Source organism: Arvicola amphibius, chromosome 8 (genome assembly GCF_903992535.2).
Source record: "Arvicola amphibius chromosome 8, mArvAmp1.2, whole genome shotgun sequence".
NCBI lineage: Eukaryota > Metazoa > Chordata > Mammalia > Rodentia > Cricetidae > Arvicola > Arvicola amphibius.
Window position 1 is genome coordinate 69117783 of NC_052054.1, and position 72089 is coordinate 69189871.

Below are 72089 nucleotides of genomic sequence, written 5' to 3' on the forward strand. Positions count from 1 at the left end.
GGGTTGTACCAGCTTGCATTCCCACCAGCAATGCAGAAGTGTTCCCTTTACCCCACAACCTCTCCAGCATAAGTTGTCATCAGTGTTTTTGATCTTGGCCATTCTTACAGGTGTAAGATGGAATCTCAGAGTTATTTTGATTTGCATTTCTCTGATGACTAAGGATGTTGAACATTTCCTTAAGTGTCTTTCAGCCATTTTAGATTCCTCTGTTGAGAGTTCTCTGTTTAGGTCTGTACTCCATTTTTTTCCATTGGATTATGTGATCTTTTGGTGTCCAATTTCTTGAGTTCTTTGTATATTTTGGAGATCAGACCTCTGTCTGATGTGGGGTTAGTAAAGATCTTCTCCCATTTTGTAGGCTGTCGTTTTGTCTTGTTGACTGTGACCTTTGCTTTACAGAAGCTTTTCAGTTTTAGGAGGCCCCATTTATTAATTGTTTCTCTTAGTGTCTGTGTTGCTGGGGTTCTATTTAGGAAGTGGTTCCCTGTGCCAATGTGTTCAAGTGTACTTCCCACTTTCTCTTCTATAAGGTTTAGTGTGGTTGGCTTTATGTTGAGGTCTTTGATCCATTTGGACTTGAGTTTTGTGCATGGTGATAGATATGGGTCTATTTTCATTTTTCTATATGTTGATATCCAGTTATGCCAGTACCACTTGTTAAATATGCTTTCTTTTTCCCATTTGATATTTTTTGCTTCTTTATCAAAGAACAGGTGTTCAAAGATGTGTGGATTGATATCCAGGTCTTCTATTCATTTCCATTGGTCCTCCTGTCTGTTCTTAGGCCAATACCAGGCTGTTTTTAGTACTGTAGCTCTGTAGTAGAGTTTGAAATCAGGGATTGTGATGCCTCCAGAAGTTCTTTTATTGCACAGGATTGTTTTAGCTATCCTGGATTTTTTGCTTTTCCAAATGAAGTTGAGTACGGTTCTTTTGAGATCTTTGACTAATTTTGCTGGGATTTTGATGGGCCTTGCATTGAATTTGCATATTGCTTTTAGTAAGATTGCCATTTTTACTATGTTAATTCTACCTACCCAAGAGCATGGGAGACCTTTCCAATTTCTGGTGTCTTCTTCAATTTCTTTCTTCAAAGATTTAAAGATCTTGTCATACAAGTCTTCCACTTGTTTGGTTAGAGTTACTCCAAGATATTTTATGCTGTTTGTGGCTATTGTGAAGGGTGATGTTTCTCTGATTTTTTTCTCAGCTTATTTATCATCTGTGTATAGGAGGGATACTGGTTTTTTTTTACTTAATCTTGTATCCTGCTACATTATTGAAGGTATTTATGAGTTGTAGAAGTTCCTTGGTAGAATTTTTGGGGTCGCTTATGTAAACTTATCATCAGCAAATAATGAGGGTTTGACTTCTTTCCCAATTTGTATCCCCTTGATCTCCTTTTGGTGTCTTATTGCTCTAGCTAGGACCTCAATATATATATAAAATAGATATGGAGAGAGTAAACAACCTTGTCTTGTTTCTGATTTCACTGGGATCACTGGAAGTGTCCATTTAGTTTAATGTTGGCTGTTGGCTTGCTATATATTGCCTTTATTATGTTTAGGTATGTTTCTTGTATCCCTGCTCTCTCCAAGACCTTTTATCATGAAGGGATGTTGTATTTTGTCAAAAGCTTTTTTGGAATCTAATGAGATGATCATGTGGTTTTTATTTTTCAGTTTGTTTATATGGTAGATTAAGTTGACAGGTTTTTGTATGTTGAACCATCCCTGCATCTTTGGGATGAAGCTGACTTAATCATGAATGATCTTTCTGATGTGTTCTTAGATTCAATTTGCCAGTATTTTATTTAGTATTTTTGGATCAATGTTCATGAGTGAGATTGGTCTGTAGTTCTCTTTCTTAAAAATGTCTTTCTGTGGTTGGGTATCAGGGTAATTGTGGCCTCTTAAAAAGAAATTATCAATGTTCTGTTTCTATTGTATCGAACAATTTGAGGAGTATCGGTATTAGTTCTTCTTGAAAGTCTTGTAGAATTCTGAGCTGAAACCATCTGGTCCTGGCCTTTTTTGGTTAGGAGACTATTGATGAGTGTTTCTGTTTCTTCAGCAGTTATAGGTCTGTTTAATTTGCTTATCTGGTCTTGATTTAATTTTGGTAAGTGATATTTATTCAGAAAGTTGTCCATTTTCTTTAAGTTTTCCAATTTTATGGATACAGGTTTTTGAAATATGACCTGATGATTCTCAGTATTTCCTCCCCATCTGTTGTTATGTCCCCTTTTTCATTTCTGATTTTGTTAATTTGGATATTCTCCCTCTGCCTTTTGGTTGGTTTGGATAAAGGTTTGTATATTTTATTGATTTTCTCAAAGAACCAATTTTTTGTCTTATTGATTCTTTGTATTTTTTCTTTATTTCTATTTTGTTGATTTCAGCTCTCAGTTTGATTATTTCCTGCCATCTAGTTCTCTTGAGTAAGCTTGCTTCTACTTGTTCTAAAGTTCTCGAATGTTCTGTTAATTCACTAGTGTGGGATTTTTCCAGCTTCTTTATGTAGGCATTTAGTTGGGTTAAGATTTTGTTAGTTTACTGTTTTCTTTGACTGATGAGTCTCTTTCCTCTATTGTATCTTCAGCACTTGAGATTCTCTCTTCCATTTCTTATACTCTGCTGTTTATGCTTGTGTTTGTGGTTCCTGATCGTTTTCTCATGATTTCTGTTTCTATCATTTCCTTGACTTGTGTTTTCTTTATTGTCTCTATTTCAGTTTTCAAGTCTTGAATAGTTTCTTTCATATGGTTTCATATGTTTAATTTGCTTATCTGGTCTTGATTTAATTTTGGTAAGTGATATTTATTCAGAAAGTTGTCCATTTTCTTTAAGTTTTCCAATTTTATGGATACAGGTTTTTGAAATATGACCTGATGATTCTCAGTATTTCCTCTTACTTACTCTTGTTTTTCTTTAAGGGATTTGTTGATGTCTTCCACAGAGGTCCTGGCTCAGGCCTATTCCCTCAGAGGTCTGAGACTCATGCCTGAACCCGCAGAGATCTCTGGTTCCTGCCTACTCCCTCAGAGGTCCAAGACTCATGCCCAGACCCACAGGGGTCCTGACTCAGATTTACTCCCTTGAAAGTCCCAGATTCACGCCCAGACCTGCAGCAGTCTCTGGCTCTGGACCACTCACTCAGCAGTTGCTCCCCTCTACCTGCTCCTGTAGAGTTAGCTGTCTCTGGTCTGCTCTGGCCTAGGTAGCTGGCTCAGTCCCACTCCCATGTTCTGTAAGAGTAAATAAAATGTAATTCAGTCCTCAGAAGGCTAAGTTTTAGATACAGGTGCCCCATAATTTACAAAGGCTGCTACGCCCATGGCTGTCACGCCTGTGTAGCAGAGAAATGCCGCTAAGGTGGAACGACGCTGAAGGGTTGGGGTCTGCGCTCCCAGGAGCTGAGCCCCAGGCGGTTCCCTGGCAATCAGCCAAGGTCATGATTCCGGATCAGCAAACTCGCCTTCGCTGGCCCTGGCGCTGTATTGAGCTTTCTGTTCTTTGTTCCTGTATTCTGTGTAGTTCTTTTATCTTGCCAGCAGATCAAGATGTTTTAGGACATTACCAATAATAACCAAACTACTGAGGACATATTGGACTCTGGCTCACTCTCTGGGGGAACTTATGGATACCCTAGAACAGAAAGAGCTCATGATAGGAGAAGACGAGTAAATTATGAAGGAAAATGTGTGGAGTGACATAAGTTACCATCTATGGAGAGGCTAGCCAGAATGAGAAACCCCTGGTGCATTTTAGATAGGAAAGAAAGGCAGGCTATTCTTGACAATATGAAACCAGCCATTCAATATTGAAGCAAGCCTTGGGAGTGAAATCGTAAAGAATAGTGCCCGGTATTGGCTGCCCTTGGGGCATAGACAGGTTTCTCGATTAGCTGACTATGCGGGATATGCACAATTTCTTTCATAATAATGATAGTCTTTATATATACAAAGACAAGGATCATTCTCTTCAGGAACAGCTTTGAGATAGGGAAGCACAGTATGGGAATGTATGAGACTACAGCAGAACCTTTGACATACACGGGAAATATGATGAGCAAGGGAATAGATGGGTTAATGTTGATGGACAAAGACTGTTACGTTATACTTTGAACTTTACGAATAGGCTTGCTAGATCCCAACCCCCATGGTGTCTCCTGCACAAGGAGGTACTAAAAAGTATATCTCCACAGGTGCAGAGAACTGATTAGGCATATTTGGTCACTAGATGATATGAAGAAAGGGTTAGAAAAAGGGAAGGCCATGATAGTGATAATGAGACAGAAATTGTCTATTCATAAGATGTAACCACTTGTCTGAGGTTTAAGCTCCCAAGGACAGGATTTCTTTTTCTAAGGATGTTTTATGTCTAACACCTGTCCCTGATAATGTGACTAAAAGAAGCTTTCATACTGTGCCAACTGATGACACATGACCTTCTGGTTTGTTCTTTGTTTGAATATTATATAATGAAAACATGAATTTAGTAAAATTGCAGCAGCATATTCAACCTTATTGAGTGTGTCTGTCTGTCATTTCCTCGCCGATTTCTGATTTCTCCTAGCCTTCACTCCTGTTCTCCCGCAGTCGGTGGTCTCCACGAGAGGCGGTCCGTGGCAAAAGGCATTATGCCCCAATGGACAAATATTCCATTTGAAAGTATAAATTTAAAAATACATTTAAGATAGATCTGGTGGTTCATTCTTGAAATCCCAACACTGAAGACAGTCTGAGACAAGACAACTGCTGTGAATTTGAGATCAGGGCTACATGCTGAGGTCCAGGTCAGCTAAGGCAACTGACTCTGTTTCAAACACCCAAATAGGCGGAGCAGTGATGATGCATGCCTTTAATCCCAGATCTCTGTGAGTTCAAGGCCAGTCTGGTCTACAGGAGCTAGTTCCAGGACAGCTAGGGCTGTTACACAGAGAAACCCTGTCTCAAAAAAAGAAAGAAAGAAAAATCCAAATAAAGACTAGTGAGATGGCTTAGCCTAAGTAAAGGAACCTGATCACAAGACAGAAAGCCAGAGTCTGGTCTCCAGAATCCATGTGGTACAAGGAAAGAATCAATTTTCACAAGCTGTCATCTGACATCCAGATAGACACAATAGCTTCTGCACATACAAAACAAATACAAAAAAGTAACCAAATAAATAAATATGAAATAATAACTAAAGTAATACACTTAAGGGGTTGAGGATGTAGAGTAGGAGAGAGCATGTGCCTAGCATGTATAAATCCCATAAGTACCTCCACAAACAATGCATTTAAAACCTGTATATGACCTGAGAAAACCATTATAACTTAGACCAGCCTACCTGAACCATGCCCAGTTGGCAGGAGGTGGTTCAATGTGACTATACTGAGATGCTGAGGGAAAACTATTGAGTGTGTGTGTTTCTCCTTATGCTTCCAGAAAGTGTTTCTTGAAGCAGACAGTGAAGATGAGATCTTTGCCCATCTGGGATTAGATTACATTGAACCATGGGAAAGAAATGCCTAAGAATGAGTCGCTGACATTGTTCTCTTCAGGTTAGACAAACCGGGTTGTGTGTTAGCAAAAGATGGCTTAGAAAAGTCTGGGATTCTTTAGACCTTGGGGAATGCAGACAGTAAGTGGATCATATGTAAACTATGCATAGAGAATATTCTAAAGCAACTTTGGAGGCTTGATAAGGCTGTCTGTCCCACTGCTGTATAGAATTGAAAGACCCAGATAAATCCAGACCCCTCTAGCAGGAAAAATAGAGCCAAAAATCTAGCAGGAAGAGAAGAGCCAAAAAGCTAGGTTAGCCGATTCAGTAATTCTGTTTCAGGAACTAGCTGAAGATAAAGTTAGATTATAATCTTGAGAATAATCTTGAGAAACAGGGAGTTACCCCCTTTTGATTATCACTGGTATTTTAGGAATTTTTCAATAATCACTGGTATTTTCGGAATTTTCCAATGACACCCTCCCTACCCCCTTTGGATTACTGGGTTGTGGTTTCTTCCCTTAAATACCCCTTCTCCCAGCTACTCGGGGTTGAACTCTCTACCCCTGCGTGGGAAATGAGTTTCAGCCCCAGTGCACTGGTTCCTGTCCTGTCAATAAACCTCGTGTGATTGCAGCAAGGACGGAAATGCATTATCTTAAGAGGGTTCTCCACATTATCCCTCTATTGATTAATTTCAAATACATTCTTTCAACAGAAGCATTCCAGCAGATATTACTGACTTAAGCTGATTTTTGTTAATTGAGCCTACTGACAGGAAAGAGCCAGTGTTCCGATTGAAATGCTTTTCATGCTCATTTGACTTCCATGTTTTTATTCAGTGGTGCTGAGGACTGAATTCAGGGCTTCACAAAAGCTAGGAAATCCCTCCCTGCCACTTAACTACAACCACATACCTAAAATAGCCTATTAATAATCATTTGTATACCAGAAAAAAATGTAGCAAGAAATAGTCTTCCTCTTCTCTCAATTCTGTTACCAGCATCAGTTTTTTTTTTTCTGGTCTTAGATTTAGCAAACGTTAATCTCTGAAGGTTTTAATTTATTATGCACCAGGGCACAGGTGTTGGATTCATGCAGTGTGTGGATAGAAGACTCAGACACCTTAAGAAAAATTTGGCCTTTCTCAGCTGTAGGGGTATCCAGCTTCTAAGGACTGAACTACCTTACCTTCACCCAGGGCTTCTTCTATTGTTGTTCTCCAATGTACACCTTGGCCAGTTGATTTTCATAACTCAAAACACCCTGAGGAAGCTTCCAAAGGAACAATGTCACATGCAAATCCTCAGTGAAGGGGATACTACAGTTCCCCCATCCAAATTTTGCATAAGCTTTGTATCCTTGGGAAACTCAAACAGCATTCTCATAGGGCACCAAGAGAAACAAAACGATGGGTTAGGGCTAGGTACTAGCCCTCTGGAGCCAGGCCAGATATATCTACCAGGTATAGCCCAGTGGGGATGCTCCCACAATTATGTTTCTAAGATTCCTTTCCATTATGTTAGACAATGGCAGAATAATCCTAATTTATTAGAGACATGATGCTTCATGGGTTCTGTACACAGGACTACAGGGCGAGTTGCTATATTTTCAAACAACTACTCCTGAGTATAAACTCTAACATTAACTAAAGAGAATGTGACAGTCACTGCCACCCATGTTCATTGAGTCCCCACAAAAATTGTTCCAGACTGTGTCTAACCTGAGAAGACGGTGCACTGGAAAAATTTCCCATTGGACAACCTAGCAAGAGACCTCATGAGTATATAACTCCTGCTACTCGGTCAGGGAGGGGTGATTCCTGAAGGTTTTGCCACAGTGAATAAATCCACAGGCTTCTCAGCAGTAATGGTATTAAGCCTCTGGGGTTTGGAGGAGGCACTCTGGACATGTGGGGTTTTACTCCATTAAGGATTTTGGTTGCTTTTTTTCAACTATTCAGTAAGGTAACCACTGGAGCTGACGGACTTTCCAACTCCACACACTTCAGTGTCTTCTCCAGTGTGAATTCTATGTTTAATAAGGTATGAGTCACTAATGAAGGCCTTTCTGCACTCAATGCACATATACAGCTTTATCCTGTGTGAATTCTCAGATGGACAATAGGGCAGGAGACTTGGGAGAAATGCTTTTCACATGTATTATATCTGAACAGCTGTTTCCCAGCATGATTTCCATGGGGAAAAACAAGAAAAGAATGGAAGCTGAAGGACTTCCTAAGCTGGACCCACTCATAGGAAGTCTTTCCCATGTGGGCTCAATCATGGTTCACAAACACAGAGACAGCATGGAAGGCATTCCCACACTTAGTGTAATTGGAAGCTTCCCACCTCCATGCACAATCAGGTTGTGATTCTTGAAGGATTCTCCAGTAACAGGACTCTTTCAAACCATCCTCTGGTGCTCAGTGAAATGAGGTTTCTGACTGAAGGAAGGAGCAGAGTCACTGTGAGCATAGCATTCATTACAAAGTCATTTCTGTTTTCCAGGGTATGTTCTCTGATCAAAGCCCACCTCACATCTTTTGCTGTATAGCTGTCTTTCTGTGACAACTGTACCTTGTAGACAGAGGTACACAGAATGATTGTAGGACATACCAGTTTGTTTCTGTCCAGCATGCTCTTTGGAGCCTTTCTGTCAGTGACCATAAAACTGAAACATTTAAGTACGATTGTTGACAGCAGTTTTGTTACTGGAACTCTTCAACGGGAACTGAGGACTGAGGAGACTTATGCTGCCTCACATCTGTAAAAACTATGGCCTTTCACCTGACCTCTGAGTCCTCTTTGATGGATGGCATCCTCCTCAAATGTTATGCTGGGTGTAGATGCTATGTTTCTACCTGATCCTCAGATTTCCAGATTTCTCTTCAAATAAAAAGAAATCACTCCTGATGAACCTCCCCATGTTCTCAAAATTGAGTAGTCATTGAAAATCATCCTGAGTTGATGTTTCCATTGGACGTCTCTTTCCCAAATTGGGGGTAAAGGGAAAAATATTTGAAACATTACTGGTGGGGGGGGGGGAAGAAAGGAAAAAGCTAGAGACAGTTAAAAATGGTGTCTATGTGTACTTAAACAAGCCAGGCACATATCTACTAATATGACTCTCTGCCCATCCTATACACAATTTCCTTGCAGGCTCACACCTAAGAGGAATGTGTACCCAAATTCACAACAACACTACTCCTAACTTATCCAAATGTTCACCAACTGGATAACAGATGAATAAATTGTAATATATGTCCCTCCACACCTGCCCACAAACCCATAGCATCTTTCCCCATCACACTAATGTGTCCTGGCCATGAATTAAAGCTCATTTTGACTTTGCAACTTATTGCTTAAGCATATATCTCCCCCGTAGACCAAGGATGACCAAATAAGATGGTCAGACTATGCCATTATTAAGGTTTGAAAGTGCAATGTCCCCAGCTGATTCTCGTGTTAAAAGGTTTGCTGGTGGGGCTATTTTGGGAGTTGGTGGAAACCTTGGGAGCTAGGGTAGGAGGCTGGTTGAGAATGGAAACTAGGGATGTGCTTTTGAAGGATATCTCGTTCCAAGTCCTTTTATCTTTGCTCCACTCTTCTTTTCCTCTTCTCCATCTACTCTTTTCCTTCCCCTTTTTCATTTCCCTTTTCCCCTCTCTCTTCTAGGATGACAAAATATAAACACTTACACTATGATCTTCTGTCCCAGTTAAGACTCAGAACCAATGGCACCAGCAAATCAGGAACTATAACTTGTGCAACTGCTGTGGAGGCCCAAAAATGTGAGCCCATTTCCACCCTGTCTGAAGGTCAGAGAGTCTAAGATTGCTCATGATTGTTGACAACAGCCAGGGCTACACATCCTGACCCAGGGTGTGGTTACTTGGTTCTTTTGACATTAAGAGGGCACATACAGGTAGATCCACTCCATCTAGACAGATGGTCAGGATGTGCAAGCATACTTCTGCTACTTCTTTTGTATTGGGAGTTTTAACCTGGGGAATGGCTACCTTTCAGAATACTTGGTCTAGGATGGCTTTGCTGCCTAAACAACAGAATGTTAATGACTTGATGTCTCAAAGTATAGTGATGAGCTGCAGGCTGTGTTCCTGCTGCCCGGCTCCCAGCCGCCTGGCTAGCTTATGCCCCAAAATAACAACACACAAAGTGTATTCTTTTAAACACTGCTTGGCACATTAGCTTCAGCCTCTTACTGGCTAACTCTCACATTTTGATTAACCCATTTCTAATAATCTGTGTAGCACCACGAAGTGGTGTCTTATGGGAAAGATTTCAGCATGTCTGACCTGGTGACTGGCTTCATGGCGACTGTCCCACTGAGGAGAGGCATGGCGATTGCCCGAGGCATCTACCTCACTTCCTTCTTCCTGTGCTGTCTACTCCACCCGCCTAAGGACTGGCCTATTAAATGGGCCAAGACAGTTTCTTTATTAACAAATGAAATCAACTCAAACAGAAGACTCTCCCACACCATTTCCCCTTTTTCTGTTTAAACAAAAAAAGAAGGCTTTAACTTTAACATAGCAAAATTACATATAACAAAACAGTTATCAAGTAAGAATTACAGTTACAGTATTTATATCTACTTTATCTTTTATCATAACTAAGGAAAATTATAACTATCTATCTATTCTTCAATTCCATCAAAGACTCCAGAAGGACACAATATTACCTAGGTGAACAAGAAGTAAGCTACTTCCAAAATTCTAGAAATGACAGAGACATCTCGCTGTCTGGACAGTCACCCAAAGTTCTTTTGTACTGTTGGGGCATCCATCTTCAGCCTACAGGCCCATAGTATCCAGCAGACTTTTCCATGAAGCAGGAAATTTCAAAGGTAGTTCAGTCACTTTCTGCTGTGTCCTGCAGAATGTCTCGCAGATTCTTTCATGAGTCAGGAATCCCAAAGAATCATCTCACCTTTAGGCAAGCCAGCAGTACTCTTTCTGCGGGTTCTTGTGTCCAGTTTATGCAACAGTCCAGGCAAGAGCAGTTTCTTGCCCAAATGGCTAACCAACTCCATAAGGAGCCTCTTCGATGCCCATCTTCCTCTTGAAGTGATTAGTGCTTCCAGGAGCAGACAGGTCTCACTGTCATGAAAAGCCCTAAGTTATTAAAACATTTAAATGCCATATTCTTTTTTTTTAGTTTCTAGAGCCTGTCCTGGAACTATCTCTTGTAGACCAGGCTGGCCTCGAACTCAGAGATCTGCCTGCCTCTGCCTCCCAAGTGCTGGGATTAAAGGCGTGCGCCACCACCGCCCAGCATTAAATGCCATATTCTGTATTCCTTGAAAGATATTAGGAATGCCTATCTAACTGAAATATATCTCTATGTATTTAGAAAAATCTAACTAACATGACTACAAGTTTGACTATTATTGATGACTATCCATTAACAACCTATATACATTACATTTTTAAATGAACTACATAATCACAATACCTTAATCAGTATCAGAAATACATATACATATAACAAAATTGACCTTAAATTTATATCACTAAAGCAAAATCCATATCAATGCAAATTATTCATATCTATATCATATCCCACTTTAAATGTAAAAGAACACTTATAAATAATATTTGGGAATATGGACGCAGTTATTTCTCTCCAAACTGCTTCCTGCTGAATGGAGGCACTGTTAATCAAATCTTTCATGGTGTAACCTGTGTGCCAGGTTCATCTCAGTCATCAGTTGGGTGAAGTAATTTTCTGAAGGTGTTCACAGCAACCTTTTAGGAGGGCGTGGTCTATCATACCATATTGGGATAGAAGCAATCCATAGGGTCTCATTTTCTGTAAAAACAAAAGAAGAATCTCTTTTCCAAAGTATTATATCATTAGAGGAGCAAGCCCTATGGGGCAACCTCACTGACCTGGAGTGAGGCTGGAAATGTAGGTCTGGTTCACGCCAAGACCAGAAAATGGGAAATTTCAGACAATGGTGAGGAAAAGTAGGATATCCAAATGCAAAAGAATGAAGTTGAACCTTACCTTGAAAGGATCCACTCAAAATGGTCATGGTCTTTTTTTTTTAGAATATTTATTTACTTATTATGTATACAATATTCTGTCTGCATGTATGCCTGCAGGCCAGAAGAGGGTACCAAACCTCATTACAGATGGTTATGAGCTACCATGTGGTTGCTAGGAATTGAACTCAGGACCTTTGGAAGAGGAGGCAATGCTCTTAACTGCTGAGCCATCTCTCCAGCCCCTGGTCATGGTCTTGAATGTAAAACACGGCACTATAAAAGCTCTAGGAAAAGCATGAAATGGTACATTCTTAAGCATATATCCTAAGAAAATTAAGACTTAAGAGACAGAAACCTATATAAAATATTAAAGACTCTTCATTTAGAAGTTAGAAATATGAATCCCTACTGTTTTTCAATAGACAAATTTTTTTAAAATCCCAGGAATTGGAAAGTGAAGGACAGCTTAGGCTACATAGAGAGGTCCTGTCACAAAAAACAAACAAAAAAAAACACACTTCTTTGTGAATATATAATTATATAATTATTTCAAAACTGTTAAAACTTAATGATGCTTAAAAGCCTCCTGGCTAAAGAAACACAGGTGTCTGGGGAACTGAAAAAGCCTGAACATAGATCGGCCTCAAGTGGCAGCAAGAAATTACTGCTCATTTGTTCAAGTGTGGTAATGGTGTTAAGAGCTGTGCACAAGAATGATTTTCTCTTAAAATACCAGGGGAAAAATATTTAGGAGTAAAATGTCCTATGTAGAAACTTATTTCCAAATGGTATATGCAAATAAATTAGTAATGTATATAAACATGCATGCAAATGCAGTTATACTCATATATACATATATGAACATACAGTCTTATAAATATGTATATAATACACATATGCAAAAATACATATAAACCTACACATAAGTATATAGATCATACTCACAAACATAGATAAATGAGCATGCACACAACACATATTATCAGCACCTAATATATAACTGTTACATATTATATATATAGCACATAATCTATAAGTGTTACATGTATTAACTGCTAGATTTACACAGTGGGCAATGGGTGTTCACTACTCTTTCAATTTCCTGTTATAATATTTCAGAAACGTGTCAAAATACAAAGACAGGATAGACGTAAGTGCTTCTGGGAGTACTCTTCATTCAGCATTCCTCAACGACTTGGCAAGAATAAATTTAGGAACATATCTCTCATAAGATCCTCAATAGATGGTTACAAATGAGCTCATGGGAGAAATATGGCTAGAACCATAAGAAATCCATCAAGTTACCACCTGGAGAAATTCTTTTTTGTTGTTTGTTTGTTTGTTCCTGGGGAAATTCTTAACTTACAAAATTTTGCAGACAGGTTTTGAAGCAGCAGAGAACAGGAATGCTAAGAATCTCAGCCTCTAAGAAGTGGGATTAGGGTGAAGCCAAGTGTTCAAACCATAGGCTACACTGGCCAAATATGGAAAAAGTTGGGCTTCCAGCTGCTACCAACAAATGACAGGTGATCCATGGTCAAGGTTATTCAATCTCTACTACACACACTAGACAAACTTCTAAAAGCTCCAAGCAAATAATTTAGGGCATTTACTCAATATTTTACTATTAAATATTTAAATGTTTTACTAGTAAAACGTATTACAGGCTTCAAGGGATATTGTTAAACTTGATATTCATGAGGAAAAAAGGACCAAGTCCACAATTGTCCAATTAAAGCAATCTATATTTTGAGGTGCACCCTGGACTGGAACTGGCTAGCTGGCTGCCTCACCCTAATTCAGGAACTGTGAGAGCAGCCCCTGCTGACCTCTGGAAGTCCCTTTTATGGGAGAGATAGGGTGTTCATGGGGGCAAGAGGGTTGGCAGTTATAAATAGTTAGAAGGATATAATGAAAACAAGGGAACAAAAGCCAGGATATACATCAAATAAATAAGGTTACAAGCAGTTTATGTCAGAATTAAGAAACAGGAACTTAATTACAAATAGAAACCTCCTTCAGCAAAGACTTAACATGGGACAAACAGGGACATATCCCTTAACTAGGACTTAACACAGAACAAACAGGAACTTCTTCTTAATTACAATTAGAAACTTTAAGTTGCAGACTGAGTGCATGCCTTTAATCCCAGTTCTCAGGAGACAGAGACAGATAAAGCTCTGTAAATTCGAGGCCAGCCTGGTCTACAGAGTGAATTCCAGGACAGCCAAGGCTACACAGAGAAACCCTGTCTCGAATAAATAAATAAATAAATAGATAGATAGATAAATAAATAAATAAATAAATAAATAAATAAAAGAAACCTTAACTTGCAAGGACTTAACACAGGACAAACAAGAACTTATTCTTTTTTAAAATATTTTATTTATTTATTATATGTACAGTGCTCTGTATGTATGTATGCTTGCATGCCCAAAGAGGGCAGAAGATCTCATTACAGATGGTTGTGAGCCACCATATGGTTGCTGGGAATTGAACTCAGGACTTCTGGAAAGGCAGTCAGTGCTCTTAACCACTGAGCCATCTCTCCAGCCCAAGAACTTATTCTTTAACTAGGATTTAACACAGGAAAAACAAGAACTTCTTCTTAATTACAATTAAAAACCTTAACTTGCAATGACTTAACATAGAACAATCAAGAACGTCTTTTGCACATCTTAACTGCAGACAGAGCTCTTAACCCACAAGGTATATTTTACCTGTTTTGGTCTCCCATTAATGTGCGAGATATATTGTTCCTGTTTTGGTCTCACACTATATCAATGGTAGAAGCATTTGCTTAACAAATGTGATGCCCAGGGTTCAATCCCCAGTATTACAAAAAATAAGAATAAAAACAAAAGAAGACCTCACTGAAAATAATATAATACATACTCACTAAAGAAAACCTGGAAAATATAACAAAATGTTAAAAAGCACACAAATCACCCATAATCTCACTATCAAGTCTTAAATTCATTTAATTCTCATCTTCTACCTAGAGGGTCATTTAACACAGTTTGGAGTCAAACTGCTTATTTAAGTCAGATATGCAGCACACTTAAAATTATTTTATGGGTAGTTCCCACATCATTAACATCTTTTGCTTAGCATACAAAATGACAAATTCTCTTTAAAAACTGATTCAAATAATTGCTAAGTACTGTTGAAATAAGAAAATTAAAGGCAAGGTAACATGATGGTTTAACAGCCTTCATTTTGCAATAATGCAAAATGAAATTCGAAAGTAACATCAAAGGAAGTCATCCTCAGTAAATATTATTTCATCACACATTAACTCTACTTACAAATGTGTACAGCTCACTATGTAATTATGCTTGTCTCAGATACATAGCAATATCTATAAATACACAGTATTAAATACAAAACCATTCATACTCATATGTGAATATTATAAGCACACATATAAGTATGTATATGATACACATATGTACACACAAAATTCCATAAAAATCCATACATGTCATACACACAAATATAGACCTGAGCATACACACAACATATACATAACATATTATATGGACTAAATTTAGATGTTGGACAAGGGGTCAAACAGGTTTGAAAATCATCAGGCAAAAAAAATTCTGTCTTGCAAGGACAATGTTCAAGTATCTCCTAAGGTACTGCTAGACCTGCAAAAAAAAAAAAAAGAAAAAAGAAAAAAGAGAAAGAAAAGAAAAAAAAAGGAAAAAGAAAAAAACCTGTGTCTGCCATGGTGGTGTAAATTACAATCTTGGTACTTGGAAGACTGAGGCAGGACTGCATGCTCAAGGCCAGCCTGAGCTACACAGACATTTCTAGGCTAGCCTGTGCTATGCAGCATGCCCATCTCAAAACAAAACAAAACCTGAAAGCTTACAAGTTCGCAACAAGGAAAGGAAGACAAAGAAACATGTCAACTCAGCATCTTCATAAGGTGACTTCTACCCGGCAGGGAAAACAGTAGTGCTGAAAGTTCCAAGTACCACACAGTTGGTAAGAAAAGCAAGTGGAAGAAAAGAAAAAAGAAAAAAAAAATGTCGGAGGTATTGCACACCCATTCTGGGATCTTGTAATTACAGAGACAGCCTTTTTTCTCTCATTCACTCAGGAAAAGTTTACTGAACACTTGCTGTGCGCCAGATTCTCTTCTAGGCAACGATGTTAAGCAGCAGATTTGACTGATGCACTGTCATGGGAAAGAAAGCAAAGAACAAAATACACCACTATTTCCATCAAACACTCTCTCCACAAACTTAAGGTATACACAGACCTGTATTTGCTTTCTGGGTTAGGGATAACTGTTCAGTTTCTTACCGCTACTCACAATGACAAGCAAACTCAGAGAATGCACTGCCCAGGACAGCAGGCTTGAGCTCTGACTTCCAAGTCGATGCAGGCTCCTTATGTCTTGTAGCCTAGCAACAAATAGTTCCAGGGCCAGCAGCCGCAGCCTAGGCTTGTGTGGACCAGTTTCTGAGCTAAAGGCGTCAGGGTTAAACGTGGTGAAAGGTCGTCATTGTGACAAGCTCCCCCTAGTGTCTGGTAAACAGACCTAAGGAGAGTCAGAGGCAGGGGAGTGAGGAATGTCTTGAAATTTCTGGGAATTTCTTGAAAGTAGACGCATTGGATTTTGAAGACACAATGCGGGGAGGGGTGTGGCTAATAGAATAAAAATCAAGGCTGAGGAATGGAGAGGAAGAGGTCATTTACGGAGTGACTTCACTAGATGCTGAGTTGAGAACCCATCCAAGTCTAGCATGTCTGGCCCAGGGAAAAGAGTGGACATTAAAGGGGTTTCTGGGTAAAGGCAACCCAGTCCACGAATGTTGTGGTGGATGAAGGAACTCGGAGAGAAGGAAGACGGGTTGGGAGACTTTACAGCAAACACACACAGGTGCCGCGAGGGGGCGCTGTCTCTATGGCGGAAAGAATGGAGGGAAGACTGGGAAGGGGTGATAAGCAGAAAGGTACAGAGAAAGCATGGGAGTGGACACCGGAAACAGATATTCCAGTCCCCAGCCCTAAGAGGGGAAGGAAGAGAGGAGGGAGGGGAGAAACTGCATTTGCACGTGGACATGGAAGCAGCGAGGCCCGCACTGGGGGAGGCGGGCGAACCTTAAGGAGCCCGACCCAAAGGAAGATTTATCTGCATCCTGCGAGGTGAGAAAACGCGTGGGATCACTCAAGACAAGGGGCACGACTAAGCTGCGACCGCCCACCTTTAAGCCCGGTGACAGCCAGTCACCAAGGTCTAGGGCTCTGCTCCGCCTACGGAAGTCGGGGGGCGCTACGTGCTCTACGCCTGCGCACGCAAGGTTCCTGAAAGAGGTTTTCCTGAACTGCAGGATGTCACTGAAGGCTGGATGCGGAAATCCGGGATACGAAGCTTCCCCTTGGCTTCCGGTCTCGAGCTCTGAGGCTTTTCGTACACATCGACTGTTGAGGTTTAACGAACGGGAAAACGGCAAGCCTCCTGTCCCAGACTGCGCAAACCTCCCACATGAGGTCGTCCTCCCGCGATGGTTCCTTCCCCTGTCGTCTCCCCACCCACTCCACTTCGGGATATGGCCCAGGGAGCCCAGCGAGGCCAGCGCCCTTCCATTTGTTACCGTCTAGGGGTCTTGATAGGAGTTCCCTCCCCAGTTCAAGAATCAAAAGGCAGAAGAAAAAAATCTCTAGCAGCAGTGGGGAAACTCTGAAATGCAGACGGAAATCAGTCCGTCAAGAATGGCTTTTATTAGGGGGTGAAGAAGCACACAGAAGACCCTCTGCAAAGCAGAAAGCCAAAGCCCAGCTTCTCTTCTTCCCCTAATTTAGTACTGGCCAGTTTGAAGACAGACAACACAGCTGACTGGCCTACACCTGTTATTTAAGTATGCCCAGATCCTTGAACTTGTTGAGTCAGCCCATCCGCTGGGGGCCTCCTTGCAGGAGGAAAAACCCATAAGGCTGTTTTAAGTTGTCAGCCTTTGTCTTGGGTCAAGAAGGTGAGGAAGCAGCCAGCTACGTTGTAAATTCATAGTCTCTATTCCCTAGCCAAGGGCCTTCACCCTATCTGCCCGCCTATCACGAAGGAACTAACTTCTAGTCTCTCACACTCAGCTACATCCGCAGCACTTAACATTTTGAAACAATGTCTCATAGACCGCCCCTCAAATGCTGGTTTACCAGTGCTCAGTACAACAGGGTTTTATGGCTCTTTCCTATGAGGGTCGCCAGCCTCTTTTATGGCGCATAGGAGTACTGTTTCCAGAATTGTGTGCCAGACTTAATGGCTCACACTTGGAACATCATCACTCTCCAACCCAGGACTCTGGAGACCCAGAAAGGAGGCTATTTGAGTTCTCTGCCAGCCTAATTTACAAAGAGTTCCACTCCAGCCTGGACTATATAGCCTGGACCCCTTCCTCTTAAGTAGAAACTGTTGTGAACGTCTTGTCCAGGGTCTAGGACTGCAGCTGTTTCTGGGAATATATAGTCACATAAAAGACTCCTCCAGAGCGATAAGCAAAATGCAAGGTGCCTGTCGACACAGCTTTGTCAACACTTGTTTTCAAATATTACCCATCCAGATAAAGTATCTTGGGATTTTGTTTCATTTCATGAAATTGGACACTGCCATAAATTAATAAATTTGGATTCCCTCATTCACGATGTTACAGATCCAAAGTGTTTGCCCATATCTTCACTTGGTTTTCTCTTTGACATGTTGGATACTTTACATATTTGAATACCATTTCTATGCTGGCTCTATGACCTCCAATGGTCTTTTCTCTATTGCCTGCTTTTTCACTTACACAATATGAACTTTCTGATGCACATGAATTCTTAAATTTACTATATCCGTTTCTCTGATATTCATTTCACTTAAAAATATTTGCCAAAAAAATGCTTGATAGTCTCAACCAGAAGTTTCATCCTCTTGCTTTTCTATTTAAATAATTTGTCTAGAACAGGGGTTATTAAACTATACGCCTGGGTCTAAGCTAGTCCAGATCTTGTGTGCTTGGGCAAAGAATATGTTTTTATAGTTTTGTTTTGCATTTTGGAGACTGAGTCTTACTACACAGTCCTTGCTAACTTGAAATTTGTGACAATCTTCCAGTCACTGCGTCTGAGTGTTGAGAGTTACAGGTGAGCATCACTAGGTCTTGCTTATTTTGCTAAACAGCTTTTTAATTGTATTCCACAGTGAAAATGACAGGAAATTCAAGTTTCAGAGTCCATAAGTAAAATTTTATTGGACACATCCGCACTGGTTTGCTTACAAATCATCAATAAGCTACTTCCACATTGCAGTCACATGTGGTTGAGTAGTGCAGTACACAGTTTAAAATGCTGTTGCCCTTGCAGGAAAAAATGCTGACCTGTGGGATAAGGTATCGATTTTAACTATATAAAAAAAATTCCCAAATCACAAGATAACACTTTACACCATTAGAACAAAAAAAATAATAAATTTGGTAAGGACATGGTAAGAAGTCAGAGCAGTCATACATCACTTGTAGAAACATAAAATGGTTCAAGTGATATTTACATCAGTTCCTCAAAAGGCAAAGACCAAGCAATTCCACTAAGGATCTACCCAAGAGTACTGAAAACGTATTGGCACATGAGTTTGTATATTTGTTCAAAACAACATTATTAATAGTCAAAAAGTACAAGCTGAAATGTCCATCAATCAATACAAAGAATATGGTTTTAATCATATGGTGAAATATTTTTCAGCCACAAAAAGGATTCCTAGTACAAAGTGACCTTGAAAATAAACACTAAATGAAATGAATTAGTGACAAAGGGCCATATGTTTTATTTTTCTATGGACATGCAACGTATAGAATTCCAAATACACGCGGAAAATAGATCAGTGGTTGCCAGGGTCTTGGAGTAGAAAAATGCTAACAGGTACAGAAGTCTTTCCTGTGGTTAATGAAAAATGTACTGAAATTACAGAATGGAGGGACTGAACAGCCTCGAGAGGATACTGAGAGCCACTAGACAGAACTTGAATATTAGTTTATCAGAAATAACCATTAATGCTGAATGTCTGTGGTTATCAAGCCTAGATACAAGCATATACTTATATATTAGTTACTTTCTTCTGCTTGGACTTGATTGTTCGTAATTCTGAAAACATTTATTTTCACAAATGTTTTCTTGCAAATGAACTCTTTTTTTTTTTTGCAAAGTTTTGTTCTCTACACCTGCCTCTACAATAAACCCTCTTCTTTAAATACTGCTCATGAAGAAACTCCATCTACGGCTTAACAGCTCCTGCCTGTAACTGAAATGATGGGAGGTTTCTTCCCCAAATCCTAACCTCTTGTTGCATGACATCAGACCCCTTGCATGTCACACATGCAACTGCCTTTCACTGAGAAAGGAAGTGAATGATCAAGCCTAACTTCACAGGGCTGGAGATGTGCAATACATCCTTGGGGACAGTACCTTCAACAATTAGACAGGTTATCATAGTTGTCTTCAAAAAAAATTTTTTTTTGGGCCTGGCTACAGTATTTTAATTAATGGCTGTCTATTACATCCCTGGCCCCATTTCATATCATCCATTCTAATCACAATGGTCTCCTGGCTGTTCCTCAAATACAGTATATTCTTGCCTCTGTAAGAATATTTCTTCCCTAAGTAACTACTGGCTCCTTCCCTCATATTTGATAGGTCATTAGGAATCATCTCAGTGAGGATTTCTCTGACCTGTTTTCAAAACTGTAATCACTTCTATACAACGCATACATCCCATCGTCTTTCTCAGCTTTATTGTTCTCCCAGGCATCAACCACCACCTGATACATGATACATACCTGTTTTCCTCCCCTGCCCAATTGTAAACACCTCGTTCACCTTTCTGCTATAGTAGCAACTCTGACAGTACTGCAGGTACTCTACGCAGCTGCTGAACTAAGAGAGACATGAAGTTGGACCAGTCTAATGAACAATCTGCCAGCCACTTGAGCACTGATAACTTTAGCATCAAAATGACGTGGGTTAATGGAAACTATTAAAACAGTGGCCGTAATTATAAATGCTCCCAAAATCAGCTCTGGACATTGCATTCTTAGACTGTAGACATGCTTTATGATGCTGAAATGTACCTTCTTGGCCACCCAAGTCAGTGGGGGTGGGTGGGAGTAAACTTATGGGAAATCTACTCTTTATCTTTTCTACTCATTCACAGGATTTATTAATTTTTTAATTTATTATTTTTAATTTATTATTTTTTGTTGTTTCAGTCAGGGTCTCACTTGTAGCCTTGGCTGTCCTGGAATTCATTAGGTAGACGAGGCTGACCTCTAATTCACAAGAGATCTGCTTGTCTCTGCTCCCCAAGTGCTAGGATTAAAGGTGTGTGCCATCACACCTCATAGGATTTAATTCTCTAAACCACTACTAAAAATCAGGGCTCTTAAAATAGTGAAAGGACAGAAGCCAGAGCCAACAGAATTCTTTTTTTCCTTATTAAACTTTTTTTGTGGGTATGGAGTGGAAGGGGTTGGTTTACTAACTTGCTGGCTAAGAGAACACACACAAAACACTTCTGTCAGGCATCTAAAAGAACTAGTGAGGGACACCACCTATAGATAATACAATAAATTATCACAAACACTGTGGCTTAAAACCACACACCTCTTCTCTCCATTTAAGACTGGAATCAATTCGCTTACACTAGACTAATACGAATAGGAAGAACAGGAATAGGTCCTTCTAGGGGAGAATCCATTTTCTTGCCTCTCTGACTTTCAGAAGCTACCCACATTGTGGACATTCCAGCATTAAAGCCAGAAACGAGTAAATTAAAAGCTCATCAAAGACAGAAAAAGTAAAGTAAATGTTCATTCTTTGAAATACTCTACCTTCACTTTCTACATCTGATTCCAGCCAACGTTCGCTGCCTATTAAGGGCCTGGGTGATTAAATGGGGCTCATCTTGATAGTCCAGGGGAGTCTCCTCTCTGTCCTACTCCAAGCCACTCAGGCCTAACATCAACAGTCGCCCAGGCTGCACTAGAAATCAGCTGGAACTCTCCCAATTCAAATCTCACCTTTCCCTCTTTAGTCAGAAGTATCCATCTTCTATAGAGTAGTTATTTTCATTACAATAATTATTCTTGGTCACTTGAGAAAACTAATTTTAGAAAAGAGCAAGGGGAAACAATTCACACTTCACACAAACCCCATGTGGACTCACTCCAATTCATAGCTGACACCTCCTCCTTGGGGTGCGTGCCCTCAGGCCATAGCTGGTCTGGTGCTAATTTCCTATTCCAGAATCTAGAATGCAGACTCAAAAAGCAAGGACACTGCTAACATTAACACTGTGGCACATTCACGTTTTACTTGACAGTAACAGACACCAAGTGTCCAGCCCTTGAGTGAGTCCACTAGGAGTTTTCATGTCTTACTGAGACGTCTAACCCTATACGGCAGCAGTTCTCAACCTGTGTGTCATGACCCCTGGGGGTTAAACAGCCGAGGGGTTACCTAAGACCACTGGAAACCAGATCTTTACATTACAATTCCTAACAGTAACAAAATTATAGTTATGAAGTAGCAATGAAAATAATTTTATGGTTGGGAGTCACCACAACATGAGGAACTGCATTAAAGAGTCTCAGCAGTAGGAAGGTTGAGAACCACTGCTATATAGAGACGATCTGTAAGTTATAAATGACTGTATCTCTCATGGGAACATGAGACCAATTTTTCAAATGATGAGGTTGAAAAGTATACAAAAGAAATTATATAACTCAATCTCAGCACTCTTAATATTCTGAGATGAACTAACTGTTCCAAGGGTTATCTTTGTAAGAGTCTAACAGTGTCTTTGGCCTCTATCTACTAGGCACCAATAGCTTTTCCACCTTGTGGTGCAAGAAACCAAACCAAGGTCCTCTGCACGCATAACAAGTGCTCTTAACCACCATCTCTCCATCCCCATCGTGTGACCGTTCTTCCTGTCAAAGAAGGGCAGCCATACAGAGATGTCTGACTTCCTTATCAATCTACTCAACAGCTTTAATCATCTCAAAATAGACTTATGAGTCTCCCTCCATAGGAACCAGAAAATATAGGATCAATTCAATATTACCAGATCAGCTCACAGGACTTTGAAGCTGTCAACCAATTGTCTAGCTTTCATTTAGCCAGCAGTGCACTGAGAAAGGACATGCTAGGATTATTCCAGAATTTTCTTTAACTTTCTCCTCCCTATCCTCAGACTGATAAGCCTCTCCCTCCACAATGCCATAATCTTCATAATACAAGCTCCAGAAGAAATGATTCTAGGCTCAGGATGTGCTGATTCCAGAGAAAGTTCTGTCTATATACATCTGTAGATGCTTACAGCTTCGTGTAACCATGATCTAGCCTTTATAATGTCTAACAGTATCTCTGGCCTCTATTCACTGGTAAAGGTCCATGAAAAATACCAAATACCTTTCCTTTTAGCTTCACTTTTATATACACTATCAGTTATATAAAAATGTATAACAAGGAAAAATTATACAAATGTAGTCTCCTAAGAAAGCCATTAATTTTTTTTACATCACCCACTGCTAACCTAATATGAATACTCTTAACATGACTGTAATAATAATAAATCTATTTTATGCCTTCTTTTGTAATGATCTAAGCATTTTTAGTATTGCAACAAAACCTTTAGATTGTGCTTCAAATGACCTTAACTTTAAACAAATCAGTGTCCTAAATGATCATCAGTGGTGAAGGCGAGTGGTAACTGAAATATTACAACTCAATGTTTGCTTGTTCAACAACTAAAGCAATGGATATTATTTCTTAGAAGCAGCCCTTTCCATCTGGAGAGCACTTTAGTCTTAAAGGGGAAAACTTCATTTCAATTACAAACAACTCCTACGTCCAGTTTCAGCTCACTAAATGAGTCCTCAGTGTTCTGGCAGCACTATGAAACACAAGTGCATTCGAACAGCAAATTCAACTGTATACTGTGGCTGTCGTGGGATGTGTGCGAGATCTCTCATCACTATGCCTTTGCTGAAACAGGAAAGACAGTAAAAAAAACTCCTGACAAAAGCATTCTTCCTAATTACACTTACAAGCTTGGAGTCTACTAAGCACTTGCCTATATACAATAAGATGATACTCATTATTAAGGATGTCTCCTATTGATTACGTACTGAATGCATTCACAGGTTCTTTCCAGTTAAGGAACCTGATGTAAAGGTAGATGGGTCTCTCTAGGGAAATACCTTCCTCACTTCCAGGTGCTCTGCTTCAGTATCTGCACTACATGTTTAATAAGGCTGAATCATCCCTGAAGCCTTTTCTACACTGATTACCACTCAACCCTCTCTTCAGGAGTTTCCCTAATAACAGAATTATGGAATATTTCATACTCAAATTCTTTTGTGTTAACAAGGTAAGTCATATCTGAAGACACCTCTCCTTTGTTCATTCAAGAAAAGTTTGGCCAACATTAATTATGCTTCCACGGACTGCTCTTCAAGGTGTGTTCTCTGATGTCGGACAAGACACCAGCTTCTTCTAAATATTTTCCCACATTGAGGACACTGGCTGGGACCCTCCCTGTTATGGAGTCGCTGGTGTACTACCAAGTGAGTGTTCTGCCTGAAGGACTTTCCACACTTCAGACACTGGTATGGAGTCTCCTTAGTGTGAATTCTCTGGTGCTTGGTCAGACAGGAACTATCCCTAAAAGCTTTACCACACTGATTACACTCATAAGGCCTTTCACCAGTATGAATCCTCTGGTGCCGGATAAGTCCAGCAATATTCCTGAAGAGTTTACGACACTGGTTACAACCATAGGGCTTCTCACCAGTGTGAATTCTCTGATGCCTGATGAGGTACGCACTCTCAATGAACGTTTTCCCACACTCTTTACATTCATAGGGTTTCTCCCCAGAATGAATTTTCTGATGCACAATGAGGTGAGAATTGCGATTGAAGGATTTCCCACACTCTACACATTCAAAAGGCTTCTCTCCAGTGTGTGTCCTCTCGTGCTGAGTGAGGTATGAGCCATCTCGGAAAGCCTTTCCACATCTGCTACACTCATACGGCTTCTCGCCGGTGTGGATTCGTAGATGTACAGTAAGGTGAGAGATGTCAGTGAAGGGTTTCCCACATTCATTACACCTATACGGCTTTTCCCCTGTATGAGTTCTTTGATGCAAAATCAGGGATGAATTTCTGTTGAAAGTTTTTCCACATTCTAGACAGGCATAAGGCTTCTCACCTGTGTGAATCCTCTGGTGTTGTGTCAGAGCTGATCCATCACTAAATGCTTTCCCACATTTACTGCATTTATAGGGTTTCTCTCCTGTATGAATCCTTCTATGTACAATCAAGTTGTAGTTCTTGGAGAATGATTTTCCACAATCATCACAGGTATAAGGTTTCTCACCAGTGTGAGTTCGATGGTGTAAAACAAGAGAAGAGTTCCGTTTGAAGCATTTGCCACATTCAGTGCATTTAAAGGGTTTCTCAATGGAATGACTTCTTTTTTCATTAAGAGATGAGTTCAGGGCCAGAATGTCCCCAAAGTCCTTACCTTTGTAAAATTTTTTGCTTCTTTTCTTAATTTTTTTGTCACAAAGGGGAGTAGTAAAGTGGTTTAGAGATTTAATACTTTCTGTGTATTTATAGGGTTTGTCTTTCATTTGGTTTCTTGCAAGTTGAGTGACTTCCACGGAAGGATGGATGGCTTTTTCACAAGCATCACCATCACCAGTTTCCTTAGCTGTATAACTCTGGGGACAACTATGTAAGGTTTGATCACAATCAAAAGTTTTAACATCTGAGTTATGAACATGAAAGCCATTTGTTGTAGGAACTCTCTGAGATTCTAGAAGGGCTGGATTTGTATTCAAATGCTCCTCAACACCAAGATCATCACAATTTGCTTCCTGAACCCCTGTTTTCTCATCAATTAAAGGAGACTGCCTCATATTTCTTTCCTGGTTCTCACAGTCCCAATTGTCACCTAAAATGGGGAAGCAGAATCTCTCTCTTTTAAATCCTTCCATTTCTACCTCAAAGGAAACTTCTTCTTCTTCTTCAGAAACATTCTGAGCTATTATTCTTCAGTCTCATGTTCCATACTGAAAAGAAAGAAAAAGACACATTAAGGAAACAGATATATTTGGGAGAAAATGAAAAATGATAATGGGCTAAAGTATGTTTTACTTGTTTTCTTTTTCAAATTGATATCTGTAAAATAGGAGTTCAAATGAGTGCCAAGGCTGAAGCTAAGAGCAGGTTCAAAAGAAGTGACATTACATTGTAATACTCTCAGAGAACAGGTCAAAAGAATAACGTTTAAGGATAAATAAAACAAAAAATAATTAACTCGGTACATGGGAGAAGGGAAGCCAGACATCTCTGTTCATTCTCAAATACGATCTTGGTCACTGCCTTCTTGTCCTCTATCACCAATGCCCCTCATCAGAAGTCAACGCATATCATATGAGGAAAGAGAAAACCTAGAGTTATAAGCAGTGCTGTAAATGCCGCACTTAGAAGGTAAAGCCATAAGAATGAGGTCAGTCTACCCTATGTAACAAATACCAAATCAGCCAGAGCTATACAGTAAAGCCCTAGCTTAAATAAATAGAAGTATGATAACATAAAGCTCAGATTTGCACACATGTTCATTAAAAGCTGTAAATTAGTCAGTCACATAGCTGGATAGTTTGGTACCCACTAATAAAACATAAACCTTTCATCATGTAAATCTAATCATAGTTACCTCAGAAAATAAGAACAAGTGACTATCAATACACACCTATGAAATGATATTTTTTTCAATTTTTTATTTTATATGTATAGGTGCTTTCTATGCAAGCATATCTGTGTACCACATCCATGTCTACGGCCTGCAGAGGCCAGAAGACAATATGGGATCCCTTGGAACTGGAGTTTCATACGGTTGTAAGCCACCACGTAAGGACTGAGAATTAAGCCCAGGTCCTCTGGAAGAGCAGCTAATGCTCTTAACCACGGAACTGTCTCTCCAGCCCTCTATGGAATAATCTTAAAAGAAAAGAAGGAAAAAGAACAGTAATGGTAAAGATGAAACTTAATATGATTGGTCACGATTGTTGTTCTTTCTGGCTTGTGTCTACCCGGAGTCGGAGGAAGAAGGCCCCGGACGCTCGACCACGTCTGTGGGAGGGTTGTTTATTAAGGAAAGGGAGTGCTCCACAGTGGGGGGGGGGAGGAAAAAGGGGAGGGGGTGGAGAACCGTTGATATATAAAGGGGTTCGCGCAGGCGTGGTTGTCTGTTGCGGTGTTCCTGGGAAATGTAGTCTTCCGGTCCGGCGAGGTGAAAGTGATCCTTCTGGGAGGTGTGGTCCCGTCCCATGAGAATCACAACGATTACTTAATAGCAAAGTAGAAAGATCAAAAGAGATGGAAAGTTTCCTTCAAAGTACTAAAGGAAAACTTCCAGGTTCGCCAAGATTCAGGAGTGAGAGTAAAATAAAAACAAATTCAGAAAAGCAAAGACATTCTTCAAAAAGAGGGGGACTAAAGAAAGGAGGGACCAGAAAGAAAGAGAAATGATAAATGGATAAATCCAATGCTGAAAAGAAGAAAAAAACAAGATCAAGTGTTGGCCTGATAAAGATCACAGTACAATACAACAGTAGTAACATGCAACCAAACAGATAAGGCATCCTCAAAAGAAGAAGAAATCAATATATCCAAACAGATAAGGCATCCTCAAAAGGAAGAAGAAATCAATGTATCCAAACACAGCAAAAGGCTTATTTCCTTTGAAAATTGGAAATTCAAAAAAAACTGCTGGACAAGCCGGGCGGTGGTGGCACACACCTTTAATCCCAGCACTTGGGAGGCAGAGGCAGGCGGATCTCTGTGAGTTCGAGACCAGCCTGGTCTACAAGAGCTAGCTCCAGGACAGGCTCTAAAGCTGCAGAGAAACCCTGTCTCGAAAAAAAAAAAAAAAACTGCTGGACAAGACAAGCAGCAAAAATTTTCAGTAGCTAGCCTTATCAAACAGCTGGTTGAAAAGCCATGTACCTTGAAAGTCAAATGTTTTCTAAGGACATGTGAAACATTTGCTTAACATGACCACAAACCAGATCAAAGAACATACTGAGCAAAGGCCAGACGACAGCACAAAAGACCAGTCTACAGAATAGAGTGCAGTCAAGCTAACAACCAGACAACAGAAGAAAACCAAATACATGAAAACCATAGGTAAAACAAACCTGTATGTCTTTGAAAAAGTGTTAATGTGATAACCTATTTTTTAGTGATGGATAGATCTAAAACCTAGATAAAAATAAGAAAATACCTCTAAGTAAAAAGAATAAAAATGCTACTATCACAAAACGTGACAAATGAAGTTGCAGTCAACTTAGTTCTTGGACAGAAAGTATTATTCTTTAACACTTATAGTAAAAAAGAAGACCACAGAGCTAGGAGTGTATATTGGAAGAGTACTGACCTAGCCTGTCTAATACCCTGTGTTCCAGCCCCAGCATCAGAAACAGTAATAATGAAGAATTCCTGAATATCCTAAAGTATACTGTGTAGCAGGTTAATTAGTCATGGGGACCTCAACCTTAGCGAAGGATTTTCTCCAAGTTGTCATGACAAATAGATGGTATATACTAATACGAATAACAAAACCACATGTGCAGTGGTGGGTGTTCCTAGAATGGCTCTGTGGGCTAAAACACAATTCTCTGCTGCTCCTAAACTCATCTGGATGAGCCATAAATCCCCACTGAGTGGTGCTCCAGAAAAACATATGCACCTTGTACTTCCACTAAAAGAAAACTCAAACTTGGCCAGCATTTTTGCCACCTTACCAAAAGACTATGGAAAACATGCTTGAACATGTAAAATTTGAGGCCTTTTATGTAATCATACTTTTACCACCTACTATTAACTTGACTAAAAAAAAAGAACAAAACAGAATGCTAGTGAGTTCACTTCTCATACTATACCTCATTTATATACATCTTTATGTTCCAAAATGAAAAAGAATATCCCAAGAAATATTAGAAGACCTATAAGTAAAACTAGGGAGCTGGAGAGATGTTCAACAGCTAAGAGCACCTACTGTTTTTGAAAAGGACCCATGTACAGTTCTGAGCACCCACATGAAGGCTCAGAACTATCTCTAACTCCAGTTCCAGAGAATCAAGACCTTCTGTTCCCAGTGAGCACTGTGTACATGTGGTGCACAGTTATACACAGAGACAAAACATCCATACACATAAAATTAAAATAAAAAGTAAAAAAATTAAGGTCTGACAAGTTCTACCTAAGCTCAGTTCATGACTGTCTTGTGAATAGGGTAGGTAAGTACCTTAAGAATTTTTAATTAATTTCACCTATAACTAATACTTATTTTATCAAAGCCTAAAATACAACCAACAAAGTCAAAAGTCACCCACCAGATGAGAGACAATGTATCTAGACTATATATAGAACTCAGAAGTCAATAATAAAATGAGACAGACATGTGGTCCACACCTATAATCCACACTTGAAACCATGCCCCGCCCCTGCCCCTGAATAAATAAACAAATATGACAACCCACATTTTCTAATGAACAAAGCAGAGATCTTTCTTATCTTACTTTAGATCACTTTCTGAATTCAAATACACAACAGCCTCATGGCTCATAGTCCCAGAGTCTGGGAAGTCCAAAACCATTGTCGGGTATGGGAAAGGGGTTGCTTCCTAGCTTGCAAATGAACAATAAACAAAAGAAAAGATGCCCAATATCACTAGTCATGAGAAAAATTCAAATCAAAGCAACACGAGGTCTCATTTCATATTCACTAAGATGCTGCGATCAGTCCTGTTTCTATATAACTATTCCACAAGACAGAAAAACATACATCTATTTTTTTAAAAAAAAGTTCACAATATTATTTGTGACATCCAAAACAAAATACACTGAAGAAACAAAAACTCAGAGAGGATTACAAAACTACAAAACTGAACAAAGAACATATACATGAATTTTGAAGATGTTTCCTAAGTCAAAAAAATCAGACACAAAGGACACAGATTCTACAACTAGATCTATGGAATCTCTAAACATACAAAAAAGCTACAGGCAAAGAGATGGAGGTGAAAAAAGTGGTAGCTAATGAGTATGGGTTTTCTTTGGAGGGAAGGGAGGACTGATGAAAAGGTTCTAAAATTGCCAGGCATGGTGGCACACATCTTTAATCCCAGCAACCAGAAGGCGGAGGTGGGTGGATCTCTGTGTTCAAAGCCAGCCTGGTCTATACAGCAAATTCCAGGCCAGCTAAGATTACATAAAGACCCTGTCTCAAACAAAAACAGCAACAGAAATGCTGAACTGTATACCTTAAGAGGATAAGCTACAGGGTATGCCCACACAGACAAGTTTTGTTATGACTGTTGCCTTTTAAGTGTACTGAGTCCACGAGGATCAGATCTATTGTCCTACTCTCAGCTGGCACATTAAAAATTCGAGAAAGAAATGAGCAGTTATGAGATTGTGCTAGCTCGTGTAGAACTGCTCCTCTCCCAAGTGCTGGGATTGCAGGCAGGCATCACCATGCCTGACAAGAGTATATATTTCTTTTACTGCTTTTTCAGATGGGAAAAATAGAATTAAGTCCTAATTCATACAAATTCACACACACACACACACACACACACACACACACACACACACGTTTATAAAATGACGGAGAAAAAACTTATGGAGGAGGGATCTCCATAAACCTTGAAATGATTAAAATAAGCATGAAGGATGTAGCTCACGGACAGTGACTGCCTAGCAGATACAAGGTGATTGGTTCAAAACCACACACACACACTTAAGGTAAAACACAGACCTAAGAAAGACATAAAGCAAAATATAGAGCTAAAGAGTTATCCAAGTTACTAGCATAAAGAAGGTTCTCTGAATAATGGAGTACACAAAACATACTCCAAAAAAAACCCCTGAAATGTCTGACTATATGGAAACAAGTAATACACTATGAGTCTTGGGCTTTTGAAAATCAAAAAAGCAACAAAGAATTAAACTAGCACCCCTAAGAATGATGTACTCATAGACAGCAAGCACTTTAACCACATGATCAAAGACTGACCACTACCAACTTGACATGACTCCAAGGGCATATTTTACTCAGGTAATTATCAGCTAAACAAGAGAATTTAATGCCAGTATGAACTGAACAGAAGCACACCCTACAAGATAACCAGCTATGTCTTTTAAAAAACATCCCTGTCAAAACACTACAAACCATCATAGAGTAGAACTAGCGTCAATAATTGAAGGTAATTGAAAAGACAACTTAGAGCCAGGCAGTGGTGGTGCACAACTTTAATCCCAGCACTACAAGTTCGAGGCCAGCCTGGTCTACAAGAGCTAGTTCCAGGACAGGCTCCAAAGTTACAGAGAAACCCTGTCTCGAAAAAACAAAAAAACAAACAAACAAAAAAGAACAAAGGAAAGAAAGAAAAGACAACTTAATGCCACACATGATCCTGAAATGAAATCAAAACTATTTTAAAGCCGGGCGGTGGTGGCACACGCCTTTAATCCCAGCACTCGGGAGGCAGAGGCAGGCGGATCTCTGAGTTCGAGGCCAGCCTGGTCTACAAGAGCTAGTTCCAGGACAGGCTCTAGAAACTACAGGGAAACCCTGTCTCGAAAAACCAAAAAAAAAAAAAAAAAAAAAAACTATTTTAAAAAATAAAACATACCAAGCTCATCCCAATAAGGTTTCTTTGCAGAAAACTGTCTGGATTGGACTGAGCAGACCATATAGTCATGGCTCAAAACAAAGGAAAAAATAAACATGAATGTTTATTTACAAGAGAAGGGGAAGAGAAAGAAGACATTTTTCCTCCAAACTCAGTATGTGTCATTTTTTTATTAAGTTAAAATATTAAAAAACAAAAAAAAAAGCCAAAAAAACATATACAAGTAATTGCTATATAACGAGCAGTTAAGGGTTGTTGGCGAAGATAGAGACATTTCTTTTTCTTTTTGTGTAAGATTTATTTTTATTATGTGCATGTGTGTGTCCATATGAGTGAATGCTATTTATGTTGGATGCTCTCTTAAGCCAGAACAGTGTGTTGGGTACCTTGGAGTTGTAATTACAGGTGACTGTACGTCTCAAGACTTGGGTGTTGAAAACCAAATTCGTGTCCTCTGGAAGAGCAGTAAGTATTCTTAATCACCAAGTCTCTGTAACCCCCACGGCAAGAGTAGCATTTTTTTCAGTGGTGTAGCCACTGGAAGGTTGGTAGAATACCTATGCTCCTTTGCGCTCATGGAAGACAAAAATAAAACAAAACAGAATGCTCATATTTTAAAGAGAATCTTCACTAAAAAATTTCAATGTAATCTCACAATATCTACTATATTACTTCTAGTAATCCAGCCCCCCCACACTATATTAATATATGCCCGTATCACACCTGTCTGTGCTACACTCATTGGGTACATAAAACACAGTAGACATGTTTTTAAGAGAAAAGCTAATGTAGCAAAACGTTAGTAACTCAACAATCTGGATGGGTGGTTTAGTCACGATCTACTAAACTCTGCCAGCAACTTAGCTGTGGGTGTGAAATCTTTCAAATTACAAAAGCTGAGAGAAGGCAGAGGAAGAACAGAGGGAAGTTATTTAAGGGAGATGGACAAAAGCATGTTTTTACAGGAAAATAAAACCACTGAAAACCAAGGAAAAGATAGCAAAACAGCTAAAAAGCACGTGGGGGGCGGAGCGAGACTCCTCCCTGACTACAAACATTATATAAACACACACACACACACACACACACACACACACACACACACACGAGAGAGAGAGAGAGAGAGAGAGAGAGACAGAGATAGACAGAGAGAGACAGAGAGACACAGACTGAGAGACTTTGCAAGTATCAGTGAAGGGAAAAGGAAAACTACCTAGAAGGTTACACGGAAAGCATCCCTGCCCACTTGAGCCTAGTAGCCCACTCAGCGCGAGACCGGCAGATTCGGAGGGCCCGGGCGCCCAAAGGATCTCGGTAAAACCTCCGGAAAGGCCGGGCTCGAGACAAGGACACCATGCCCCTAAGTACCACGGAGGAAAGGGCAGGGACCACCTCACCGATAGCAGCGCGGAGGAGCGTTCACAGCAGCCAGAAAGGGACGGACCTCTCCCACGGGGGGCGTGCACACCCGCGAGGACAGCAGCATCCCGGCCACACCCTCCCGGTGAGCCCGAAATGCCCACGGCCTCCGTGAAACCCGACGCAGACGCTATGCACGCCACCCCTGCCAGCCTCCCTCCGCCCCCCCCCCCCCACTCCCACCCACACAACACTCGGCGGGGAAGATGAGCATAGAACGGTGCCGAGGCACGGAAGAACTCACTGTTGTCGGTCGGCGGCAGCCATGTTCGCGGCGACCGCGCATGCGCAGACTCCGATCTCGGAATTCGCGCGCATCCTGGAGGTTCAGCCCCCTCTGGCAGCGAGGTGATGGTTTAAGAGCTTTACTCTGTTCGCTGGTCCCTGCAGCTGACCAGACAGACTACCTGGACCTGTCACCCAAGGCATTGCAATCAGGAAGAAACGTTTCTTCGCCTTTATTTACGTAGATATAGCTAAGTCATTGAGGACTCACGGATATTTCATTTTCTACAATACAATTGAGAGGGCTGGCTCTGGATACAAGATAGTCTCTCCCAAGTTCTCCCCATGTTAAGATTTTGTTATAGAGTCTTAGTTTTATTTACTACATAACTTGACAAAAATACGCTTAAAAGGAAAATGCTAGCATTCAGCCAAATACACCTATTTTATTGACAATCATAGGAGAAAATAAGCTATTTTTCAAAATTTATGTATATGGGTGTTTTGCATGCATATATATCTGCATCTTGTGCATGCAGTGTCCCCCCCCCATAAAAAAGGGGTCAGAATTATAGATGATTGCGTCGCCATGCGGGTGCTGAGAATTGAACCCGTCTTACAGAAGAGCAGTAAGAGCTCTTAACCTCTCTCTCCAGACCCAGGCTACATCCTTAAAAACAATTTTTAAAACAGCTAAGGATTCTAGATAATTAGCAAATGTTTTTTAATCAGTAGCTAAAAATCAGTAATAACCAGTAGAAACTGTATTGAAAGGAAATAAATGTTCTTGATCTTTTATGTTAATGTACAGAATTCTGACTTTAGAAAAATTCAAAGTTGGCATGGTGGAGGGAGCATGCCTGTGATCCCAGCACTTGCCAAACAGAGAGAACTAGTTGGCCTTTAAAAAGCTAAAACCATACTTCTATAAAACACAGATAAAAAATTTAGTGAGTTATTTTAGGGTGGTGAGCTTTTGTTTGTAATTGGGTCTTGTGTCACTAAGTCTGACCTCAAATTTTAAGTGATTTTCCTACATCTTTGTCCCTAGTGCTGGAATGCACCACTGTGGTCTTTTGAATAACACTGGCCCCCATAGGCACATATATTTGAATGTCTGTTTCAGAAAGATTAGAAAGTGTGGCCTATAGGGGCCATATTATACAGGCCCATATTTCTACACTGTAAGGCAGCCCGGATTTCAGGCCACAATTTGCACCTGCCACACAGAAGGTGGTCGCCTAGCTGTCGTCATCCTAAACAAAGAATCAGAATATGCTAATGTCCTTTGCTCCTTTGTAATTTGGGAGATCACCTGGGAAAGAGTTGTTAATGTTTTACTTTTTGATTTGAGTAGTGGTTCATGTAAGGACGCTGTTGATCTTGTTGCAATGTCCACCAAAGTTTACAACAGATAAAGTAAACCCTAGGTCACAAGAGTTTCATAGTAGTTGTTTTTTTTTAAACTGTAAACAAAGTTTAGTCATGTCTGCATGGCTAATAGAAAACTGCAGGTTCATGTCTGGGAAGTTTTATGTGCTGAGGCCTTAACCATGGCTCACTCCTATTTTAGCATTCTTTTATTATTTTTTTTTTATTAAAACTTTCCGCCTCCTCCCCACCTCCCATTTCCCTCCCCCTTCCCCCACTCCACTCCCCCTCCCTCTCCAGTCCAAAGAGCAGTAAAGGGTTCCCTGGCCTGTGGGAAGTCCAAGGTCCTCCCCCCTCCATCCAGGTCTAGAAAGGTGCGCATCCAAACAGGCTAGGCCCCCCCAAAGCCAGTGCATGCAGTAGGATCAAAACCCAGTACTACTGTCTTTGGCTTCTCAGCAGCCTTCATTGTCCGCTATGTTCAGGGAGTCTGGTTTTATCCCATGCTTTTTCAGTCCCAGTCCAGCTGGCCTTGGTGAGCTCCCATTATATCAGCCCCACCATCTCAGTGGGTGAGCGCACCCCTCTCGGTCCTGACTTCCTTGCTCATGTTCTCCCTCCTGCTCCTCATTTGGATCTTAAAATGCTAATTAACCCAATCAAAAAATGGGGCACTGAACTGAACAGAGAATTCTCAATACAAGTTCAAATGGCCAAAAGACGCTTAAGGTCATGCTCAACCTCCTTAGCAATCAGGGAAATGCAAATCAAAACAACTTTGAGATACCATCTTACACCTGTCAGAATGGCTAAATCAAAAACACCAATGATAGTCTTTGCTGGAGAGGTTGTGGAGTAAGGGGTACACTCATCCATTGCTGGTGGAAATGCAAACTTGTGCAACCACTTTGGAAAGCAATGTGGCGGTTTCTCAGGAAATTCGGGATCAACCTACCCCAGGACCCAGCAATACCACTCTTGGGAATATACCCAAGAGATGCCCAATCATATTACAAAAGCATTTGTTCAACTATGTTCATAGCAGCATTATATGTAATAGCCAGAACCTGGAAACAACCTAGATGCCCTTCAATGGAAGAATGGATGAACAAAGTGTGGAATATTTTAACATTCTTATTTGAAAACACCTCTATGTAAAACAAACAATAGCCTCTACACAGGCAACTTTTACAGCAGTTGGTGACTTGTGCTGGAATTCTTAACTCTCAGTTGATGAGACTTCTCCCAGAGTGGAGAAGGCTCCTTTTCCACCACTGTCCCCTTACTATTCCTTCTTTATATTCTGCCTCAACTGGACATACTGAACTCTATGTCAACTTAAACTACATGTTCCCTAAACTATACCTGTCTTTCTCTCTTTCCATTTACATCTAAACTTCTCTCTGGAGTTGGGTTTTCTAAGAAGGTGGCTTCTAAATGGGGACGGGGGAATACAATGGCCCATGACTCATTCTTCTATTTAAACAAGTATCCAAGTGAACCTAGGAAAAGTATTTAATGTAGGGAACCATGACAAGAACTATTTTCTTTTCTTCATAAACTAAGCAGAAGGGGAAAAAAACTTATGAATTTCCCAGAATCATACTTTAGATATGTGTTCTCCTTTGAGAGAGGTTTCCTTTCTGTGCCACATCTTAGACTTGACTGAATTGCACACACTTCAAAGAGCTGGGCCAGAACAAAGAGGGAAGATAGGTTGTTGCTTCCACTGATAAGGAAGGTGCCTATATCAGGCACGTGGGAAGACCCAGAAGAATAAATAGCTATTTGTGTGCAGCTGCCAGACTCACTGGCCTGACATTTACCATGATCCAGTCAATAAGGGTGTGCAGTGTTGTGGACATTAAAAAACAAGGATCCAGCAACCAGCAAAGAAATTAACCAAGCAGGCTGGGCAGTGGTGGCACATGGCTTTAATCCTAGCACTTGGGAGGCAGAGGCAGGTGGATCTCAGTGAGTCTAAGGTCAGCCTGCCCTACCAAGCAAGTTCCAGAATAGCCAGGACTGCTACACAGAGAAACCTTGTTTGGGGGGGAGCCAGCCATCATAAGCCACCACCAAGGAAGACCAACTGCTGTAAGAGATAACGAATGCCCTTAATCCAAATCAAATGAGCAAACCCAGGAACTGCAGTTAGAACAGAAAGCTTTTGTAACTGAACAGCTTGAATCTCAAATTTGTAAGCAGACAATTCAAACAAAAGCTTCTGAAGGCTGGATGGTGAAGTGAAAGAAAAAATATCAAATTCAAAAGCAAAGCTTTAAATATTCTTTCTAGGGAAGGTGGAAAATTTCAAAGTATTAAATAGGGCATGATAGTATATAGTCTCAGCACTTGGGCGATGAAGGCAGGAGAATTAGAAGTTCAAGGGACATCATGGCCTACAATACAGAAGACCTGACTTAATAAAACAAAATAAGTTAATTCGTGAGACACTGGAACCTTCACAAGGAAAACAAACAAAAAGCTGGACATTTGGGGGCATTTCTGTAACCTCAGCACTCAGGATGTGGATGCAGAACAATCAGGAGTTTAAAGTCTGGACTATAGGACATCCTGTACAACAAAAAGAACAACAAAAAAAAAACAGAACAAAACAAAATAGCTAAAATAATATAGTGTTGAGATCATAAAGGTCCTTCTACTCACAGAGAAGCACTAAGAGAACCAGGAATATTAATCACACAAGGGTGTCTCCTCAATAGCCGGGATAAAAACCAAATATCTGTATTGCATCCTGAAAGCTGAGAGTGGAGGTTATTAATGATCTGGTGACTGTTTTGTTACCTGATGGAGAAAGACCTCACCCTAATTCCCCAGAATGATTATCCCAGACTCTAACCTCCCTAGATCATTACCCATCCTTAGGGAAGATGTCATGTGTACTTTTATGGTCTACTGACCTCTATGATATCAGACAGAGACCATATTAGATTCTAGCCTTTTAGCTATAGAATATACCCTCATGGTCACATGTACTTTGTAAAAGAGTCTCTATGTAATTACACCTTAAGCTTTATTGTGCCCCTGGAACTGAACTGATTGGACTAACTTGTTTGGAAACCTTTTTCCCAAACTGCACTGTGTTTTAAATAAGCTGACAATGAAGATGATGAAGTGTCTGCCTAATTAGTCTGTCTCCCCAAAGTCTGACCCAGGTTGACAAAAGTCAATCTGAATCAGGTTTTCATTCTTGTCTTCTATTGGGTTTGCTTCCCTGCCTGGATAACTGCAGGGAGCCCCTCAATATAGATTTGATTCGAAATTGAAATAACAAACAGAAATTAATATAGTAGAAACAAATCCAAACAGGCTTATCTTTGACTACCAACCAAACGCAAAATGTACAAATCAATAATGTTGAAAAACAGATTTTTTTAAGTGCTTCCAATGCATATTGGAGTTGTTTTATTAACATGTTAGGGATTGAATCTAGGGCCTTGAACATGCTTGGCAGTCACTTTGCCATTGAAATACACCCAATGCTGAGCTTTGTGTTTTAATATGTTAACATCATAGAATATATGTTTCTATCAGTTTGATGTATTTTCACCAATTTGCATATTGGAAAATGCATATTGTACCATTTCACCATATTGCAGAAATAGCCCACTGTGGGCTGGAGAGATGGCTCAGAGGTTAAGAGCATTGCCAGCTCTTCCAAAGGTCCTGAGTTCAATTCCCAGCAACCACATGGTGGCTCACATCTGTAATGGGGTCTGGTGCCCTCTTCTGGCCTTCAGGCTTACACACAGACAGAATGTTGTATACATAATAAATAAATAAATATTTTTTTAAAAAAAGAAATAGCCCACTGTATCCATGTTTGCAAACCCTGAAGACATTTCTTTTAAAAAGCAGGAAGTCATATAATATACTCATATACTTCAAATATATTAAACATATTCTCAGAAGTACCATAGATGTCATAAAAAGTACACTAAGTGTAAACAGAAGAATTGTATGTGCCTAGCGTTGAATGATAAAAGTACAAAGAAAACAGACACACGATAAAAGACATTAACATGTAACAGGACAGAGCTTCAACAAATGGAGACTGGAATGGACTGAAAGGCTCTGAATAGTCAAATCAAAGGAGAAAGCAGAACAGTTACTAAATATATGAAATACTGATTAGGCTGTTTTATAGAGAAGAAAATGATAATTTAAGCAACAAAAATAAGGCAAGAAAAATGGCCCAGCAAATAGTGCACAGGCCATGCAAGTCTGGTGGCTTGAGGTCATTCCCCAGAATACATGTAAAAGCAGGAGAAAATTGACTCCATAAAATTGTACTGACTTCCACAAAAATGTATACCAACAATAAATAAAATCAAATTAAAAAAATAAAATAACAAAAATAAATACTTTGAGCTATCAGACTGGCAAAATTAAAAGAGCTACCAATCTTCCATGGCTACTCACGGGAAACTGAATTGGTACTGGTCATCTCAGAAAATAACCTGGCAACATTTTTAAAAGCTAGGGGCCACCAGATGGGTCAGCAGGTAAGAGCACTTCTTGCTCTACTAGGAGACCCAACTTAGGTTCCCAGCACCCACATCTCATAACTACCTGTAACTCCAGCTCCAGAGGATCTGATATTATATTCTGGTCTCTTCTACCACCTGGACTTACATACATGTACCCATACAAAGATACATACAACCTCACAAAAATGATGGAGGACTCCCATTGGCTAATAAAGAAACTGCCTGGCCCATTTGATAGACCGCCCCTTAGGTGGGTGGAGTAGACAGAACAGGAAGAGGAAGTGAGATAGAAGGATCAGTAAGATGCCACGCCTCTCCTAAGTTAGGCAGACTGCTGTGCCTCTGCTCAGAGAGATGCCAGATGCGATGAAGCTCCAGCCCAAGATGGACGTACGCTAGAAACTTCCCGGTAAGACACCGCTCATGGTGTTACATATATTATTAGATATGGGTTAGTCAAGATGTGAATAAGAGGCTGAAAATAATGGGCCAGGCAGTGTTTAAAAGAATACAGTTTGTGTGTTGTTATTTCGGGGCATAAGCTAGCCAGTGGCCGGGAGCCGGGCAGGACGAAAAGCAGGCCTGCCCGCAGCTCTCACTACACAAAAAAGTTAATCATACACATCCTTTTCCAAGACCCTCCACTTGTAAAAGTTAATTCACTGGAAGTATAAACATTCAAGATTCTATCAGAACCCTACTTTGGGGTGGGGGGGGTGACAACCTAGGCACTATACACTATTCAACTTTCAGAATCTTACAGTAGAAAAAAAGAATGTGATATACTGAATTTTATTTTATGCAGAATTATTATTTACTATTTATACTGCAAGAGAATAGGGAGCCGGGTGGTGGTGGCACACGCCTTTAATCCCAGCACTCGGGAGGCAGAGGCAGGTGGATCTCTGTGAGTACGAGGCCAGTCTGGTCTACAAGAGCTAGTTCCAGGACAGGCTCTAAAATAAAAAAGCTGCAGAGAAACCCTGTCTCGAAAAACCAAAAAAAAAAAAAAAAAGAAAGAGAGAGAGAGAGATAATAGGGAATACTGGATTACTACTAATATATTAAATTTTTAAAAAATGAGTTACAGATTGAACTTCTGATCTTCCTGCTTCTCCCTCCTGTGTGTTGGAATTATAGATATGCACCACCACAACAGCTATTTTTTTCTTGGTGTCTTTTTGTTTTTTAGAAATCATGTAAATTAAATATATGCACCAAAAATTTTTTTGATGGAAAACAAACCTCAGTACATGCAGGATAATTCCTGGAGGAGCACATTTAAATGTAAGAATATGGTAATGGCTATACAGAGCTCATACCATCTTTGACTCAACAGTGTCTAGTGACAGACACTAGAGTCATTCCAAGAGTAAAAACAAAAAAAAAAAAATCTCTTCATGAAGTATACTTTGACATTAGAGAAGTCATACTGGATAGCATTCATATAATGTAAAAACATTTTTACACAAGGCACGGCTGTTTGGACCTGTGAGGAAACTCTCGGGAGTCAGACTTTCTAAGTGTGCTAAGTGTAGAAGAGTCTTTCCCAGGAAAAGATTCCTTTCAGTACATTTCAACAGTCATAGAAGACAAAGGCTCCAAGTGGATACATTGTTCTTCTCTAGCATCATGAAATATATACTGGGGAGGGACACTGAAGGAGGCAGTCATTGGTCATTGTGGAAAAAGGCTTTAGACAACACTCAGCTTTTAGGAGGCAACATCAGAGAACTCATACTGAGAGAACCATGTTGTGTAATCAATGAACATAAGCTTCTTGGTATTCTTGCTTCTTGCTCTGGGTATTCAATGTAGGAGGATTCATACTGGGAAACTCTATAAGTAAAGTTGATTTTGCTATCTTTTAACTGAAGCTTTAATTTTCTGAGACAAGGTTCCACATATCCCAAGCTAACATCAAACTCACTATGCAGCAGGGAATGACTTCGAAGTGTTCACCCTCATGTCTCACCCTCCTGCCTGCACTTTCTGAGTGCTGGGATTAAAGATACACCTTTAAAGACACAGTTTTTATTTTAAACCAGGAAATTTGTTAGAGAAACTCATCAGACATGATCAACATGGAAGTAGAGTCAAAATTCCATTTTATTTGCCATTAGAGATTTTTGTAGAAGGAGGCCGCTTGTTTCTTTCCACCTGTCCAGACTCAAAATAACGACTCAGAAACTATATTATTTAAACCACTGCTTGGCCAATCATTTAAGTATATTGTTAGATAACTCTTATATATCTTTGGTTAACCCATTTTTATTATTTTATATTTTACCATGAGGCTCATGGCCTACCAGCTGGCAGCTCGCATCTTTCCCCTCTGGCTGCTCCATGGCGGCTCTTTGATTCTGCTTACTCTCGATAGATAGATAGATAGATAGATAGATAGATAGATAGACAGACAGACAGACAGACAGACAGACAGACAGGTATCATTTAGCCTGGCTATATTTTGTTAAGCCATTTGCCGAAATCAGCTTCTTTATTAACCAATAAAAGCAACAAATATACAGAAGGACTTCCCGCACCGAGATAATCATAAACGTGGAGAAAAGCTAAAGTGGTTTGGGGGCCATGAACAAATACATTCCCTAAATGCATGAAGACTCCCACATGGCTTCCTTCAGTCACAGACAAGCAGCTCTTTACTACATGTCCCTTTGTTTTACATCAAAAACAAACCTAATGGGACTAAGGGTCTGATCTGATGTCTAATGTTTGATAAAATGACTGCAATGGATAATCAACTTTCATTCAAATGCTGTAAATAACATAGCTTTCTTCATCATAGACTTTCAGAAAACCACCAACCCTGAAAATTCATACAGATATCATATATTCCTCAGCATATTCTTCAGAATCAATGTGTATGGGATTTTTAAAATATATGAAAAGGGCTGGAGGTTATACCATCAATTTCTCCTGTATATTCTATAGGTTCTCATTGCAAACAAGTCAGACAGATTATAATAACTTATCAATGTGTTGTCAGTGTTATTGTACTATTTACTTAGGTGTGCAACTTCTTAGACCTAAGAGCACTGACAATATCTAAGCAGAATTAAAGACATACCATTGCTTTGTAATGTTCATATGCCACGAATAATGATAAGCTCAACCAAAAGCCATTACAGAAAAATGGAGCATTAGTTTCTGTTCAGAAATCATGGGGGCTGAAGAGGTAGTTCAGTGGTCAAGTTCACTGGCTGCTATTCCAGAGGACCTGGGTTCAAGAGCTAGTCCCCACATGGTGGCCCACAATCTCCTGTAACTCCACTTCCAGGGGCTCTGATACCATCTTCTGACATCCACAGGCACCAAGCATGCATGTGGTGCACACTCATATATGCAGGCCAAACACACATAAAGATAAATTGAAAAACTCAATAAAAGAAGAAATCCTAAGTATTAGAAGACAAGAAAGAATTCTGGTAAGAAAAGGACACTACTTTTAGAATTTTGTGCTCAACAAAAATAGCAATCATATATGACAATAAATATTTTCAAGCTGGTAAAAATTCAAAAACTATCTTTTTTCCAGGAGAAATTCCTCTAAGAGAACATAACAGTAATAACTCATAATGATATGTGAGCCATGGCCCAAAAGTCATATAAGGTGCTGTCCATAGACATTTTAGTCCTAAGGGGAAAAACTATGAGCACTCCAAAATCCTTAAATAATAAAACGAAGGGACAAAATGTGGTACATCTACACAAGAGCTAAAGAGTGAACTACTGATACAGTAACTAGCATAAACTTAAAAACACCGATGAGTGAAAAATCCAGATGCAAGAAAAAAAACTAATGGGGGGGGGAGGCTGGAGAGATGGCTCAGTGGTTAAGAGCATTGCCTGCTCTTCCAAAGGTCCTGAGTTCAATTCCCGGCAACCACATGGTGGCTACAACCATCTGTAATGAGGTTTGGTGTCCTCTTCTGGCCTGCAGACAGACTACTGTATACATAATAAATAAATAAGTATTTTAAAAAAACTAATGGGGGATAATCATGATAGTGGTTACTTTCATACTGTTCAGGTAGTACAGGGTTTTCGAAGGTGTACAGTTGCTACTACCTATGTGATAGACACATATGCATTTCTATGTTTTAAACCCATTGAGGGTATTTGGGAGGATGATTCAGAAGATAACAGTGCTTGCTTCTCTTGAAGATGACCTGAGTCCATTTCCAAAAGCCATGCTTAATGGTTCACAACTCCCTGTAAATCCGGGTCCATGGACCCAACAACTTCTCTGGCTTCCATGGGCTTCCAAATGTGTGAGGTGTATACAAATTCATACAGGCACACACACACATACATATAAGTAAAAGTAGATTTTCAGAAAATCCACTGAAGCTGGGTATTACGGTACAGGCTTCTAGTGTCAGCACATGGGAGATCAGAAGACTAAGGAGTTCATGGTCATCTGAGTTACACAGTAATTAGAAGTCAACCTAGGCGACATGAAACACTGTCTCAAATATTAGTTTCATTATCTCTGTGAGTTCGAGACCAGCCTGGTCTACAAGAGCTAGTTCCAGGACAGGCTCCAAAGCCACAGAGAAACCCTGTCTCGAAAAACCAAAAAAAAAAAAAAAAAAAGTTTCATTGACCTGAAAAGATGAGGACTTTATATTTGTTAATATATATATATATATATATATATATATATATATATGTATATCACACTGTCACACACACACATATATATACATATATACATATATATACATATATAATCATGTTTTTCTTATTTTATATGTATTGGTGTTTTGCTTGAATGTATGTCTTCCTGGTGCCCCTCAGAAGCGAGAAAAGGGCGTCAGATGACTTGAGACTGGAATTACATAATTTGTGAGCCACCATGTAGGTGCTACGAATGGAACCCAGGTCCTCTGGAAGAGTAGGCACTGCTCTTAACCACTAAGCCATCTCTCAAGCCCCCATATATCCATTTAAAAAACTGGTACTTCTTATGTTTTATTGTTTGTTAGGATTTTGGTTTTTGCAAGACAGGGTTTCTCTGTATAACCTTTGCCATCCCTGACTGTTTAGGTTGGCCTCAAATTCACAGGCTTACTACTGCCTCCCAACTACTGGGATTAGAGACATGTACCACTACCACCTGGCTTAAAAACTGTTTATTATTTTAAGATGAGGGCTTACTATGTATCACAGGCTAGCCTAAACTCCATATGAAGCTCAAGCTGACTTTGAACTTGTCAACTTTCTACCTCAGGACCCACGTGCTAGTAGTATGGCATGAGTACACTGCCATGCCAAGTCATTTTAAAACTAGATACCGGGGCTGAAGAGATGGCTGAACAATTAGAAGCATTTATCTCTATCAGAGAGCTGGAGTGCAGGTCCCATCATCCACACTAGGCTCTTCACAAATTCCTGCTCCAGGGCCTCCAAGGGCATCTGTACACACGTGTGCAAATAAACACACAAACACATACACATAAAATAAGTCTTTAGGGGCTAACTCAGTGTTAACCAGTACATACTGTTCTTGCAAAGGATCAGGGTCACTCACTTTCCAGCACCCAAGAAAACTTTACAACTACCTATAATCTCCAGTTCCAGGGAATAAGTCTCTGGCCTCCGCAGGCACCTGTACTCATGTGCACATTCTCTCTCTCACACACACACACACACACTCACTCACACACACACACACACACACACACACACACACACACACACATGTAGAAGGAGCGGCAGGGCTGTATCCCGCCACCCGGCCGCCGGCTAGCTTTACACCCGAAATAATTACACGGAAACTGTATTCTTTTAAACACTGCCTGGCCCATTATCTGTAGCCTCTTATTGGTTAATTCTCACATCTTGCTTTAACCCATATTTAGTAATTTATATAGCACCACGAGGGGTGGCTTACCAGGAGAGATCTTAACCTGCGTCCACCTCAGAGAGGAGAAGCATGGCAACTGCCTATGGCGACTGCCTTAAGTGTCTGCCCACTCCTTCTTCCCACAATTCTGTTCTGTCTACTCCGCCTACCTAATTTTCTATCCTATTAAAGGGCCGAGGCAGTTTCTTTATTAGCCAATGGAATTAACACATAGACACTCCTCCATCACTTCCCCTTTTTCTGTTTAAACAAAAAAGAAAGGCTTTCATTTTAACATAGTAAAATTACATATAGCATAGCAGTTATCAAGCAAGAACTACAGTTACAATATTTATATTTATTTTATCTTTTATCATAACTAAGGAAAACCATAACTACCTATTTATTCTTCAACTCCATCAAAGACTCCAGAAGGTATAATACTACTTAAGTAAACAAGAAATAAGTAACTTTTAAACTCTAGAAATGACAGAGACAACTCACTGCCTGGACAGTCACCTAAAGTTCCTCTGTACCGTTGGGGCATCCATCTTCGGCCTTCAGGCCCATAGTGTCCAGCAGACATTTCCATGAAGCAGGAAATTCCAAAGACAGTTCAGTCACTTTCTGCTGTGTCCTGCAGAACGTCTCGCAGACTCTTTCATGAATCAGGAACCCTGAAAGACCATCTCGCCTTTAGGCAAGTTCAGCAGTCCTCTCTCTGTGGGTTCTTTGTGTCCACTTTATGCAACAGTCCAGGCAAGTGCAGTTTCTTGCCCAAATGGCTATCAAACTCCATAAGGAGCCTCTTCAATGCCCATCCTCCTCTTGAAGTAGATTGGTGCTGCCAGGAGCAGATGTGTCTCATTATCATGAAAAACCCTAAGTTATTAAAACATTAAATGCCATATTCTGTAGCCTTTGAAAGATATGAAGAATGCCTATTTAACTAAAATATATCTCTACATATCTAGAAAATCTAACATGACTATAAGCTTGACTATTATCGATGATTATCCATTAACAACCTATATTTCCTAATTATACATTACATTTTAAAATAAACTACACAAGCACAATAGCTTAATCAAGATCAGAAATACATATACATATAACAAAATTGACCTTAAAATCCATACCAATGCAAATTATTCATCTCTATATCATATCCCCCTTTAAATGTAAAAGAACATTTATAAACAATATTTGGGAAAATGGGCGCAGTTTTTTCTCTCCAAACTGCTTCCTGCTGAGTGGGGACGCTGTTAATCAGATCTTTCATGGTGTAACCTGTGTGCCAGGTTCATCTCAGTCAGCAGTTGAGTGAAGTAATTTTTTGAGGGTGTTCACAGCAACCTTTCAGGAGGGCATGGTCTATCATACCATATTGGGATAGAAGCAATCCACAGAGTCTCGTCCTCTGTGAAAACAAAAGAAGAAACTCTTTTCCAAAGCATCATGTTCTTAGATCCAAATTCTGAAGTCATACCATTAAGATGTCCATTCTGGTCTAGCCTGGCAGCCCATATAATGAAATGTCTCTGTATTTAGCTCCTTTACAGTCAAAACTTTCAAAGAAAACACAATAAAATACATAATCCAGGCTCTCTGTGAATTTTCCATTTTTACGTGGCTTACTTTTACTCTATCACTTTACTTTATTCTGTCTCTTTAAAGACTTTATCCTTTTTTTAAAGGCATTAACTTTATTCTCTATATTTTCTTCTCTCTCAAGCCTACGTACATTCATCCAACATTGTGAGCCATTTAAAGGTCTTTTCTGTCTGAATCTTTTTTATTGTGAATCTGTAATTTCTTACTGTCGAGAAACATGTTTGATTTCTGCCTTTACATCGCTAAGCGCTTAAGACTCTAAGCTGTGACATTCCTAGGTCAAAAACAGGTACTGTGTGCTTGCCCCGCCCAGTCCAACATGGCGGAGCCACTTGTGACTGAATCGGTTGCACCTCTGAGCTGCAGAGCCGCTGGGCTGCTCTGGATGTTGGCTCCACCTCTCTCCAATTTCAAAATGGAGGATGTACCATTTTCTACTAGCTCTGGGGCCGCCAGGTAGGAGCTGCACTCAGCACTTTAACTCTGAGACTGAGCATGCAGCACAGAAACTCTTTTCATCCAAGTTGCAGCCAAATCTGACATGCAGAGCACCGTGCAGCCTGGAAACGGCTCTCTGTAAGGCGGCAGGAATCCGCCATGTTCTTCCGCCTGCCTAAACCTGATTTTGCCATCTGCCCAGATGCAGGCGGGGAGCGCTGAGCCTTTGGCCTGGTCTCAGAGCATTCTCCTTTAGATCCCAAGTGGGAACACAAATATCCAGTCCCATAAAAGCCATTGAAATGCTTTAAAGCCAGAGTTCGCACTGGCGGCACAGGGCAGGAAGCTGTGTTTTTAAAACCGCACAGGTTTTTTCCTGTTACGGCAGCTGAGTCCTGTTTCTCTGTGGCATGCCAGCAAACAGCGAAAAGCTGTGTTAAAGTCTGTCTCTCCTTTATTAAAAGCCCTCTCAGGTTTTTAAGTGGATTTAGTCACCACGTTGGAGCGCCAATCTGTAGAATGGAGTAGCAGGCTGTGTCCCGCCACCCGGCTAGCTTTACCCAAAATAATTACACGGAAACTGTATTCTTTTAAACACTGCCTGGCCCATTATCTGTAGCCTCTTATTGGTTAATTCTCATATCTTGCTTTAACCCATATTTAGTAATTTATATAGCACCACGAGGGGTGGCTTACCAGGAGAGATCTTAACCTGCGTCCATCTCAGAGAGGAGAAGCATAGCAACTGCCTATGGCGACTGCCTGAAGTGTCTGCCCACTCCTTCTTCCCACAATTCTGTTCTGTCTACTCCTCCTACCTAATTTTCTATCCTATTAAAGGGCCGAGGCAGTTTCTTTATTAGCCAATGAAATTTACACATGGACACTCCTCCATCATACACACACAAATTTTAAAATAACAAAATATTTAAAACTAAATGCCAATTAATGTGACACAGAGATTCATGCTTAAATTTGAAACAACCCAAACCAAAAGCAAACACAAAAATGGATCTGCCACTTGTATGAGTGAGATTCTGTAACTATTAATAACTAGCCCACCTCAGACTAACACCATCAGAGAATTTTTCATTTATATGCTTAGAGAGTTATCACCAATATAGCTATAGCAACAGTGTGACTTAGCAGTTCAACAATCACTCAACTCAATTTCCATCTTTTCCCTAGGTTGTGTTCATATTGATTATCCTTTTTTTGTTAATGTATATGGGTATTTTACCCACTTGCATTCATGCCTCCCCATGAAGACCAAAAGAGGTTGTCTGATACCCTGGAACTGGAGTTATAAACAAGTATAAGCCACAAGGTGGGTATTGGGAATTGAACCCTGGTCCACTGAAAGAGAAGTAAACACTCTTAACAACTATATATCTCTCTAGCCCATATATTGGTTGTTCTTAAATTAGCTCCCAATTACAGTAAAGCTACCTGCAAAGATAGAATGTACTTATTTTACATTCCTATGGCTGCTTTAACTCCATTACTACAAATATCTTAAAATAAGAGATATACCTTAATAAAAATTTATTCTTGTATTTTGGAAGCCATAAGTATAAAATCAGTACCACTGATTGAAATCAAGGAGTTGGCAGGACTTTGCATCACACTGAGGCTTCAGGAGTACTATTCAGGAATAAATTCTATGCCTCTACCAGCTTCTGGTGGTTGTTCTAGTTTCTTGGTTTATGGGTACCTAACTCCAACCTTTGCCTCTGTGGTAATGACACCTTCTTTTGTGTATGTGTGTATTCAAATCTCTCTGCTTGCCTCTGATAAAGATATATGCAATGGGTAATCCAGGATAATCTTCATATCACAACACATTTAATACATATACAAAGTCTCTGGTCCTTCATGAGGATAACAGTCACAGGTTACAGGGATCAGGGCCTGGCATCTTTAGAGGTCATTTTCCAACCTAATATAGTTTCCAAATCTTTAATCAAAACTACAGGCTTCTCAATCTGTGCTCACTCATTTAACCCAACTGACATCAAGATACCTTTCAGTGATCAGGGTAACTAAGAGGTCTGGGGGTTAATCACAGTGACGATGGAAACAGAATGAACTCAAATGGCTACACTGAGGACTCACCCCTGCTGCTGGACTGTCAGGCATCCTCATCCATGGATTGCTAATAGGGTACCCGGAGAAGGGATGAGTAAAATGGTCTCACACATGAACCCTAAAGATCTCCTCTCACTCACTAAGAATCCTTTGAAATGTCGTCTTCCTTCCGATTTGAAAGAAATACTCAGCCTTTCTTTCTCCTTACCTACTATGGAAATCTATCTTTCCTTTCAAGCACTCCCAATAAGCTTTTCTGCCAAGGTTCTTGTTTCCTGACTATTCTCTGGACATTGAGATTTTGCTCAATTTCAGATCTCTGCTATCAGGAAGTCCAGACATTTACACTATAAAATGCCCTCAGACTGGGCCTGTGAAAACTCAACTTGAGAGGATGCCTCTGGAACGGATGAGTTTCACCCAAGCTGACCTCTGTGTTGACTGTTGCTATTTCATCCTTTTTTGGTGCAGCAGACCCTGCCACCGCCACCCTCCCATAGATGTCAAAACGCTGGCTATTGCCTTTCCCACAGATAAGGAGTAGATGTGTCATCTATGGCCAGTGCGACCTAAGCATGTCTATATAAGACGCCTTCCCTATGTGGGCATAATGATGTCCCTTTTCTCTTCTGAAGACTATATTAACTCATATAAGCGTGTATGCACATTACCTCACATGGGCACACAGGAATTTACAGATGGAACTGTGTTAAGTATCTTGAGAAAGAGAGATTATTCTGAAATATTTGTGAGAGTCTAATGTCATTATAATGACTATTCTTGTTTGTCAACCTGATTACATCTGGAATTAACTAAAAACCAAAGTGGCTGGATACACCTATGAGGGATTTTTTTTTTCCTAACTAAATCATTTGAAGTGAGAAGGTCCACTTTTAATTGGGATCTTCTGAGGTCAGAAGATCCACCTTTAATCTGGCCCACACCTTCTGCTAGCAACCTATACAAAGGACATAGAAGGAAGCTCTTGATCTTTGCCTTCTCCCCCTCCACACACACACACCACCTTTAAGATGGATGGATAGACAGACAGAAAGACAGATTCATTATATCAGTTCTGTTCCTCTAAAGAACTCTAATATAGTCATCAAAAGTTTTTGCTGGGGCTGTCAAGATGGTTCTCATGTTTCCCTTACACACACACACACACACACACACACACACACACACACACACACTTTCTGAACAAGTAATTTCTATGGACTTTTCTCCTTGAGTTTGAATCCAATCCAAATCATTCCTTCCCTCCTCCCCTTACATTTTTAGGGAAAGGACAAAACAAAACCCAAGATGCCAAGTCCCTCCAAAGCCCCATTGCACTAATATTGGAAATATTATTGAATCTAGTAATGAAGGGAAGAAGTAACACTGGCTTCTAATTCTAGAATACAAGCATTTTCATCCATTTAAGTTTACTCAGGTACCTCAAAAGTTACCCTCAAATATGACAAGAGGTCCTCTGCACAACCTAACAAATGAGTCTCACATTTTATTTTTATGATTCTACTGTTAAAAAGCCCTTTACCCCAATATCGTTTAAGTTATTGAAGTTTTTGTGCATACACATGTGAGTGTTAACTTATGAATCTTTGGTTCTTACTATGCCTGGTTTACTGTCACTGATTCTGAAATTTTCCTACTAGGATGTCACACAACTTTGTTTCTAGCAGAGGAATTAAATTGGGGCTACAGAATTCGAGGACAGTCTGGGATATATGAGAATATATATTGAATGAATGAATAAATGAAAGGAAGATATAGTCCATCACCATCAGAATAAACATAGCATGATCTCTGAGTTGATGCTAATACATAAAAATTAATTGCAGTAAAAATTAAGAAAAATGTATAGTCTACTTTGGCCATAAGAATAAGCAGCACAGGGGCTGGAGAGATGGCTCAGTGGTTAAGAGCACTGACTGCTCTTCCAAAGATCCTGAGTTCAATTGCCAGCAACGACATGGTAGCTCACAACCATCTGTAATGAGATCTGGTGTCCTCTTCTGGCCTGCAGACATGCATGCAGGCAGAACACTGTACACTTAAAAAATAATATTTTTTTTAAAAAAAAGAATAAGCAGCATAGCCAGGTGGTAGTGATGGCACATGCCTTTAATCTCAGCACTTGGGAGGCAGAGACAGGCGGATCTCTGTCGAGGCCAGCCTGGCCTACAGAGCAAGTTCCAGAACAGGCTCCAAAGCTTAAAAAAAAAAAAAAAAAAAAAAAAACCTGTCTCGAAGGAAAAAAAAAGGATAAGCAACATAAAATACACACAGCGTTGTTGAGACCCTATTTAGAAACCTCAAAAGAATACACAAACCCTGGGTGGAGGATGGGTCAGTAGTCTCTAGCCATGAAGAGAACATCAGAGTCTCTGGACCCCAAGTAAGACAAGACTACATCAGTCAGAACAGAATATAAAGAGACCCTAGGAATAGAATACTAGATAGTATAAGGAATACAATAGAGTTCTTTGTCATTCTGAGCTGTCAAGAAAGTTAAAAAACATACCAGATTACAGTCAGGGGCAAACTTTAGGTTCCCTCCTCCTGGATATGATCCAGCCAATCACAAGGAGCAAACCTAATCACAGGTCACTGACATTACCAGGACCTTCATTCTCCCTGTGTGTAGGGTACAATTAACAGCGCATTTCTTCAGACCCTGTGTGGACATTTACATTTAGTCTCCCTGGGGCTGAGGGAAATTTTAGTTCTCCTCCATGTCCCTTCCTCTGCAGGGGAAAACTGGAGGGGTACATTTAGTGTGGCCCACCATATAGTTCATGTTCACCAAGTCTCCACACATCCCACCTTTATGTTGCGAGACCATTCAGCCCTGCCTACTCTAGAAATCCGGGCGCAGACGCCTATCTTCTCATAGAAACTTAGGCAAGCTTTTAATTCCAATGCCTACTGACTTTCTGTTTCTATACTTTGTGAACCTTCGGCAAGACTGCATCCTTTCTCCTCCCCCTCACGAAATTGTTAAATGAGTTTGTCTTCTCCTACCTCACACAAACACACACACACACACATACACACACACACATACACGAACTTCCTCCCCTCTACCCTGTGCCCTAAGACCAGCACTTCCTGCCTATTCCTTGTCCGTCCCACAACCCCACACCCACACCCACACACGAACCTCCTCCCCACTACCCTGTGCCCTAAGACGAGCACTTCCTGCCCACTCCTTGCCCGTTCCCAACTTCCGGTTTTTCCATGCTCGTTCACTCCCGTTAGTGAGTTCGACTCTCTCCTATCCTCGGTCTCGGTGAACAGAGGTCCTGGAGCTCAGCGACTTAGTATTCTCCTTAAAAGGCTTCTTCCTAGTTCTCTGGCCGCCAACAACACTTCTACGGACTTCAACTTCGCGGCCAACAAGACGGACGCCGCCGACTACTGCCGCTCGACGCCCGCGGGGGCGTCTGGGAGTTGTAGTCCGGACTTGTAAACTGACGCAGTTCGGGGCCGACCGACGCGCGAGCGCCATAGTGTCTTTTGGCACGCGCTGTGAGTCCCCCGTCGGGGATAGCACAGGTCTTTTGTTTTATTACTTTACATCCTCTGGAGCCCCCAGCCGGCTTTGCTTGAGCCTCCACTTCTACGGGCACGGAAGGATCTGTGTAGTCGTGGATCTGGAGCCTGAGGTAGCTATCGCGCTCTGGATGTGGTACACTGTTTAAGAACACCAACCGCGTTCTGGATTGGAGGACATCAGAAGATCTGTCCCTCGCGGTTAGAGGGGAACCTGTCTCGTAGGCGAGTGGCAGTAGGGGAGAGGACTCACTGGGCATTTTCCATTATGGGGGGTGGTCCGCTGAGGGACCGGTTAAGGGCAGAGGTGGAAAGAGCTTCCGAGCACAGTCCTTAGCCCTCCCCACTCTCCTTCCACCTTCAGTTTTCTCAACACCCTGCCTACTCCCTCGAGAGAACATGGAGAAGAGTATGGCCTCCACGCTTCCAACAACGTGGCCCCATGTGAGTAGAGGTTTCTTTCAGCTTTTGAGTCTGCCCCAGATGGGGACGGCTGGTGGTGAGACGTCTGTTCTCGAATACCCTAGATTTCCGGGAGGAGGTGAAGGACTGCCTCGCTGTCCAGGAGGGTGGTTAGATAGAAAAAGAAAGAAACAAATAAACCAGTTTCTGAACTGGGGATTCTACAGGCGAGATTGAAGCTTTTCAACTAAAAATAAATTTTGTTACATCTATTTTGTGTGTGGGTATGCACCTGCGTGTAGAGGACAGAGGACAGCTTTCCGAATGGCTTCTCTCCTTCCAAAGTGTGGGTCCTGAAGATCAAACTTAGGCTTGGGATCAAGCACCTTTACCCACTGAGCCATCTCTCCAGGGCTTTAAAACTATTTTCTGCTTTTTTAAAGCTGGGGGTGTGGGGGAGAAACTGACGAGTGTGAGAACATAGGTTCCTATTTAGTTTCAGCAACTGCTTTGAGAAGGTGACAATAAAAAGAAAAACGCTGTAGATGGGAACCAACAGTCCTATCCCCTGTCTAATGAGAAATGGAAAGGTTTTTTAGACTAGAGGTCTCACGTGTCCTCCTGATGAATGTCAGAGCGATTTGCTCAAGGATTCAGACAAAGGAACTTGAGATGAGACAAGTAGAATGTTGCTGGGTCATCTTGCACAGCCTTCCCATTTTCGTGGCACTGTGGAAGAGGAAGACTCCTGGCTGAACAACATTCTGTGGGTTTTAGGACTCTGTGAAGTTTGAAGATGTATCACTGACATTTTCCAAGGACGAGTGGGCACAGCTGGACCTCCAACAGAAGTGCCTATACAAGGAAATCATGCTGGAGAACTATAATAACATGATTTCAGTGGGTAAGGCAGCCTCCACCTTGATAAAGATCTGTCTGGGCCTCGGGTGGGTGGTGCACACCTGAACTCATCACTCCAGAGGTGGAGAAGGACGAAGATGGGAAGTTGAGGATCAGTCTTCTTGACTCTACCTCCTTCTTCCTCCTCCCCCCATTTTTTTAACTGCAGACATGTTCCTGTGAACTGTTTGCACTTGGGCTTATCCTGGACAGACCAGTGGAAGTGTTATGGCAGTAGAGAGCTTGGTAGAAAAGAAAAAGGCAGCTTTTAAGTATAACTTAAGGTATTTCATCCAATCCATACATCCGATCCCCTGAATGCTGGGCAGAGTCTATAAGGGCTATTTATAGCTGCAGTGACAGTTGCCTATAACTTTTAAGACACTTCCTGTGTATGAGATACCCGTGTCCAGCAGCTCAGGGGTATCATCAAAGATTGTGTTTTCTTAGTGGTTCTTAGGAAGATTTCTGTTCTAACTATTGCATAGCCGTGGCTCTAAGCTTGATGTCTATGTTTAGGCAGAAACAAGCAAAGTAGATTGAACTGACCAGTTCTTTCTCGGCTGTCACATTTAGCAAAGAAGCAAAAGCTTCCCCAGAATGTCCCCCAGTTGAGCAATCTCCCTTTTTTACTTTATGGTTCCTCTGCTGTCAAGGAAACCCAAGAAATCCCAAGAAAGGAATGGATGTGTAGTTGTCACTGCCCAAGGCCTAAAGTCATTATGTCCTAATATTATTATAGGGTCAGGAAGGAATAGACTGTTACAGCAGGACAGCATGTTCTCTAAGCAGACTCCCCAAGCCCTGTCTCTTTTCCCCTGAGCAGAACATCACTTTTCCAAGCCAAACGTGATATCTCAGTTAGAAGAAGTAGAAGACTTCTGGCCAGTGGAGAGAGAAATTCCTCAAGATACCTGTCCAGGTGAGAGCCAGGCATGAGGGAGTTCTCAAAAGGGATGGGCCTATGGATTGTTCTGAGAGTAATGTCTTCTAAGCGGTGGAGAGCACGAGAACTCAGGCAGCATGTTGTAATTAGTGCAGGTTATTTTCCAATGCGCAGTCACTGTTCTCGTGGTGCTGGTAATTAAGCCCGGGGTCTTTCACACAGTAAGTAGCGCAGACACTGAACTAACATCTGCAGCCTCAGTCTTTATTTGGGGCGGGACTTATGGTATTTGGGGTTCATGTGGTAGGAGGTTTGGTTGTTGCTTTGGTTTTCTGTTTTGTTTTGAGATGAGGTCTGGCCTCCAACCTGCTACCTAACTGAATTCCTGATCGTCCCTCTACCTTAGAAGTTCTGGGATTACAAATGTGTGTTACCACATTGGCTCCTCTTTTTATTTCTCTTCTAAGTTTTGTTTATTGTTTTTGTTTTTAACCACATAGGCATATTGTCTGCATACTTTCGTGAATTCAGGCATTTTTTACTTTTATCTGGTGGACGTGAGTTCTTTCAGCCCCATATACTGCTTCATTCTTCTGTTTGTTGGGAACACCATCTTTCCATAGACTAAATGACTATTGTCATAGTGTAAAAGCCTCTTCTGTACTCTTCACTTTGAACTTTTGTGCTTTTCCTCTCTGGTGGTGCATGCCATAATGCTATACATTTTATTGTATATTAATGAACTTCGACAAGTTTTCATTCCCCTTGTAATTAAAAAAAAAAAAAACTTTTTTTGGCCATCTAGTCCTTTGGATAGCACCACCTTGCCTAAGGTTAGTTGACAATATTCTGTTCGCACGAACATTAAATTTGTTGCTGTTACCTGTTCTTGTTAATCCTTTCTTGCACGGTTGTTCAGATGAATCTGTTATCCCACTAAATTCTCTAAACATTGGTGTTTTAATTACTTTTCTGTTGCTGTGAATATCTAACTGATCATGTCCAAGGCCACTTATAAAAGAGAACATTTAGTTGAGGGCTTGCGTACAGTTTCAGAAGGTGAGTCCAGGACCATCATGGTGAAGAGCATGGCAGCACGTAGGTAGCTGAGAGCTTACATCCTGATCCACAAGCGGGCAGCAAGACAGCGCTCATGATATCTGGGAATGACGTGGGCTTTCAGAACCCCAAAACCTCCCAGTGACGCAGCTCCTCTGTCAAGACTACACCTAATCCTTTGCAAACAGTTCCACCAACTGGGAACTAAATATTCAGATATATTACTTTCTGGCCCCATAAGTTCATGGCAGTATCATAATACAAAATGTATTCAGTCCAAGTTCAAAACTCCTCATAGTCTTTCATATTCTTGGCATTTTAAAAGTTCAAAGTCTTGGGGGCTAGAGAGATGTCTCAGTGGTTAGAACACTGGCTGTTCTTGCAGAGGGCCCAGGTTCAATCCCCAGCACCCACATGATGGTGGCTCCCAACCATCTGTAACTCCAGTCCCAGGGCATCCGACGCCCTCTTCTGTCTTCTGAGGGCACTACATTCACACACACACATACACATACACTCACCAAAGTACTTAATAGTGAATAAAATTTTAAATAAAAACAAAGCAGTTCAAAGTCTCTTCTGAGGCTCAAGGAAGACTCTTACCTAGAGTCCCCTTTAAATTCAAAAAGCTAGTTACATACTTCCACATAGAAATTGCATAGAATATATGTGACCATTCTAAAAGGGGAAAAGTAAGGAAACACTGGGCCAAAAAAGGTCAAAACCAAGCAAGGTAACACCAAACCCTGTAACCTCATATATTTGGGCCTCGCTAACAGTTTCAGAGGGTTATCCCATGACCATCACCGTGGGTTGAATGACAACGGGCAGGCAGGTATGGTGCTCAAACTATAGCTGAGCGCTTACATCTAATCCACAAGCAGGAGGCAGAGAGATCGATAACTGGGACTGGTATGAACTTTTGAAACATCCCCAGTGATATACCTCCTCCAACAAGGCCACAACTTCTAATCTTTCCCAAGTAGATCCACCAACTGGGGACCAAGTATTCAAACACATAAGCCCATGGGTATGAGTTTCCTTCAAACCACCACAACCACTGAGCCATGTCTTCAGCCCTATGTTAATTTTTGTCTTTGCTTTAGATAATTACACAGTTGCATCATCACATATTTGAGCACATCACGATGCTGAAAGTAAGGAGTGGGAAACTGGCCTAACCTAATGGGAAGATATCTCGGTTTTGATGAGAATGATGTTAGATTCAGCTTAGTTTCACATCAACATTCATCTGAATGGATAAATATTAATCTAGTGCTAGAAGTGAATGAAAATAATACTTCCTATTTCCATTACAGAATCTTCCAAGGTGGTCTGAGTGGTTTTTTCCTTTGAGTAGTTAGTGGTCACGTAGCAGATCTAAGAAGTGCCTTGCTGTAAGGTTCTACCATTGTGTTACTCTTCGTGAATGACAAGATGGTAGTCACTGGTTTTGCTGTCCTCAACTTTTCTATTTAAGTGTTGAGCATAAAGTACACCATGACCTTTTGGATGCTTCTCTTTGTTTTTTAATGCTCTGGTGGGAATAGCATCAGAGCCACTGCCTCTGGCACTATTCACCTATCAATCTCCATCTGGCGTCATCTTCGGTGATGATTATTAGCCAAAGGGACTGCAATCACTGACTTCGCACACCCCTTCTCTGGACTCTATTTTGGGGCTAGGAGTAGGTAACGAAAATATAAATATGTGCAGGTTAAGTTGGCAGAAGACACGGGCCATATTAACTGTGAGGGGACTTTGGCTTTTGTTGTTGCGCAGTGGTGTGACATGGCCTCTCACAACTCGTTCTAGTTGGTTTGTGAAGAAAATTGTGGCAGGACACAGATGGAGGAAGGAAGGAAGCTTTGGTAGCATATAGGGGTGAAATTGCCTGCTGTGAGAGAGTAGCAGCAGGTTTAGGGAGAAGTAAGGAGTGTGCATGACTCAAGGGTAGACCCAGTGAATCTAGTAAGTGAACAGCTAAACTGGATTTTAAAAGCTGCTGAGAATTCATATGGGTGAAGGAAACCTGAAGGGATTTTCTGTGTCTGTTTGTTTGTACTCTGTCTGTTTACTGCAAGCATTCTTTCTGTGGTTCTGGAGCCTGATGCTATGGCCATTTATATGCTAAACAGACCTTCTGCCATGGGGCTTCATACCCAGCCTTGCATTGCCAGGAAAACATAACCTGAAATTTTGAAATTAACTTACTTTAAAGGTATGAACTATTTTGTTATTTTTTTTATTTATTTTACATACCAGTCACAGTTTCCCCTCCCTCCTCTCTTCCTGTTTCCTCTCCTCACTCCTCCCTTCTACCCATTCTGTTCCTCCTCGTTATTCTCCATTCAGCAAGGATAGGGCCTCCCATGAGAGTCAACAAAGCATGGCATATCAAGTTGAGGCAGGATCAAGCTCCTTCACCCTGCATCAAGGCTGAGTGAAGCGTCCCAACGTAGGGAATGGGTTACAGAAAGACAGCCCAAGTGCCAGGGACAGGTCCTGGTCCTGCTGCTACGGGCCCCACAAACAGATTAAACTGGTATAACCTATTTTGAGAAGTAAAACCTTTGTTTTTTCTTTCTCTCTCCATAATGACATAATGTTAAGTAAAACTTCATGCTAATCAGGTAAGGAACTACCCAATAGCATCCACCTTAAAAGTTCTTTAACTGTGCCATACCTCTACTTGTTCTGTCGATAACTTAGAAATGAACAGGAACTTGAGACAGCCGAGAAGGTTTGCTAAGCTAATCAAGTGCACTTGTTTGAATTTCAAGAGGTCCAGATAGCAAATAAAAATATGAGATTTTAGAATGTCAGATATTACTATTAAATGAGATAACACATCTCCTCTAGTCTCCCAACAGTGGTGTGCTGTGCCGCTTATTGATGCACACAGAACAGAGATTAAATCGAAAGCTGGGATTGTTTTTCACAATTCAGCTTGCATGCCTCTCCAGTTTTCCACCATAGCTAGAATGACATCATGAAGTGATATGAGAAAATGGATAAATCTTAAGGTAAATGTGATTCTTCCTCAAGAAAGCTTTGAACTGAATAAGGTCCTGTGACTGCATGGGAAAATGTGTTGAAAAATGAATTAGGTTGTGCTTCCTGGGTGATGTTGGTGCACACTCAGGAGGCAGAGGCAGTTGCATCTCTGTGAATTCAAGGACAGCCTGGTCTACAGAGTGAGTTCCAGGACAACCAGGGGTACACAGAGAGAAACCCTGTCTTGAAAAAGGAAAAAAAGGGAGGGGTCTGGGCTCATATATTCAGCTGCTGTCTTTCTTTGGTCATTCAGAACAGCACATGTGTGTCCCTCGAGTGAAAGGCTGGAATGTTAACTAGTCTTCATCACTAGAAAATCAGTGCATAAAAGAGTTTTGGCCAGGCGTGGTGGCACATACCTTTAATCAAATCACTTGGGAAGCAGAGGAAGGCTGATCTGTGAATTCTAGTCTACCAATGTAATATAGAACCTGTCAGGAAATAAAGAAAGGAAGGGGAGAGAAAGAGACTAACTAGTAAATGAACAAGCTATAATCAAAGGACAACCTCCAAAAACGTTTTTTTCTTTTTAATTTTTTTCTTTTATGTGCATGTATTTTGCCTGTGTATATATTTGTGTACTGTGTGCATGCATTTCCCACAGAGGCCAGAAGAGGGCATCCTTTTCCCTGGGACTGGAGTTACAGCTGGTTTCGACCCATCATATGTATGGTGGGAGTGGAACCCAGGTCCTGCAAAAGCAGCCATTGCTATTAACTGCTGAGCCATCTCTCTAGCCCAAAAGTTGATACTGTCAACTTAAGAAATGAAGCAGAAGCTAGGTGATGCTGGCACATGTATTTAATTCCAGCATTCAGGAGGCAGTCAGGTGGGTCTCTGTGAGTTTGAGACCAGCCTGGTTTACAAAATTCTAGGACAGCTAAGACTGTTATACAAAGAAACCCTGTCTAGAAAAAAACAAAAAGGGGGAAAAGAAAAGAAGCGGTGTGACTTGGACCTGATAAATTTGATTGTGGCAACACTTTCAAACAGTAAACAGGTTTATAAATATATTTGAATTTAAATTACAAAACAAGTGTTTTCTCTTTTGTTTGAGAAAGAGGCAGATATTGCAGGGCTTAATTTTTTGTATAGCTTAAGAGGGTGTCTACATGCTAGAAGAAACATAGAAAGTAAAAATTAACAAACGTGGAAAATGAAAGAAATATTTATTTGAAAGTTTAGAATATATGGAAAATGAAGGAATTTCACATATTGAGTGCTCGGCACCTTATGGATTTGTTTGAGAGTCTAGAATCTTGAATGAACATACATTTTGTCCAAAGCCTGGTACAGTGCTTGCATGACTGGTTGATTTTTGTCCAAAAACACTTTTTCTCTCATCTTTCACGTATCTGTTCTCTGAGATCTTTGGTGTGTGTGTGTGTGTGTGTGTGTGTGTGTGTGTGTGTGTGTGTGTGTTAAAAAAACAATGTGCAGTGTATTTAGTATGAGAAAGCTCAATTTTAGCTCAGCTTGGACCTCCTTGACTATTAGAAGACTAAAACCAGATATCAATCTGTAGAGAGTTTCTGTGAAATTTTCAATTTTCACTCTCTAAGAACTCACTCTAAGGAAAGAAAGTTTAGAAATACGTTTGGAACGGGAACAGCTTCTGACCTAAGTTAGTTTTACCTGGAGAAAACTCACATGAGATCCCCCTCCCCAGAAAAAAATAACAATTTTATGTTTGGAAATTTTCTTATACCAAATAATAGCCTCTGAGAACTCTGAAGCCGCAAGAATGTGCATGACGTAGAACCAGTTCCTCGTGCAGCTCTCTTGGTTGCCGTCACAGTCATGCCAGCATTAGTCTGAAGAGAGTCATCGCTATTAGGAAGCCACTGAAGGTTAAAGAATTTACCGATGGGGATCCCTGTAAGCATGACAATGCGGGAAACTTCAGTAGGAGTCCTCATTGTGTTCTGGATCAGAGGACTCATATGGGCAAAGACCATTTAGATGTATTCTACATTTTCTGAGAATGAAACAGATGCTCAGTAGCAAGGACTATGGAGAATAAGAAAAAGGAAAATGTCAGAAGTCATAAAAGTGCAAACCCTGTACAAACTTTGAATAACACGAATTTATAACTGTAGTTAAGAATTTCTGACTTCTCTAATTCTGTTATCTGACCTAAATATTAAATATGAATGAGAGCAATCATTACTATAATTCTATCCATTCCAGTTGGTTAATATGAGTGAATTGCTTGGAGGTTAGAAAGATACTACCAAGTGAATACATAGCAGAAGAAATCCCAAGAAACAAGGGCATGTCTTCAGAAAGAATTTCAGTGTGAGTCCAAGCTTTGAGAGAGTAAAGGGAAATTTTGAGACAGAAAATGTTTCGAAGACCTCTGAGGACTCAGAGTCTTACTGATTTGTTTAAGAGACCAGAATCTAGAGTGGCCATGTCTTTGGCTAGAGCCTAGTCCACTAGTGTGTTTGCATGGTTTGTTGATTTTTGTAAAGAGCACATTTTCTCTCATCTTCCATGTATTTGTTCTCTAGGAACTTTGTTTACCATCTGTCTGTCTCAAATATGTATGTTATGATTCTCTTAAGTGTGACTGGACAGTCTTGAATACATTTCTAAAATCACTGAACAAAGCATTGGAGCAAATATTATTGGGAGGTGACGAGGGGGAGACATCACTGTGAAAAAGTAAAAAAAAAATATTCTTTTTAAAGCAAGAAACAAATAGCTAGGCCTGGTGTTATAGGGCTATAATCCTAGCTGCTTGGGAAGCTGAGGCAGAATCACAGGTTCAAGACCAGTCAATTTAGTGAGCACCTGTCCTCAAATAAAAAGCAAAAAGAAGGGATGGGGATGTAGCTCAGCTGGCAAATTATTTACCCAACATGCACAAGGCCTTGGGCTGAATCCCCAGCACCACATAAACTAGGTATGCTGTGAATTCCTGTAATCTCTGACCTCAGGAGGCAAGTCGAACATCAGAATTTTAAAGTCCTGCTCTACTACATAGAGTTCAAGGCCAACTGTGCTGGCCTCCCTGTCTCCAAAAAAAGTGTGAGTCCTCGTTGTTATAGCTCAGTGGTTGAACACTCGGTAAGTGCGTGCTAGGCCCTAGGCAAAGAAAGAAAAATTAGAAAGGAGAAGGAAAAATGTAGTGCGTGAATTCTGTCTCTTTTTAGACAAAAATAAAAACAATGATTTACAAACAACTGATGTACAAAATAAAACACAAGTTAAAAATCTATATAGGAGAGGGGGTAATCGATACAGATAGGCTGCAGTGCATGTAACTTAATAATAGTTCTTTGTATGTAAAAATAAGCTAGCTGCTTACATACTGAATAAAACAATATTTATGTTCCTTAAAACATGTATATGAAACTGGGTCTCATGCATCCTAGTCTGGCCTGACTTTGCACTATAGCCAAGGTTGACCTTGAACTTCTGATCCTTCTGCCTCTATCTCTTCTGTACTGGAATTACAGGCGTGCATTTCATTGCCTGGTTTTAATGCATTGCTGGGGATTGAACCCAGGGCTTCCCAAATGCCAGATAATTCCCTATCAATTGAGCTACATACTCAACTCTGTCTTTGTTTTTTAGATGAGTCTGTCTTTGTGACTCTGATTGGCCTAGAACTGAATATGTAAACTTTGCTAGACTCTTACTCCAGGGATCCCCTCTTGCCCCTGGCTCCCAAGGATAACAATTACAGGAGTGTGCCACCCTGCCTAGTTTTTACTCTGGTTTTGACTTATAGAATCTTCTGGGCCTTCTCTGGACCATGAAATAAATTCCTTTCCTGATGAGAATCCCTTGATGAAGATCAAGGTTGTTGAGGTCCTTACACTGAACAAGGATGTGGCTGGTCCCCGGAATGCCCTGATTCAATCCCTCTATCCTGAAAATGGAGAAGACCTGAGCCCAAGTAGCCTCAAGCCAGCTCAACAAGCAAGCAAGCATTTGGCTGACACGAAAATCGCTCACCACAAGTTCCGACATTTCCAGTATGAAGAATCAGATGATCCCCGGAAGGCTGTGTCTCAGCTTCGTGAGCTGTGTCACCAGTGGCTGCAACCCAATACACATTCAAAGAGACAGATCCTGGAGTTGCTGGTGCTTGAGCAGTTCCTGAATGCACTGCCTGAGAAGTTGCGGGTATGGGTAGAATCACAGCACCCAGAGGATTGCCAGGCAGCAGTGGCCCTGGTGAAGAAGAGGACCTCGATGTCCAAGAAAGATGGTGAGTCTCATGGAAGGGTGAGGTGAGAAACTTCTCTGTGTAGGCTTGTGGAGGAATGAAGAGTAGTGGAGGAACAAGCCAACTAAGGATGACTTGTTCCTATTTCAGTCCACAAACATTTGTGTCTTTCATGTGTTACTAGGTCAAAGCTAAGAAATCTGAAGTGGTTGGTATCTTGCCCTGTTCTCCCAAACAAAAACTTTTCATGGGCTTCAATGGAAGCTCAGATATGGTGCTTCCCCTCCCCCTGTTCTCTTGGTACCCCTGACATATAGCCAGCCTTCCAGTTCTTTGTATTTTATTGAGCCTGTGATCCTGCAGAAAGATGTGCTATGACAAGTGAATACACATGACAGTTCTAAGGTGGTGGAAAGGTCGGGATACTGGTGGAGTTTATGGAGGCTGCTTCTGTCACTGATACCTGTTAGGACTAGAATGAGGAAGAAAGGAGGCTGGGTGGATGCCAATGGGCCATGAGCTAAGAATTCTGGGTAGCCTGTAGAAGTTGCAAAGGTAAAGAATGGGTTCTTCCCTTATCCAAAAGAACATATTCCTGTGAGAGTCTGGACTTTAGGCTAGTGAGACTGATGCTAGAGCTCTTAATATATTTTGCCAGACCTAATGACATAGGCTTAGAATCTAAGATACTCAAGAGGTCAAGTCAAGTCTCTAGTTCAAGGCCTGCCTGGGCTGCAAGTGAGTTCAAGGCCAGTGTGAGCAACTTATCATGACTGCCTCAAAACAGAAAACTGCTGGGGCTGTCGCCAATAATGGAACACTTAACCTAGACTGCACTGCGTTCTGGGTTTAATCCTCAGAATTTGGGGGTGGGTGCAGTTAACGACCATTAACTGGAATTTGACTCCCCAGAAGCTACATTAAAAAAATCTGGTTATGGTTATGCATGCCTGTAACTGCACTAATAGATGAGATGGAGACAGGAAGGTCACTAGGATTTGCTGGCCTGGATACAAGTTCAGTGGGAGGTCATGACTCAATAGAATATAGCAAAGAGTGATGGAGCAGGACACTAGAGGCCCTCATCTGACCTCTCCATGCACCGAAACACACATGTACCTACATGCACATAGACCACAATTACAAACACCAAACAAGCAGTAGTGCTTATGAGATGAAATTGAGTTTGCCCTATGTTTAACATGTTGCAACCTAATGACCTGACCTTTCACAGAGAACTCTGAGAAAATATTTGTGGTCAATGTACTAGTTGGAATTCTTTGGTGTCAAAAAAAAAAAAAAAAAAAAAAACACCTTAAAAGTGGCTCCAAGAAGGAAATTTTACTAGAAACGCCTATACCTAGGAGCTTCAATAAACACCTTAATTTAACCTTTCTGCATATCTCAGTTGGCTGCCTTCAGCTGGCTTCATTCCCATTAAGGCTTCCAAACATGTGATGTCTCTTTCCTCCAGCAAAAGCTCTGAAAGTCCCCCATATCTTGGAAGTGATACCATGGTAGACCAACAACCTGAGTCACATTTGTGCCCATGCTGGCTGGAGTAAACTCGGTATTGTCAAAACCCATGGAGCATGAAGGAGTCTGTGGGAGGGCTGTTAGTACTGGCAACAGAAGCACAAAATGGGTACACAACCTGTGGCCAAAGAAACAACCCTCTCCAAGGCAGCAGAAGGGAAGGGCAGCCACACAAGCATGATAAAGGCTTGCAGGCTAGAAATAGACTTTATCACTGAGAAAGTGTAAGGTCATTACCTTGGAAGCCAGAGCCTGAAACAGAAGCTGGAGGTAGACGGCAATAAAAGGTTTTAATAATGAAAACACCAGTCCCTTAGTAGTTCTTGCAGGGTGACAGTCTGGGCCATTCCAGGTATGGGAATTAGTTATCCATTGTGAAGAGGTCAGCATAGACCTTCAAGGGACATGTATATGCACAACTCAAGGGTCGCAGATCCTGGCAGTTCTGCTTGCCTAAGGGCTGCCACCCCAATGATCCCTTCATGTGACGTCTCCTCCAGCTCTGGCTGCCTGCCATAATGAGGCCACTGATGGACTGAAAGAGGAGAAGAAGGACATGGCCACCTTACCAGCTATTGTATCACCTGAGGTAAGTAAGAAACTTGGGTTTTGTTCTTTAGGTTACAGCTTCGCACCCGTAAGATGACCCCTTCTACACTGAGCCTTGCTGAGGCTCACACAAGATGGGCAGTTTCAACTTTCTAAGTTCTTAGGACTGAGTGGAGTTCTGAAACAACTGAAGTGTGAAGGGCAGCCCTGCTCCTGACATTGTGACCTGACCATAGAGAAAGCAAAAGGCAGGAGTAAGTGAACCAAGACTGATGAACATAGAAAGCAGAGCAACCACAGGCAGCCTGTAAGAACTACACTGTTCCCTGGTTAGAATGAGAGAGCCCTTGTTCTCAACACTGTTGAGGAATTAGGAATAGAAAGGCACAGCTCAGATCTTTCAGATGGTGTGCATGCAGCAGGATTAGCCCTGCCACCCGTAAGATATGATGTGTATATGGAGTGAGTCAATGGTGTTTGCTGTGTACGTGGTTTATTTTGACTCAGACATGTGATTGAAATTGTTGACTCTCATGTAATGGCCGTCTAGAGTAGGCTTCAAGCAAGGCTGCTGCCTAGGAATTGGAAGAAACTGATTAATCCCAAACTTGCTGCTCCAGATTCTGTCCCTTCTAAAGTAGGTTCTTCTCCATCTGGGCAAATTACCTCCACAATCTAGGCAACTTGATGAAGTGGAGGAGTCTTCCTTTCAGGATCTTTAGCTGCTCATAAAAAAACTAGCATAGCAGCCAGGCAGTGGTGCCACACATCTTTAACCCCAGCACTCAGGAAGCAGAGATAGGCAGATCTCTGAGTTCAAGGACAGTCTGGTCTACAAAGCTTGTTCCAGAGCAGCTAGGATTGTTGCACAGAGAAACCCTGTCTCAAAAAACCAAAAGAAAGAAGAAAAAAAAAATACTGACATAGCATAGGTGAATGCTCCACATAGGTCAGACTTGTCCACAAAGGCAAGAACTGCATCTTGTTGTGGGATTTACTCTAGGGGACAAGCTGTTTCTAGAGGGAGACAGTGCATCCTTGATACAGATGCTACTATGATTAATTTGGCTTACTTATTGCACTTTTAGTTCTTTGTCAATCATAAGCTTTGTCTACCAGCATGAGACTCAGACTTTACTTTGGAGAAATACCCTGTGGATCTCTTTTGGGCTGGAGAAGTCATTGTCTCTGAGCAAACCACCAAAGCAAAGGAGTCCCTACCTGTTAATTTCCAGTGGCCTTTCTTCTGCCCCCTTTGACAAACACCAAACTTATATAACATTATAGGAGCCAGTAACCTTCCAGGATGTGGCTGTGGACTTCAATCAGGAGGAGTGGCGACTGCTAGGTCCCGTGGAGAGGACTGAGTATCGTGATGTAATGCTGGAGACCTTGGATAACTTGGTCTCTGTGGGTAAGTCCGTGCCTACATTTAGACTGCCACAGGGTCCCCTCGGGTACACACTTCATCTCTGTTCATTGTCAGGAGCGGCTATGCTCTCGGGTCTTACACTCTGTTCAGGACCTTTATCTGGACCTGTGACCCTGCAGGATAGGGTACTTTGGGTGTGCAGAGCAGCCTCAGGTTCAGGTTGCCTGGGGGAATGAGAGTAATCACTTTGCCCTCACCCAGTATCTTGGCCACCAATTTGATTGTTCCTGGTTTTGCTGTTTGAGGAGAGGATGTAATCTCATTTTTTAAATACTGTTTGTTATGCTGTCATTCTGGCACTTTTAACTCCACCATGCTTATCTTTTGATTTCTTTCAGGGTGGGAGCCTACATTGGGAAACAAAGAGTTAACTACACAATCACCCAGTTCTGTGGTAGAACCAATTCACAACCCAAAGCCAAAAGATTTCTCAAGGAATGGTGCTCAGTCCACTGTCTCTAAAAGTATCTCTCAAGATGAGGTCCAAGAAATTTATACCATAGAATCAAATCAGGTCGAGCCTGTACAGAAAAAAGACCTCCCTCAGGAAGAGCTCTCTGAAAGCCAACAGTCTAAAGGGCAAACTAGGCTTCATACAAGCCAGGGCTCATTTGACGACGTTCTGCCTAGAAAGCACTTGCATGTAAAAATTAACAAGAAGGGCACAGGAAAGAGGAAAGCAAAGGAAAAAAATATTTCTATGACACGAGATTCAACCATACAGAAACAGCAAAAGGGCTCTGTGGGGCCGCAAGTCAGAGGTGGCAATTCTAAGACACATGGTCCTTCTATAAAAATCCACCGGCAGGGTAAAGTTTGGGACAGCAGAGATCCCGTTATACTTACAACACCTGCAAAAGTGTACCAGAAAACCACTAGCTCTGAAGGTAGAGTCAGGGACAGGAGCCATGCCATGGCACCTGATATATCTACAAAAATACAACAGAAAGGTGCTGAGCGGGGACAATTTGGGAAAAGCAGCAATTCTATGACACAAGGGTCATCTATACAAAATTACCAGACAGGGTCTGGGGCAGGAAGAGCCAGGGACAGGAACAGTTCCTTGACACAGGCTTCACCTGTAAAAATTATCCAGAATGGCTATGAAGGGGGTAAAATGCAGGGAAACAGGAATTCCTTGAAACATATAAGAATGAACCAGAAGGGTTCTAACAGTGGAAGAGTCGGGGAAATTAGTACTTCCATCAAACGCACTCCCCATATAAAAGTTCACCTAAAGACCTCTGAAAGAGGGGAAGGCAGGGAAGTCAACACGTCCATCAAATACAGCCCCCATGTGAAAACTTACCACAAAGGTTATGAAGAGGGGACTCCCAGGAAAGGCAACAATTGTAAGAAAGCTGTCAACCAGCATACTCAGCAGATATTTTTCATCAAGATTCACAAGGGGAGCCAAATTTGCCGGTGCAGTGAATGTGGTAAACTATTCCAGAACGCTAGGTATTTCTCTGTCCATAAAAAGATCCACACAGGAGAGCGGCCGTACACGTGTAGGGCCTGTGGGAAAGCATTTATTCAGAGCTCCTCCCTCACACAGCATTATAGAATTCATAGTGGAGAGAGACCATTTGAGTGTTCAGAGTGTGGGAGGACCTTCAATGATCGCTCAGCCATCTCTCAGCACCTGAGAACTCATACTGGGGCTAAGCCCTACCGTTGTCAGCAATGTGGGAAAGCCTTCCGCCAGAGTTCCCACCTTACCAGGCATCAGAGAACTCACACTGGGGAGCGGCCATATGTGTGCACCAAGTGTGGGAGGGCTTTCACTCAGAGCTCACACCTCATTGGACATCAGAAAACACACGGGATAAGGTTCAAGAAGAAGCAGTCCAAATTGCAGTCCTAGTGCCTTTCAAACCACTGCCTTTCTAGCCTTGAGATGCACTCTGCAGACTTTGCAGGAGAGTCATATGCCTGAAGGACCGCTCAGGACACCACCCAGCAGGTGAAACAATCAGGGAGTTCTTAATTGCTTCATTTAGCCATTAAAGAAAATATGAAACATGAAAATGCTCCTACATTTAAAAACCCAGTTAACCAAAAACAGCACTGGTAATTATATACAGAATAAAGTATGTGAGTGACAAATCCAAAAGAATGTATATAAATAAATATAATTGCTTTAAAATTTGTGTTTCCTGCTGTGATGGCTATACTCGGTTGTCAACTTGACTACATCTGGAATTAACTAAAACACAAGCACCTGGGAACATCTGTGAAGAATTTTTTCTTAATTAAATCTTTTGAGGTGGGAAGCTCCACCTTTAATCTGGGCCACACCTTCTGCTGGCAGCCTACATAAAGGACATAGGAAACTTGCTCTCTCTGCCTCCTTCCTCTCATGCTAATTCATTCTTTCACTGGTATGAGAGCTTACCTAGTAATTCTGGTGTATATTGAAGACCAACTAGACATCCAGCCTTGTGAATGGAACAACTACTGGATTGTTGGACCTTCCATTGGACTAACTGGACCACAACCTGTAAGTCATTCTAATAATTCTGTTTGTGTGTGTGTATGTATGTATGTATTTATACATATGAGAGAGAATGAAAAGACTCAGCTATGTTACTCTGGAGAACCCTAATACGCCTGCTTAAGAAATGTTGACCTGATGCGTAAATGGGCAAAATTAAAACATTTTGCCAGGCAGTGGTGGTGAACACCTTTAATCCAGCACTCTGAAGGCAGAGGCAAGTGGCTCTCTGAGTTCAGGAGCACCCCACTCTACAAAGTAAACTCCAGGGCAACCAGGACTTTCATAGAAACTCTGTTGGGGGGGAGGCTTATCATACAGTTGTAGCAGATCTATTAAGGCTAGAGTCCTTGGGTCCCAGGTTCCAGGTACGTATGGGGAATAGATCGTTTCTTTAGGCCACTGTGATGGAATAGTTCAGTGTGCAGACAGCAGGAATCATTGGAGGCCCAAAGGTCTAGAAGTCCCTAGTGAAAACAGGGATACATGGGGCTATCCTCTGGCTTTATGTTACTATCTTTCCTAAAGGACCATTTGAGGGAGTGAAGTCCCCCTGGCTAGTTGCTCATCTCTGTTAAACGACAAAACACTAGCAACACCAGAGCATGTGTTTGATGCCCACTTTCAAATTTGATTTAAAAAAAAATCTTCAGGTCAAAAAATAAAGAACTAACAATACTGGTAAGGGGGCCTACTACCAAGCTGTCTGATCTGAGTTGAATCCTTAGTACCCACATGGTGGAGCAAGAGAACTGATTCCTGCAAGTTGTCCTCTGTATGCCATAGTATACAATCAGACTAAAATAACAACTGTTCAGGGTTGGGGAGATGGCTAGATGGTTAAAAGTTCTTGCTCTTGCAAAGGACCCCAGTATAGTTCCTAGCATCCACCTGTGTAGGTTCAAATCTTCCTATAGTTCCCAGCCTCAGGGGAATCTAACACTTTGGCGCCTGCACTTATACATTCCCATACAGGCACACATAATTAAAAACATACTTGGTTTTTGTTTCTTTTATGGGGGAGGTCTTGAGGGTGAAGGACAAGTGAGATCAGGATGCATTATGTGAAATTCACAAATAATAAAAATACTATGTTGAAAAAATAAAATCTCCAGATCATATATAGCCCACTTCATCCTTCTCCAGGGTTCCACGTTGCTCTTCTAAGTTCTTTATGACATTGAAAACATTCTAGAGCTGGAGTTGTGGCCCATTGTGTGAGCATGTGCTTTGCATATATGAAGCCCTGAGTTCAACTCCAGCATGCGCATGCATGCTCACACACACACACACACCAGAGCCCTTAGGATCTATATAGAGCATATATAATCATGCCCTCTTGAGTGAATGCCTCACCTTTCTCTGAATCAAATACAACTTGGAGACAGGACCAAAGTATATGCTGTAAGGGCAAGTGTGTGTGAAATGAGTTGCAAGGATGCACACATGCTGTAGGAAGACCTTCAGCTTGTAAGTACCCGCCTACTGGGGCGTGGCCTCATATACGCAGATGAAAAATCTGGGTCATCCCTTTTCTGCTTCCCCTTGCTTCTTAGTTTTAGAGTGCTTGCCTATATGTATAGTTCTGGGTTCACTCCATACCATCTCAAGAAATAAAAGAAACAGAATTTGGAGACATCTCGTTTGCCAGTGGTCTTGTGTTGAAGGACAGAGAACTAAAAACTGAATGTGGCTAAGCTTCTAGAAGTGCTATTAGATTCAGTTATTTATGGGTTATCCAGAGACTGTACCAATGAGGACCCATTAATTGTGAGGGATGGGACTTGAAAAATCCACAGGAAAATTGTCTGGGCGTTACAGAGGATATGTGTATCTAACTGTAGTACGGGAGTGCCATTTACCTAGAACTTTACCTGATCATCATTTTGTTTGGAGAAAGTGACTAGAAATTCAGGAAACCTCAAATAGAAGTTTCAACCCTTTATTCATACTCCATCTAACATGAGTACCTGGCAAGAAACCAAAGTAAGATCTTTTCCATTGTCATGGCTATGACACTTCTGGAAATTGGAGATAGGTTGATTTATTTTTTCTGATTTCCTAGATCACAGGCTTTTAATTTTTACTTGTCCCAAGAGGTTAAAGAAGAGCTTTCAAAGTCAGACATGGTGGTGCATGCCCTTAATTCCAGCAATCAAGTAGCAAAGCCAGGCAGATCTTTAGTTTGAGGCCAGACTTGTCTATAGAGGGATGTAGAAGAGATGCCTCTTGTTTGTTTCCTGGCCGCCCAGACTCCCAAAATAACCATACAGAAACTGTATTAATTAAATCACTGTTTGGTGAATTACTTAAGCATATTGCTAGCTATCTCTTACATCTAGAATTAACCCATCTCCATTATTTTATATTTTACTATGAGGTTTGTCACCTACAAACAAGGTTTCAGCATCTGTTTCCAGAAGGGCTACATGGCTTCTCTTTGACTATACCTCCTTTCTCCCAGCATTCAATTTAGTTTTCCCCACCTCGTTCTGTTCTACCCTATCAGGCAAAGCCAGTTTCTTTATTAACCAACGGTATTCACAGCATACAGAGAGAAATCCCACATCAGAGGGAGTTCCAGGACAGCCAGGACTAAACAGAGAAACCCTATCTCAGGAGGAGGAGGAAGAAAAGGAAAAGAGGATAAAGGGGAAGGAGAAGGAAAAAGAAGGAGGAAGAGAAGAAAGAAGAGCTTTCCTTCTGGGGGTGGTGCCCCTATTTGATAAGGCATTTTTCTCCATGTGTTAGAATTTCTAAGATGCTGGCAAAATTAAGACTTTCAAAAGTAATTAAAAAATAATCTTTGGTGGTTCATGCACTTGGGAGATAGAAGCATGTAGATCTCTTGAGTTCAAGGTCAGTCAGGGATATACACTGAGACTCTGTCTCACACAAACAAAACTAAAGCAATAGACTGGTTTGTGGATGGAGAGATATCTTCATCAGTTAAAAGCAGTTAATGCTTTTCCAGAGGACCTGAGTTCAGTTCCCAACATCCACATCAGGTAGCGCATAACCACCTGTAACTCCAGCTCCAAGGGGAATCCCAAACCTCTGACCTTTGCGGTCATCAGTACTCATGTGTTCATTCCCACACACAGACACATTAAAGTAATTTTTAATGAAATAAAAAGATATTTGGTTTGGTTTTGTTTCTTAAAATATTTTATATGTATGGTGTTTTACCTGCATGTATGTCTGTGCACCACATTCATACTCTGTGCCCAGAGAGGT

The 72089-nt window shown here is 41.0% G+C and overlaps 2 protein-coding genes across 5 annotated transcripts; one reads left to right on the top strand and one right to left on the bottom strand.

The window, feature by feature from the left end:
* Positions 1-18722: 18722 nt before the first annotated feature.
* Positions 18723-32953, bottom strand: Znf329 (zinc finger protein 329). 2 transcript variants are annotated; one of them, XM_038338827.1, is made up of 2 exons: positions 32919-32953; positions 18723-25625 (listed from the first exon to the last, which is right to left on the bottom strand). In XM_038338827.1, the coding sequence occupies exon 2, from the start codon at positions 25548-25550 to the stop codon at positions 23982-23984; it is 1569 nt and encodes a 522-aa protein (XP_038194755.1). In that variant the 5' UTR covers positions 25551-25625; positions 32919-32953; the 3' UTR covers positions 18723-23981. The 2 variants fall into 2 exon arrangements, with proteins under 2 accessions (XP_038194755.1, XP_038194756.1); XM_038338828.1 differs by lacking the exon at positions 32919-32953 and adding an exon at positions 32653-32804.
* A 19067-nt stretch (positions 32954-52020) lies between these two features.
* Positions 52021-68508, top strand: Znf274 (zinc finger protein 274). Of its 3 annotated transcripts, XM_038338818.1 has the most exons (8): positions 52021-52467; positions 52719-52798; positions 53534-53660; positions 54483-54578; positions 62398-62880; positions 64875-64963; positions 66211-66337; positions 66694-68508. In XM_038338818.1, the coding sequence occupies exons 2-8, from the start codon at positions 52754-52756 to the stop codon at positions 68220-68222; spliced, it is 2496 nt and encodes an 831-aa protein (XP_038194746.1). In that variant the 5' UTR covers positions 52021-52467; positions 52719-52753; the 3' UTR covers positions 68223-68508. The 3 variants fall into 3 exon arrangements, with proteins under 3 accessions (XP_038194746.1, XP_038194747.1, XP_038194748.1); XM_038338819.1 differs by having other exon boundaries at positions 52021-52798; XM_038338820.1 differs by lacking the exons at positions 53534-53660; positions 54483-54578.
* The last annotated feature ends 3581 nt before the right edge of the window (positions 68509-72089 follow it).

Bases quoted from the DNA above. Each gene is read 5' to 3' on its own strand.
- Znf329 (XM_038338827.1), bottom strand. From the start codon at position 25,550: ATGGAAGGATTTAAAAGAGAGAGATTCTGCTTCCCCATTTTAGGTGAC.
- Znf274 (XM_038338819.1), top strand. From the start codon at position 52,754: ATGGAGAAGAGTATGGCCTCCACGCTTCCAACAACGTGGCCCCAT. The intron at 53,661-54,482 runs GTAAGGCAGCCT...TCCCCTGAGCAG, and splicing joins TAATAACATGATTTCAGTGG to AACATCACTTTTCCAAGCCA. The intron at 62,881-64,874 runs GTGAGTCTCATG...CGTCTCCTCCAG, and splicing joins CTCGATGTCCAAGAAAGATG to CTCTGGCTGCCTGCCATAAT.